This window comes from Arachis hypogaea, chromosome 16 (assembly GCF_003086295.3).
Source record: "Arachis hypogaea cultivar Tifrunner chromosome 16, arahy.Tifrunner.gnm2.J5K5, whole genome shotgun sequence".
In the NCBI taxonomy this organism is placed as follows: Eukaryota; Viridiplantae; Streptophyta; class Magnoliopsida; order Fabales; family Fabaceae; genus Arachis; species Arachis hypogaea.
The window spans coordinates 23,232,378-23,304,466 of record NC_092051.1 but is presented as its reverse complement, the minus strand read 5'-3'; the positions used below and the strand labels follow the sequence as shown (position 1 = coordinate 23,304,466).

General features: G+C 37.8%; 5 protein-coding genes and 1 non-coding gene across 6 annotated transcripts; 1 reads left to right on the top strand and 5 right to left on the bottom strand.

The window, feature by feature from the left end:
- Positions 1–30,072: 30,072 nt before the first annotated feature.
- Positions 30,073–30,752, bottom strand: LOC140180058 (uncharacterized). The gene is made up of 2 exons (XM_072220449.1): positions 30,483–30,752; positions 30,073–30,426 (listed from the first exon to the last, which is right to left on the bottom strand). Exons 1-2 carry the CDS (start codon positions 30,750–30,752, stop codon positions 30,073–30,075), a joined length of 624 nt encoding a protein of 207 aa, XP_072076550.1.
- A 156-nt stretch (positions 30,753–30,908) lies between these two features.
- On the bottom strand, positions 30,909–31,739 carry LOC112756864 (uncharacterized). The gene has a single exon (XM_025805475.1). It carries the CDS (start codon positions 31,737–31,739, stop codon positions 30,909–30,911), a length of 831 nt encoding a protein of 276 aa, XP_025661260.1.
- A 1,642-nt stretch (positions 31,740–33,381) lies between these two features.
- Positions 33,382–35,038, bottom strand: LOC112758505 (ras-related protein RABA3). Its single transcript, XM_025807202.3, has 2 exons — positions 34,419–35,038; positions 33,382–34,037 (listed from the first exon to the last, which is right to left on the bottom strand). Exons 1-2 carry the CDS (start codon positions 34,691–34,693, stop codon positions 33,584–33,586), a joined length of 729 nt encoding a protein of 242 aa, XP_025662987.1. The 5' UTR covers positions 34,694–35,038; the 3' UTR covers positions 33,382–33,583.
- Positions 35,039–37,454: 2,416 nt separating this feature from the next.
- Positions 37,455–38,282, top strand: LOC112758506 (ATP synthase delta chain, chloroplastic). Its single transcript, XM_025807203.3, has one exon. The coding sequence runs from the start codon at positions 37,550–37,552 to the stop codon at positions 38,177–38,179; it is 630 nt and encodes a 209-aa protein (XP_025662988.1). The 5' UTR covers positions 37,455–37,549; the 3' UTR covers positions 38,180–38,282.
- Positions 38,283–48,647: 10,365 nt separating this feature from the next.
- On the bottom strand, positions 48,648–49,288 carry LOC112756863 (uncharacterized). The gene is made up of 2 exons (XM_025805474.1): positions 49,202–49,288; positions 48,648–49,160 (listed from the first exon to the last, which is right to left on the bottom strand). Exons 1-2 carry the CDS (start codon positions 49,286–49,288, stop codon positions 48,648–48,650), a joined length of 600 nt encoding a protein of 199 aa, XP_025661259.1.
- Positions 49,289–55,112: 5,824 nt separating this feature from the next.
- LOC112761336 (small nucleolar RNA R71) lies at positions 55,113–55,216 on the bottom strand. The gene has a single exon (XR_003181736.1). It is a non-coding gene; the product is annotated as a small nucleolar RNA R71 (small nucleolar RNA).
- Positions 55,217–72,089: the final 16,873 nt, after the last annotated feature.

Genomic DNA, 72,089 nt, shown 5'->3' with positions numbered 1-72,089 from the left:
CTGGGACGTAGGCTATAGGAATTTCTTGAAACCTTGCTTTGTTTCTGCCTCCAGAGGATGCCCCATGACTTTGGTTTGAGTCTTGGGATTTTCCTTTTCTGCTTGTTCGCCTGTGTCATTTTAGTCGAGTTGTTTTGCCCATTGTCCGAGATATTTTTTAGTAATCCAATCTTCTTTTCTTATTTGTAGGATTAGTCGGCGTCATGTCTTCTCGCAATAATATTGTAGAGGTGTCTTCCAAAGTTCCTGAGGGGATGTCCGATTGGCTGGACTCCCTTGTCTTAATGTGTGTCTCTGTCGTGGATGCTGAATTTTATGTAGAGCTGAGGAAACATCATAGGATTTGTGGTAGCAGTGCTCGAGAGAGGGATTATGAGCTTGTAGCTCCTGACTCTGATGAGAGGGCTTGTTTTCCTACTTTTGTCGAGGGGGAACGTCCCTTCTTCTACGCCTATGAATATTTCTTCAACCAGTTGGACGTTACTTTTCCTTTTACTGCTTTCAAGACCGACTTGTTGTGGTCATGTAATATTACTCCATCCCAGCTTCATCTGAATTCCTGGGATTTTATCAAAATATTTCAACTGCTTTGCCAAGAGTTAGGCGTAACACCTTCTGAAACTCTTTTCCTCTATCTTTTTGTCTCGGCCAAGCCTGGAGGTTCTTCTAAAAATAAAGCTTCCTGAGTTTCTTTCAGATCGGCCCAGGGGCATAAAGTTTTTGCCATGTATGATGAGTCCTTTAAAGATTTTAAGAATTATTTCTTCCGAGTCCGTACTGTTGATGGGGTCTGCCCCTTTTTTCTTGATGAGAATGACGAGCCTGCTTTTCCTCTAGAGTGGCAAAAGAATGTGAGAGTGCCACGTTATACATGGGAGATGCTTAATGAGGTTGAGCGGGCTTTTGTAGTTGTTCTTGAAGATTTGTGGGGGGAACCACCCCATCTGGATACAAAAAGATTCTTGAGTGATCCATCTTTGGTTCGAACTGCTTTGGGTACTGTCTGACTTGTTTTTATACTTGTTTCTGAGCTTTTCTTCTCCTATGTTGTAACTCGTCATTTATGGTTGATTCTGTATTTTCAGAGATGTCGAAAAACAATGATTCCATGAAGGCCTACAAGAAGGCGAAGAAGGCTGCTGTTGCTCAAAACATCTCAGCCAAGGCGGCCGGAGAGGGTTCTTCTCAAGTTCCTGTGAAGCCGCCCGTGCCAAGTTCTCCTGGGACAAGGAAGGTGATCCCCACTCCTCGAGTTCGCCTGACTGATCTTCCACAGACTTCTGCCATTGCTTCTGGTGCTCCTCCCAACAAGAAACAGAAAACAATTGAGGCCTTTAACCTTGACGCCCCTGATTTTAATGCAATCGAATTCGTAGGTCAGCAAATCGGTCCCTACGGTACCCTCCCCATGGATGATGTGTCAATCCTTCGCCATCTGGATTTTATGACCCGAAACAGTGTTAAAATGGCATATATGGGGGCTGCCCTGTACCGAACTGCTCAGAATCTTCCTCTCCATGCTACCAAGGAGTTTATGGAGGAGGCTAAACAGGAGTTCGGCCGAATGAAGGGCCTGAAGGAAGAGCTTCAGGTAAAGGTAGCCAAGTTGGAGAAGGATCTGGAGAACGAAAAGGCGAGTTCCCTTGCTCTGGCAGCTTCTGTGCGGTTGCCCGAGGACACGGCATTGAGGCATAAGGACAGTTATGTGACATCTTATCGGGAGGTGGTGCGCCTGAGGGAGGAGTTGGAGAATGCGCGAGCTGATTACTCCGAGCTCCAAGGCCATCTTGTTGGCAGCTTAACTGCTGCCTATGAGAGCTTGAGGGAGCAGGTTCGGATTATTGCTCCCGAGGCTGACCTTACTCTTTTCAGCCTGGATAATATTGTGAGGGATGGTAAGATTGTCCCTGATGACCAGGATGATGATGATGATGTTGAACCTCCCCCTGTGTCTTCTGTCAAAGTGTCAGCCTCTTCAGTTCCTCCAGTTGTGTCTAACCCGGATTGCCAGATTCTGAACCAGGATGATGGAACCGTGGATGCTGTCCCCATTCAGACTCGGCCTCCTTCTCCCCGTACTGATGCTGCCGGGAAGGCTCCCGATCTTTGCTGATTTCTCTTTGGATATTTGTGTAGTTGGCCTGGCTTGTGGGCTTTGAAACTCTTTATTTGTAGTTTGAATATTTTGCTGACTGTTGATATTCCTTTTGGTTGCTTGTTTAGCAACTTCTATCTTGAAAAAACAACAAGTAGCTTTTATGCTTTTGATCCTGACCCCGAAGCTTTATAATATTGTATTTCATATTATGCTTGTTTGTCTTAGCATTTTTTGAAAATGTCGGAGCCTTCGGCCTCTTTGAATTGGGCTGGATCCTTTGTGGTCGTGAAGGGGTGGTTCCAACTTGTTTCTTGGTTTTCTTGCTTCTTGCTTGTATCTCTATCGATCCATAGCCGATTTCTTTACGTTGGTCCTCTTTCCAGTTACTTTTGCAGTCCTCTGTCTTGGACCTTTGTTAGGTCTTTTTCAGAGACTACTTTATAACTCTTTTTGTAGGAGGTCGACTTCTTTATGTCGTCCTTTTCCAAGTTATTTTTGTAATCCTCTTTTTTGGACCTTTGTCAGGTTTCTTTCAGGGATTACTTTTATAACTTGTTTGTAGGGGACCGACTTCGTTAGGTCGATCTCTTCTAAGTTATTTTTGTAATCCTCTTTCTTGGACCTTTGTCAGGTCTCTTTCAGGGATTACTTTTATAACTTGTTTGTAGGGGACCGACTTCGTTAGGTCGATCTCTTCTAAGTTATTTTTGTAATCCTCTTTCTTGGACCTTTGTCAGGTCTCTTTCAGGGATTACTTTTATAACTTGTTTGTAGGGGACCGACTTCGTTAGGTCGATCTCTTCTAAGTTATTTTTGTAATCCTCTTTCTTGGACCTTTGTCAGGTCTCTTTCAGGGATTACTTTTATAACTTGTTTGTAGGAGACCGACTTCGTTAGGTCGATCTCTTCTAAGTTATAGAAATTCCTCTTTTATAGGGTTGGCCATACCTCTTTCCAGGGATTTGCTGATAACTTGGGTTGACTTGGTCCGACTTCTTAACGTCGGCCAGTCTTTAAGTTATTATTTAGCAATCCATAAGACTTCGTCAGGTTCTTTTTCGGATCACTTTCAATAACTTCTTACATTATTCTGTGTTCATCTTTTCCGATTTGTAGAAGGTGGTTTCTGTCTTTGTTTGGTCGACCTTTAGATAAATCGCGTTTTCATCTTTATTGGTCTTCCATCGTGATCGTGCAGTGAATCTGTTTTTCACTTTCTGCCGATCTATTGCTTTATAATCGGGCGATGAATGCTTCAGATTAATGCGTCTTGAGAATTTGTAGAATATCTAAAATATATTTTATTCAAAAGGAAATGCAAATATATACATGCGGGAGTTTTTCATCCCTTTCAGTCGAATAATTTCTGGATCTCAACTTGGTGCCTCATTAAAAAACCTTTTCAGGAAAAAGAGTGCACCCTATGACAAGATCTTCTAGCTATAGTACCTTCTTAGGTTGCATGCGTGCCATGATCTGGAAAGCTCTCGTCCATCGAGTTCGGACAGTCTGTAGTAGCCCTTTCCAAGTACTTCTGTAACTTGGTAGGGTCCTTTCCAGTTTGCTGCCAGCTTTCCTTCTCTAGGTCGAGTTGTTCCAATATCATTTCGGATTAGGATGAGATCATTCTCAGCAAAACTTCTTGGCACTACCCTTTGATTATATCTTGAAGCCATTCGGCGTTTTAGCGCTTCTTCCCTGATCCGAGCTCTTTCTTGGACTTCTGGAAGTAAGTCGAGCTCTTCTCTTTGAAGTTGAGAGTTGGCTTGTTCATTGTAGTGGACCACTCTAGGGGACTCTTCCTCGACCTCTACTTGGATCATTGCCTCCACTCCGTACGCTAATCGAAATGGTGATTCGTTTGTGGTAGAATGTGGTGTTGTTCGATATGCCCATAGGACTTGTGGGAGCTCTTCGGTCCAAGCTCCCTTTGCTTCTTACAGTCTCCGCTTCAGTCCAGCCAATATGACTTTGTTAGCAGCTTCGGCCTGTCCATTGGCTTGAGGATGTTCGACGGAGGTGAACTGGTGTTTTATGTTCAAGTCGGCAGCTAGTTTTCTGAAACCTGCATCTGTGAATTGAGTGCCATTGTCTGTGGTGATGGAGTGTGGGACTCCAAACCTTGTGACAATATTTTTATATAAGAATTTCCGACTTCTTTGAGCAGTGGCATTGGCTAGGGGCTCTGCCTCGATCCACTTTGTAAAATAGTTTATCCCAACTATGAGAAATTTGACTTGTCCCGATCCCTGAGGAAAGGGTCCGAGAAGGTCGAGTCCCCATTTTGCGAATAGCCGAGGTGAAGTTACGCTGATGAGTTCTTCTGGCGGGGCAAAGTGGAAGTTGGCATGTTTCTGGCATGGGGGACATGTCTTTACAAACTCTGTAGCTTCTTTTTGTAGAGTTGGCCAGTAAAATCCCGCCCGGAGTACCTTTTTGGTGAGAGCTTGTGCTCCGAGATGATTACCACAAATGCCGTTGTGTACTTCCTCTAAAACTTCCCTTGTGTTAGAAGTCGGCACACATTTTAACAACGGTATTGAGATCCCTCTCTTATATAGGGTGTTGTTTATGATAGTGTAATACTGAGCCTCCCGCTTTAACCTCTTTGCCTCCTTTTCATCTGTGGGGAGTGTTTCTGCTTTGAGGTAGTTAATTATGGGGGTCATCCATCCTTGGTCCTGACTTGTTATGGCTAGGACTTTTTCCTCTTCCGAGATTGACGGGTTCTGTAGCATTTCCTGGATGAGGCTTCTATTGTTGCCCCCTGGTTTGGTGCTAGCTAGTTTCGAGAGTGCGTCAGCTCGGGCATTTTGTTCGCGAGGTATGTGACAGATCTTATATTCCCCGAGTTGTCCGAGCTGTTCCTTGGTTTTATCCAAATACTTTTTCATGGTGGGATCTTTGGCTTGGTAGCTCCCTGTTATTTGTGAGGTGATTACTTGTGAATCGCTGAAGATGTTGAGTTTTTGAGCTCCAACCTCCTTAGCCAGCTTCAAACCAGCTAGTAACGCCTCATATTCCACTTGGTTGTTTGAGACCGGGAACCCAAATTTGAGGGAAAGCTCAACTTAGATTCCTTGGTAGCTTTCTATTATCACACATGCGCTGCTTCCGGTCTTATTCGAGGAACTGTCCACGTAGAGATTCCATTCTATGGGGGTTTCCAGGGTATTTGTGAATTCCGCAATGAAGTCGGCCAAGTACTGTGATTTGATGGCTGTCCGAGCTTCATATTGGAGGTCGAACTCAGACAACTCGACTGCCCATTGTAAAATTCTGCCTGCTAAATCTGTTTTCTGCAATATCCCTTTTATGGGCTAGTCGGTTCGAACCTTAATGGTGTGAGCCTGGAAGTACGGGCGAAGTCATCGAGATGTCAGTATGAGAGTGTAGGCAAACTTTTCTATTTTTTGGTAGTTTAGCTCGGATCCCTGCAGTGCTTTACTAATGAAGTATACAGGTTGTTACCCTTTGTCGTCCTCCTGAACCAGTGCTGAGGCTACTGCCCAACTTCCTACCGCAAGGTACAATGTGAGTGGTTCTTCCTTTCGTGGTCGAGTTAGAATAGGTGGTTGTCCTAGGAAGTTTTTGAAATCCTGGAAGGCTTGCTCTCATTCCTTTGTCCATTCTAAATTTTTTCCTTTCCTTAAAGTGGCGTAGAAGGGGAGAGATCTTATCGCTAATCCCGCTAAGAATCTGGATAAGGCTGCCAATCTCCCGTTGAGTTGTTGTACCTCTCTGACACAAGTTGGGCTCTTCATGTTGAGTATGGCCTGGAATTTGTCTGGATTCGCTTCAATTCCTCTTTATGTGAGCATGAAACCTAAGAATTTGCCCGCTTCTACTGCAAAGGTGCATTTTGCGGGATTGAGTCGCATGTCGTGCTTCCTTATAGTGTCGAACACTTGAGCCAGGTCGGACAATAATGTCTCTTCGCTTTATGTCTTTATCAACATGTCGTCCACATAGACTTCCATGTTTTTTCCAATGTGATCTGAGAAGACTTTATTCATTAGCCTTTGATAAGTAGCTCCCGCATTCTTGAGACCGAAAGGCATCCAATGTAGCAGTAATTTGATTTTGGCATAAAAAACGAGGTCTTTTCTTGATCTGGTGGATACATGGGGATTTGGTTGTATCCGGAATATGCATCCATAAACGAGAGGTATCTATATCCGGAGGAAGCATCTACCAGAGCGTCGATACTTGGGAGTGGGTAAGGATCTTTTGGGCAGGCTTTGTTGAGGTCGGTGTAGTCGGTGCACATTTGCCACTTCCCATTTGATTTTTTCACCAAGACGACGTTAGCTAGCCATAGTGGGTACTTGACTTCTCTTATGAATCTTGCCTCCAGTAGTGCTTGTACCTGTTCTTCCACAGCTTGGGATCGCTCTGGCCTAAGTTTTCTTCGTCTCTGCTGTACCGGCCGAGATCCTGGATAGACCGCCAACTTGTGACACATTAGCTTGGGGTCTATGCCTGGCATGTCTGTAGCTTTCCATGCAAAGAGATCGACATTATCTCGCAAGAACTATACTAGTAATTCCTTTCCATCTCCTTTCAGGATCGTGCCAATATTAGTCGTTTTGTCCGAGGTGTCTCTGATCTGAACTTTCTCTATTTCACCTTCGGGCTGTGGACGGAGTTCTTCTTGTCTCTGGACTCCACCAAGATCAATTGTATGGAACTCTTCTCCTCTGCCTCTGAGGTTTAGACTTTCGTTATAACAGCAGCGTGCCATCTTTTGATCTGCTTTTATTGTGGCTATCCCCTCTGTAGTTGGGAATTTCATGCATAGATGTGGAGTTGAGACTATTGTGCCGAGTTGATTTAGTGTTGTCCGACCTATTAGGGCATTGTAGGCTGAACTCACGTTGACCACAATGTAGTCTATCTTGAGTGTTTTGGATTGGTTCCCTTTTTCGAAGGTTGTATGTAGTGACACGTATCCCAGTGGTTGTACTGGGGTATCTCCCAGTCCGAATAGGCTGTTCAGGTATGCTCTAAGCTCCTTTTCTTCTAAGCCGAGTTTGTCGAAGGCTGTTTTGAATAAGATGTCGGTAGAGCTCCCTTGGTCTATTAATGTGCGGTGGAGATTGGCGTTTGCTAGTATGATGGTGATGACCATGGGATCGTCGTGTCCTGAGATGATACCGGATGCGTCTTCTTTGGTGAACGTGATCGCAGGGATGTCGGGTGCTTCCTCCTTTCCTTCGACATGATATACTTCTTTGAGGTATCTTTTGCGGGATGATTTGGAGATTCCACCTCCTGCGAATCCTCCATGTATCATATGGACATGTCTTTCTGGCGTACGAGGTGATCGCTCAGCTCGCCCGACATCTACATCTCTTTGTCTTTTTCTTTGCTCATCATCTCGGGTGGCCAGATACCGATTTAGTTTTCCTTCTCTTACTAATTTTTCTATGATGTTTTTTAAGTCGAAGCATTCGTTGGTAGAATGCCCTCGGACCCGATGATATTCACAGTATTCGTTCTGATTTCCTCCTCCTCTTTTGCCTTTGAGTGGTCGAGCTGGGGGTATCTTTTCTGTGTCACAGACTTCTTTATAAATATCCACAAGGGACACTCGAAGAGGGGTGTAATTATGATACTTTTTTATTTTTTTGCCCGTTCGATCTTCCTTCTTCTTGGATTCTTTATCTCGGTAGGTGAAACCGGATTTCGAGGCTTCTCCAAGTCGGGAATTTTCTTCCATGTTGATGTACTTCTCTGCCCGCTCTTGTACCTCGTCTAGATATGTGGGGTATTTCTTTGATATAGATTGGCTGAAGGGTCCCTCTCGTAGGCCGTTGATGAGGCCCATAACGGCAGCCTCTGTTGGCAAGCTTTGTATGTCTAGGCATGTATTGTTGAATCTTTCCATGTAGTTGCGAAGACTTTCCCGATCTCCTTGTTTGATACCCAGTAGACTGGGAGCGTGCTTAGCCTTGTCTTTTTGGATGGAGAATCTGGTCAGGAACTTTTTGGCCAGGTTGTCGAAGTTTGAGACGGACTTCGGAGGTAGGTTGTCGAACCATCTAATTGCTGTCTTTGTGAGAGTCGTTGGAAAAGCTTTGCAGCGAACGGCATCTGAAGCGTCGGTGAGGTACATTCTGCTTCTGAAGTTGCTGAGATGATGGTTGGAGTCTGTGGTGCCATCATACAAAGTCACATCCGGAAGTTTGAAGTCTTTAGGGATTTTAGTCTTCATGATTTCCCAAGTGAATGGATCTTGATCCTTGCGAGAGTTGTCCTCAGGGGTGGTCCGGGTAGCCTTTGCTTTGAGATCGGCTTCAAGTTGTAGGAGTTTATCTTCAAATTCTCGACGTCGCCTTACCTCTCTTTGTAGATCCTTGCCAACTTCTTGCTGGTACTGGCTTTCTTTTTTGAGTTGCTTTACGCGATCTTGAAGCGCTTCTATTACTCCCGGATGTGATGAGTTTTTGTCTCCGTTAGATTCTGGAGTATTCTTTGGTGCGGCATCCGTCTTTTTGTGCGGCGTTCTGTCCTCTAGATCTGAGTTGTGGTCATTGTCATGGTCGTCCGCCATGGTGATGGGATGACTTCCAGGCTCCCCGGCAACGGCGCCAATGTTCCGAGGGTTACCTGAAACTGTAGGCCGATCTCGGATGAGATCTTCTGTACTGGTCGGAGATGACGTGTCCGGCTGGCTGGTGGCGGCCGGAGCTGTTGTGTCCGACTTGTTAAACTGGCTTCACTTCTGATCCTTAGTCACCGGAGGGTGGGGGTACCTGCAAGAGACTCTGATGCTTAAGTTAGCACGGGTATTAAGCAGGTTTATTGTAGAATCAGAGTATGAGTTATACCTGGGTGCTCCAGTATATTTATAATGGTTGTAGAGTGACCTTGTAGAGTATGAGTTATCCTAACTTATCTTATCTAGAAAGATCACTCTACAACCATTATAAATACACTGGAGCACCCAGGTATAACTCATACTCTGATTCTACAATAAACCTGCTTAATACTCGTGCTAACTTAAGCATCGGAGTCTCTTGCAGGTACCCCCCACCCTCCGGTGACCAAGGATCAGAAGTGAAGCCAGTCTAACAAGTCAGACACAACAGCTCCGACCGCCACTAGCCAGCCGGACACGTCATCTCCGACCAGTACAGAAGATATCATCCGAGATCGGCCTACAGTTTCAGGTAACCCTCGGAACAGATGCCAAAAAGCGTATAAATTATCCGCTCATCAATGGTGGAACATCAGAAAGCGTTTGACTGATTAAATTTTATTTATCTAAAGCACCAATAATGACAATCGTACTTCCTCATAAGCCATTAAAGTTATACATTGTAATGCGTGAGCATCTTATACCCTTTTTCTAACTAGTTTTATATTGTTTTGAGTTAGATTTTTTTTACTTTTACTTGATTTTAGTGCAAAAATTACCTTTGGGTGTTACTTTGAGTTTTACTTGTATTTTTATGGTTTTAGGTGAAATTCGAAGCAATTTGGAGAAGCTTGGAGCAAGAAAGGAAAACGCTGGCAGCACCCTCCCTGGGCGCTGAACGCCCACCTGGCGTTTGGTGCCAACCTGCAAGCGGGCACATGCCAAAAATGTCATACTTCTCCCCTTGGTGTTCAACGCCCATTCCTGAAGTTGAACGCTAGCAGCAGCCCGTTTCACACCTCTTTGGGCCTCCAAGTGGATTTAGCACTTAGTAGTTTTATTTTATTTTCTTTTTGTAATTTTTATTTATTAAATAATATCTTTTAGGTCTATCATTTATTATTAGGTTAGTATTTAAAGGAAAAGATTAACCCTAGTAAGGGGTTCGGAAATAATCTTCTTCCTGCTGCACTTTTCAGAACCCTATTTTCTCTGTAAGTTATGAGCAACTAAACCTCCTGTTTAAGGTTAGGAGCTATATTTATTTCTATGGACTAGAACTATTATTCTTATATTTTGATATATTTTTTATTCAATTCTAAGGTGGTATTTTCGTTCTTAATCTTATGAACTGGGTGGAACGAGAGTATGACCCTTTTCTATATGAGTTATTGTTATTCTCGAGAGAGTTATCTCGCTTAAACTATAGCTTGAAAGCACTCCTCCTAAATTACTAATTACATGAACTAATTGGGATCTATGATATATAATCCTGTTAGCTTTGGGTAATTAGGGTTTTTGTGGCATTAAACTAGTTTTCTGAACTTCACCCTCTGATCTGAATTGAGTGACCACGAGAGTGGCGTTTGATGATGATTAAGGGAGATTAAATCACTAAGAGATTAAGGTTTAATCACTCATGGTTTACCATAGAATAAATCATTCATTGTTAAAATAGTCGGTAAGACGTTTTAATCCGGAAAAGTAAACATCTCCAAGACCTTAACTGTTGTCTCACATTGTTTTTGCACCAAACTATTTATTGCTTTCTTTATTTCTCTTGTTTATTGCTTTATGCGTTTTACACCAACAAACAACCTTTTTCTATTCGCCTGACTAAGTCCAATTGGACAACCATTACTTGCTCAGTAAGACAATCCTCGTGGAATCGACCCTCACTTACCTGAGGTATTACTTGGATGACCCGGTGCACTTGCCAGTTAAGTTGTGCGAGTTCTAATTTTGCACACCACATTGCAGCCTCAACAAATACTATCAGGTGTATGTTGGCTCAAGATGATGAAGAAGTTCATGAAAGGGCCATTTATTACATGAGTATAGTGATCTCTAATATTGAGTCAAGATATTCTCCGATTAAAAAACTATTTTTGTCCCTTTATTATGCTTGCATGAAATTGAAATGTTATATAGTTGCAAAGACTATCAAAGTGGTTGCTCAAACGGATTTGATAAAGTACATGTTATCCTCTCCTATGTTAAGAGGTCGATTGGGCAAATGGATACTTGCTTTAATAGAATTCGATTTGCAATATGTTCTGACTAAGGTCGTTAAAGGTCAGGTCATCGCAAATTTTCTAGTTGATAGACCGAATAATTCTAATGACTAGGGGGCAAATATTATCGAAGTATATTTTGATTGTTGGAAGCTGTATTTCGATGGTTCAAAGCATAAAGATGATGCTGAGTTGGAATTTTAATCACTTTTTCGGAAGGTGTCCCATCAGAATTCTTGTTCGAACTAAAGTATCAGTGTTAGTATGAGGCGTTAATTTTGGCATTGGAGATTTTAATCAATAAAGGGGCACTGGATGTTCAGATTTTAGGAGATTCTTAGTTGGTTTTAAAGCAATTGTCGAAAGAATTTAAATGTAATAATGAAAAATTACAAAAGTATTTGTCGACAGCATGTGGGTTATTGGTATCTTTTTGAAAAGTATCTGTTCATGCCCTGGGTTGAGCTGTACGACCCGGGCTGAGTAAAGACAAGTCGACCGACCTCTTCAGGTCTGGATTCCTCGACCTCTTCTTAAAGAGTTCGGCCAAATCGCCAGAAGGGCCCAGACAGGCCCAAATGAAAGAACACGGCCCAATCTAAAGGCAGTTAAAGCCTAGAAAGATAAGGGCGGTTCCCCAGAAGATAAGATGACCTCACATAAAGATAAAAGATAAGATAACTAACTTATCTTATCTAGAAAGGTCAGCCTACACTACTATAAATACACTAGAGCACCCAGGTATAACTCATACTCTGATTCTAGTAAAAACATGCTTAAAGCCCATGCTAACTTAAACATTGGAGTCTCTTGCAGGTACCACCACCCTCCGGTGACCAAGGATCAGCAGCATCTCCAGTTCCACCAGATCCAACAAGTCGGACACGACAGCTCCGGCCACCACCGCAGATCTCATCCGAGATCGACCTACAGTTTCAGGTAACCCACGGAACATTGGCACCGTTGCCGGGGAACCTGGAAGTCATCCCATTATCATGGCGGACGACATCACCAACGATCACAATTCTTATTTGGAAAACCGGACGCCGCACAAGAACGCGGACACCACACCCAAAGATACATCTCAGCAAAATGGAGAAAAGAATTCTCTAAATACAGAAATTTTAGAAGCCATTCGAGAACAACAAAATCGGCTTAAACAGCTCGAGCAGGAGGCCAAATTCCAGCGTGAAGCCGAAAGAAACCTCTGAAGAGAAACTAGGCGACGCCGAGAGTTAGAGGACAAGCTCCTAAAACTCGAAGCTGACCTAAAAATCAAAACCATTCAACCTGGTCACGAGGACAACTCCCCCAAAGATCAAGATCCATTCACCAAAGAAATCATGAAAGCTAAAGTTCCGAAGGATTTTAAAGCTCCAGACATGACCCCATACGACGATACCTCCAATCCAAGCCATCATCTCAGCAATTTCAGAAGCATAATGTATCTCACTGGTGCACAAATTATAAATCACACTTTTAACAACTCGTACCACTAACCAGCAAGTGCACTGGGTCGTCCAAGTAATACCTTACGTGAGTAAGGGTCGATCCCATGGAGATTGTCGGCTTGAGGCAAGCTATGGTTATTTTGTAATTCTTAGTCAGGAAATTAATAATAAAAATGGTTAGGTTTATGAAGAGTAATTAACATAAAATAAATAATACTTGTTATGCAGTAATGGAGAACAGGTTGAGGTTCTGGAGATACTCTGTCTTTTGAATCTCTGCTTTCCTACTGTCTTCTTCTTCACGCACACAGATCTCCTTCCATGGCAAGCTGTATGTTGGTGGATCACCGTTGTCAATGGCTACCAGCCGTCCTATCAGTGAAAAGTGTCCATGTACATGGCTAATCATCTGTCGGTTCTCACTAATGTTGGAATAGGATCCATTGATCCTTTTGCACACTGTCACTGCGCCCAGCATTCATGAGTTTGAAGCTCGTCACAGTCATCCCTTTTCGGATCCTACTCGGAATACCACAAACAAGGTTTAGACTTTCCGGATCTCAGGAATGCTGCCAATTGATTCTAGCTTATACCACGAAGACTTTGATCTCACAGATTTGAATGCTCTGTTGTCAGGAGATGCAATTAAACGTATGAGCCAGGAACCCAAGAGATACACACTCAATCTAAGGTAGAACGGAGGTGGTTGTCAGGCATGTGTTCATAGGTTGAGAATGGTGATGAGTGTCACGGATCATCACATTCATCATGTTGAAGTGTGAGTGAATATCTTGGAATAGAAACACGCGTGATTGAATGAAAAACAGTAGTAATTGCATTAATTCATCGAAACACAGCAGAGCTCCTCACCCCCAACCATGGAGTTTAGAGATTCATGCCGTAGAAGATACAAATTCAAATGTAAAATGTCATGAGGTACATAGTAAGTCTCTAAAAGTAGTTTTTATACTAAACTAGTGACATAAGTTTACAGAAAATGAGTAAACTAAGATAGATAGTGCAGAAATCCGCTTTCGGGGCCCACTTGGTGTGTGCTTGGGCTGAGCATTGAGCTTTACACGTGTAGAGGCTTCTCTTGAAGTTAAACGCCACGTTGCAGCTTGTTTGTGGCGTTTAACTCTGGTTTGTAACCTGTTTCTGGCGTTCAACTTCAAAATAGGGTAGGAAGTTGGCGTTTCAACGCCAGTTTGTGTCATCAAAACTCGGGCAGAGTATGGACTATTATATATTGCTAGAAAGCCCTGGATGTCTACTTTTCAATGCAATTAAGAGCGCACCAATTGGATTTCTATAGCTCCAGAAAATTCATTTCGAGTGCAGGGAGGTCAGAATCCAACAGCATTTGCAGTCCTTTTTCAGCCTCTGAATTATATTTTTGCTCAGGTCCCTCAATTCCAGCCAGAAAATACCTGAAATCACAGAAAAACACACAAACTCATAGTAAAGTCCATAAATGTGATTTTTGCATAAAAACTAATAAAACTATACTAAAAAGTAGCTAAATCCTACTAAAAACTATATGAAAATACCCCCAAAAGCGTATAAAATATCCGCTCATCACTCACTGATGCCTCGGACGCTATTCGTTGCAAAGCCTTCCCGACAACCCTAACAAAGACAGCTATTAAATGGTTCGACAGTCTGCCTCCCAGATCCATCACAAGTTTTGATGACTTAGCCAAAAAGTTTCTTGCTAGATTTTCCATTCAGAAGGACAAAGCCAAGCACGCCCCAAGTCTATTAGGAATCAAACAAGGATATCGGGAGAGTCTTCGATCTTACATGGAAAGATTCAATAAAGCATGCCTGGACATACAGCCATCATGTGTCTCATCAATGGCCTGCGAGAAGGACCCTTTAGTCACTCTATATTAAAGAAACACCTAACATCTTTAAATGAAGTACAAGAACGGGCTATGAAGCATATCAACATGGAAGAAAATTCGCGGTTAGGAGAGGCCTCGAAATCCGAATTCTCCTACTCCTCCTGGGATAAGGATAAAGAGTTCAGCAAAAAAGAAGATCAACATGGAGAGAAGCCTAAAAAATACCACAATTACACCCCTCTTCGGGTGTCTCTTGTGGACGTTTTCCAAGAAGTATGCCACACTGAGAAGATTCCACCACCTCGTCCAATCAAAAGCAAAAAAGGAGGGGGAAATTGGACAGAATACTGTGAATACCACCGAATCTATGGATATCCTACAAACGAGTGCTTCAACTTAAAGAATGTCATAGAAAAATTGATAAGAGGGGGCGACTAGATCGGTACTTAGCCAACAAAACAGACGAACTTAGAAAAAGAAGAAGGGATGAAGAAGTCGGACGAGCTGAACGACCACCCCGTACCCTGGAGAGGCACGTTCACATGATAAATGGAGGGTTTGCAGGAGGAGGGATCTCCAAATCATCTCGCAAAAGGCACCTTAAAGAAGTATATCACGTTGGAGGAGAAGAAGGATCACCCGACCTCCCTACTATTACTTTTACCCAGGAAGATGCGGCAGGCATTATCCCAGGACATGATGATTCCATGGTCATTACTATCATATTGGCCAATGCCAATCTCCACCGCACACTAGTGGACTAAGGAAGCTCGGCAGATATCTTGTTTAAATCCGCCTTCGACAAACTCGGCCTACAAGAAAAAGAGCTCAGAGCATATCCAAACAGCTTGTTTGGACTAGGAGACACTCCAATCCAACTCCTTGGATATATATCACTACACACAACCTTTGGAAAGGGAACCCGATCAAGGACACTCAACATAGACTACATCGTAGTAGACGTGAACTCAGCCTACAATGCCTGATAGGTCGGACAACGCTAAATCAGCTTGCCGCAGTAGTTTCGACTCCACATCTATCCATGAAGTTTCCAACCCCAGAAGGGATAGCCACGATAAAAGGAGACCAAAAAATTGCACGACTAATCTCTGAAAACACTTAACACACATATCAAGGCATCTAATGGTAATAAGAGAGGATTAATATTAGCAAATATAAGGCCAAAGAAGCATGTTTTCAATCAAAGCACATAATTAGGAAGGCAAATTTAAAACCATGCAAATAGTATGAATAAGTGGGTAAAGAGTTGATAAAAACCACTCAATTGAGCACAAGATAAACCATAAAATAGTGGTTTATCAGCGACGCTGTTACAACGAAAGTCTGAACCTTAGAGGCAAATGAGAAGAAATGAACAGTATCGAACTCAAAGGAGTTCGAGGCCAGGAAAAACTTCGTCCACAACCGGAGGGCGAGATCGAGGAAGTCCAGATCGGAGATATCCCAGATAAAACAACAAATATTGGGGCGACTTTGAGAAAAGACATAAAGGAGTCTCTGATACAGTTCCTAAGAGATAATGCCGACCTCTTTGCATGGAAGGCCACAGACATGCCGAGCATAGATCCCAAACTAATGTGCCACAAACTGGCAGTATACCCAGGATCTCGGCCAGTACAACAGAAGCGTCGGAAGCTCAGACCAGAGAGATCCCAAGATGTGGAAGAACAGGTACGAGCTCTACTAGATACAGGATTCATAAGAGAATTCAAGTACCCACTATGGCTAGCCAATGTTGTATTGGTGAAAAAGTCAAATGGGAAATGGCGGATGTGCACTGATTACACCGATCTGAATAAAGCCTGCCCAAAAGACCCCTATCCACTCCCAAGCATAGACACTCTAGTGGATGCCTCCTCTGGATACAAGTACCTTTCTTTCATGGATGCTTATTCAGGATATAATCAAATCCCAATGTACCCACCTGATCAAGAAAAGACCTCATTCCTAACCCCAAAAGCAAATTACTGTTATGTCGTGATGCCATTCGGACTCAAAAACGCAGGAGCTACCTACCAAAGATTAATGAATAAGGTCTTCGCAGACCACATCGGGAAACTCATGAAGGTATATATAGATGACATGTTGGTAAAAATACAAAGTGAGGAATCGTTACTGTCCAACCTCACCAAAGTATTCGATACCATCAGAAAGCATGGCATGCGACTTAATTTCGCAAAGTGTACATTTGCAGTAGAAGCCGGTAAATTCCTGGATTTCATGCAAACACAACGAGGAATCGAGGCGAACCCAGATAAATGCCGAGCTATACTCAACATGAAAAGTCCGACCTGTGTCAAAGAAGTACAACAACTCAACGGAAGACTGGCAGCCTTGTCCAGATTTCTAGCCGGATCGGCCATAAGATCTCTCCCCTTTTACGCCACACTAAGGAAGGGAAAGAGGTTTAAATGGACCACAGAGTGCGAGCAAGCCTTCCAGGATTTCAAAAAATTCCTGGGACAACTACCCATTCTTACTCGACCACGGGAAGGAGAAGCACTCATATTATACCTCGTAGTAGGAAGTCGGGCAATAGCCTCAGCACTAGTTAGAGAAGACGAAAGTGGGCAACAACTCATCTACTTCATCAGCAAAGCCCTACAAGGGGCCGAACTGAACTATCAAAAGGTAGAAAAGTTCGCCTACGCTCTCATACTAACTTCTCGACGACTTTGCCATATTTTCAAGCTCACACTATCAAGGTTCGGACTAACCAACCCATGAAAGGCATTCTACAGAAGACAAACTTAGCTGGAAGAATTCTACAGTGGGCAGTCGAGCTATCTGAGTTTGATCTTCAATATGAAGCTCGGACGGCCATCAAGTCTCAGTATTTGGCCGATTTCATTGCTGAGTACACTGACACCCTGGGAACCCCTACAAAATGGAATCTCTATGTAGACGGCTATTCAAACAAAACCGGAAGTGGTGCAGGTATGATAATAGAAAGCAACCAAGGAACCCAAATCGAACTCTCCCTTAAATTCGAGTTCCCTGGGTCGAGCTGTACGACCCGGGCTGAGTAAAGACAAGTCGATCGACCTCTTCAGGTCTGGATTCCCCGACCTCTTCTTAAAGAGTTCGGCCAAATCGCCAGAAGGGCCCAGACAGGCCCAAATGAAAGGACACGGCCCAATCTAAAGGCAGTTAAAGCCTAGAAAGATAAGGGCGGTTCTCCAGAAGATAAGATGACCTCACTTAAAGATAAAAGATAAGATAACTAACTTATCTTATCTAGAAAGGTCAGCCTATACTACTATAAATACACTGGAGCACCCAGGTATAACTCATACTCTGATTCTACTAAAAACCTACTTAAAGCCTATGCTAACTTAAGCATCGGAGTCTCTTGCAGGTACCACCACCCTCCGGTGACCAAGGATCAGCAGCATCTCCAGTTCCACCAGGTCCAACAAGTCAGACACGACAGCTCCGGCCACCACCGCAGATCTCATCCGAGATCGACCTACAGTTTCAGGTAACCCACGGAACAGTATCTTTGGTTCATATTCCAAGAATTTGAAATAAGATTGCCAATGAATTAGCTTAAATTGTATCAAAATATAGAATACTTCCTGAAACTTTAAAAAAATTGACAAAAATTTGACAAATTTTGGTACCTATTGAAGAAAGGAAAGTTTTAGTTGTAGATGATTGGGATGATGACGATTGAAAAAAACCAATTGCGAAATATTTGAAAAATCCTAATACTCAAGTCGATCGAAAAATTAAGTTAAAAGCAATGAATTTTGTGCCGATGGGTGATGAGTTACATAAAAAGGGTATTGAAGAAAGTCTTTTGAGGTGTTTAAGTCAATCTAAAAAAGATATTGCTCTTGGTGAAGTCTACAAGGGCATATGTGGCGCCCATCAAGTTGGAAAAAAATAAAATGGGTACTTCGACATGATAGAGTATATTGGCCATCTATAGTTAAAGACAATATTGATTATGCCAAGGCATGCCAAGAATGTCAGAAGCATGGAGTAATACAACAAATCCCTGCTTTTGAATTACATTCTATTATAAAACCTTTGCCATTTAGAGGATAGGTTTTGGATTTGATTGGAATGATTTATCCCCCTTCATCGAAGAATCATAAATTTATTTTAGTAGCCATTGATTATTTCACAAAATGGGTTGAAGCTGTCCCTTTGGTAGATGCATGTCAAAATAAAATTATTAATTTCATAAAAGAATACATACTTCATCGATTTGGAATTCCTCAAACGTTGAGCACCAATCAGGGTACTATATTTACTGACCAATTGAACAATTTGATTCTCTACCAGTAAAGAATTTTATAAGAATTATCACGTTGTAAGTATAGTTTCTAAACCAACAGAAAATCCTTTCGTACAAAAATTTTGGTTATCACAAGTAACAAAACCCAATAAAATTTATAACCGAAGTATTCAAACCTCGGGTCGTCTTCTCAAGGAATTGCATGGAAGTATGATTTATTATTGGTTATGGAAATTGTGTATTTTTGGGTTTTTGAAATAAGGAACAAGTAATTTAAATGGTAAGAAAAATAAATTAATAATTATAAAGAATCTCTTGTCAAGGTATGAGAACTGGAAATCCTATCCTAGTTATCCTTATCAGGTGTGATGAGAATTGGATTTTGTTCCCACTTAGTTAACCCTTACTAAATAAAGGAAAGTCAAGTGGACTAATTAACTTGATTCCTCAAGTCCTAGTCAACTCCTATGGAAAGACTAGCTTTAGAGGGATCCAAATCAATCAGCAATCCCAATTTCCAACCAAGTGCTAAGTTTGATAACTCAAGTGTCACCAATTACTTAACCAAAGCCAAAAGGGGGAAATAAATCTAAATTAAATTGAAAGCATTAATAACTAAATAAAACAATTATAAATCTGAAATACCTCAATATGTATTAATTAAGAAAATCAATCCTAACATGGAGTTCATAAACCAAATTGAAAAGATAAATATCAATTAAAGTAATAGAATAAATAAAAGTAGAAAATAAATTAAAGGAACATTGAACCTGGAATGAAGAAAATAACCATAAACTGAGAGGAATCCTAATCTTAAAAATCTAAATCTAAATCCTAAATCCTAAGAGAGAGGAGAGAGCCTCTCTCTCTAGAAAACTACATCTAAATCCTAAAATTGTGAATATGAATGTTGTATATGTTGTATCAATGAATGGATTGATTCCCCCACTTTATAGCCTCTAATCTTTGTTTTCTGGGCTAAAAACTGGATCAAAAATAGCCAAAAAATCACCCCCAGTAATTTCTGGTACGTACAGGTCGCTTCAAAGTCACGCGAAAGCGTCGTCCACGCGTTAGCGTCGATTGCGTTTTTGCCAGGTCACGCGTCTGCGTGATCCACGCATGCGCGTCACCTGGCTTTGGGGTAGCTATGGCAAATTATATATCGTTGAGAAGCCTCGGATGTTAGCTTTCCAAAGCAACTAGAACTGCGTCATTTGGACCTCTGTAGCTCAAGTTATGGTCGATTTAGTACCAAGAGATCAGGCTGGACAGCTTTAGCAGTTCCTTCAGTTTATTGTCTTCCTTCCACTTTTGCATGCTTCCTTTCCATCTTCTAAGCCATTCCTGCCCTATAATCTCTGAAAACACTTAACACACATATCACGGCATCAAATAGTAATAAGAGAGGATTAATATTAGCAGATATAAGGCCAAAGAAGCATGTTTTCAATCATAACACAAAATCAGAAAGGAAAACGTAAAACATGCGAATTATATGAATAAGTGTGAGAATAATGGATAAAATCTACTAGATTAAGTACAGGATAAACCCTAAAAATGGGGTTTATCACCAATTTATTAGAAATTTTGCAGCATCGAGAAACATAACTATGGTAACTTTGACCCCATATTACGCACAAACAAATGGCCAAGTTGAAGCAGCAAATAAAATTTTAATCAATTTTATTAAAAATCAAATTGCCAAAAATCTCGAACTTGGCATGAGACTTTAAGTCAAGTATTATGCGCTTATCGAAATTCATTTAGAGGATCGACGAATAAGTCTCCTTATAAATTAGTTTAGGGTCATGATGCAGTATTACCTTTAGAAATTAACCTCAATACCCTAAGAGTAATGAGGTAAGATGAGTTGCCAATTGAAGATTATTGGAATGCAATGTTCGATGAATTAAATGAGTTTGATAATGAACGTATTTTAGCGCTTGAAAATCTTATTCATCAAAAAGAAAGAATTGTTCATATTTATAATCGACGAGTAAAAGAAAAATGTTTCCAACTAGGTAAATTATTTCTCAAAGTTATATTACCGATGGAAAGAAAATCAAAACTTTATGGTAAGTGGTCCCATAATTGGGAAGGCCCTTTCCAGGTAATCAATTTATACTTCGAGAATGCATATCGCATTAAGAATATCGATTCGGTTGAGGAAGTTAAGTCAATAAATGGGAATATCTAAAACGATATCAATGATGGGAAAGTAATGTTTAGTATATAAAAGAGAAGTACAAGTAACAGAAAGGAAGTTTCTATATAGAAGAATATTTTAAGTCCTTGGAAAATAAGGCTCTCATAATTCCTCCAACTCAAAGCGAAATCGAACTCTTTCTTCATTATAGGAAGAGTAAACCATGATTTTATCGTTTTCTTTGACTTGCATCCTGTCATACTTCCTTTTAATCTCAGGCTGTTTGTTCTCCATTTCACAAAGGCTTCTAAACAGATTTTGTTTTTTTTATTTGTGCTTTAACATAAGGTTCTTTCAATGCAGTTTCTTCTTTTCGAACTAAAGTAAGCTCTTTTAAGTTCTTCCCTATGCTTTGCTAAGCGAGCTCGAGTGCTGGCATCATGGGCAACATTAATCTTGAACTCTTTGAATGTTTTTTGTGTCGATTGGTAGGCCACATCAATGCCTACAGATTCTGCTTTGATTTTGGTCATTTCTTTCTTTACTATATTTATTTTGTCTTGAGAAATGAAAAGGTTATTAGAAACCTTTTCAAATTTCTTCACCACCTTGGAAAATCGAAGTGGAACCTGGAATTCAAGGGAGGCACTCAAAATGTCATATAAGATGTCATTCAAATCATCTTGTTTAACCCACTTATCGACAGTATGAGTTAAGAGCCTAAGAATGGAATTTAATTGTTTGAAAGTCTGCCGGGTTAGATCTTCTAGAAGATTTTGTTTTGACGATTCCTCCATAGTCGGAATTGAAGTCGGCATCTTCGTCTTGTGAGTAATTCTGGATATCACAGCTAAGAGTTCAGCCAACTCAGTATCAAGAGGGCTGGAGACAGTGGCTAAAGGCCCTTCTATAAGTTTTGGATCTTGTTGAGGAGACGGCCTGGATTGATCAGTTGGATCTGAAGAAATTTGAAACTCTGGAATAGCTTGAGGATGAGACATTTTCTTTCCAGTGTCTTGAACAGGAAAGTCAATTGTTTATGAAAGAGGGGGATTGATGATAAGGTTAACATTAATGGGAGAAGAAGGAGAAGAATTACTTACAGCTTAAAACGAAGGGATTTTTCTTTAATTGAGTCCATCAGATTTTGTTCTTTAATGTCTAATGGATCGATAACTTGGACAGGAGAGACGACGGAAATAGTCGTTGACTGAGCAGGTGATTGAGCTCTTTGAGTTTATGCCAAATACTAAGAGATTATATTTCCACTAAAAGAAGATGAACTTGAATGATGATTTTCCTTCTTTTCTGGATTGACTTGTACCATTGATGCAGAAGGAGTTGGTCGAATGGTTTCTCCAGCCCTTGTTATGATAAAAGTAGTAATGAGTGAAACAAAGTTGAAATCAATAAAGTTAATATTGAATTAGTTAATAAATATACCTTGATAGACCTTCTGGGTTTGAGGTGTGGAAATTGAGAAGAATTTTCCGATGAATCATTCAAATCGGAATCATTAGAAAAAGATGAGGAATCTTTCGAATGGGAAGGAGTTTTCTTTTTTTAAGGTTGAGGGCTTTCATCAGAGGAACTTTCGCTGGATGATTGCTTTTGAAATAAAGATAATAAGAGTTTAATGTAAGAACTTTAGAAGAATAAACGAAAGAGAAATTTAATTAAGTTTTTACCTTTGTTGTTTTGGTAATCTTGGTGGAAGTTTTTTGTACCGTTTGTTTTTGTTGTTTCGAGGTTTCAGTAGCTTCAGTCTTTCTTTTTTGAGCCCTGAGGATGCCTCAGAAACACTTGGAGGATTCTTAATCGAGCCTTTCTTTATTTCATCTAGTGAGCGGTTGTATCGAGAATAATAATTATTCCACTATTCAACAAAAGATTTAGTGACGAAGTCACTGTAAACAAAAGATAGAGAAAAGTAACAGCTTCAATTTTTGTCGCTGATATCAAGACACTCCTTAACATTCTCCTTCGATTTGAATTCTATATGGCAGAGAGCTTTATCTTTCTGAGGAAAAGGATCTAGAAGAGCTTGTGAAAAATCCATTTGTCTAACAACATAATGGGGGGTATGAAGGGTCACTTTGAACTCTTTTTCTTTTGTATTAAGGGATTCCCGTCGGGAAAACCTGAAGAGCAAGAAAATTGGCCCAAATAGTGTTGTTCAAAATGTTATTATCATCATTGGAGAAAAGGAGGCGTTGAAACCAAGATGGGCAACATCTTCGATTTGAAAAGGGGGCAAGCATTAATTCCTCAGTTCAAAATTTTTTGCATGAATGGAACTTCGAGAATGCTTTCCAGAAGAGCTCTTCAGCCGAGTGTGCATCTTTGAAATTTGGTTGACGGGTAAGTATTCAAAAACCCTCAATGCTTTACTTTTCTGAAGTTGTAATTCCTCCTTGTGTCATGTGTTTTTCAAAAATGGCATTTAGTCAAAGTTGTAGAAGCCAAAGGGGACCTCCTCCACTAATCTAGGACTTCTTTCAAAGACCATCGACTAATTGTCCCAATTCATCATATAAATTTTCTAAGAGCAATTTAGCCAGATTGAACATGTGCCCTTCATAAAGTAAGGCGATCAGTGGGTAAATAGTTTTTGCATTGAGATACTTCTTGAGCAGAAGACAATAGCATTTAGCCAATAGTACAAAAAGGCTACGCTTTCATCGTTCGTAATAGTACTTCCTTCTTTAGCCATATTGTGTTTAATAAACTCTTCATAAGAGTTCTTCTGGATAATGTTATAGGATTTGGTGGGTTTTATATCGAATGTAGCTACAGGGCTGCCCATCGAAAGTCTAGTGATGGCAGCTACATCGAAGAGTGTAGGACCAACCATTCCACAGGGAGGTGAAAATTGTTTGTAATTTTATTCAAGAAACAAAGCGCATCGCCAATCATCCAATGATGAGTAGTTGGTGTAAAATGAGAAAAATAAAGAAATTCATGTATACATTGTGCTCTCCAAGCTTCGCCTTTTACAGGTTCGAGTCTTTGGTACCAAATGAGAAAATCAGCAGTCTTGAAGGAGACTTTGGGATCGTTTTGGAAATGTTTTTTGCCATCAATAAAGGGTGCTATGAAAAAGTTCCGTTTAATAAGCAAATCTTCTCCTTCGACACTGAAAAAGTGATGGACGTTTTTCTTGGCTTGTTCTAAGGTTTGTAAAGGATTGACAAAATAGCAAGTATCATATTCGACAGTAAAAAGGAAGAGGATTTTTTTTTGTCATTTGTAATGTCCTCGGAGTCTTCAATAAAAGTGTCATTGAATCGAGACGATATTTTTAAGTTAGACTGCTCAAAAATTTCAGTCATAACTTGTTTACCTTTGTTTTTGGCTGTTGAAGTTTTTGGAGTTTTAGAAGAAGCCATTAATATTGGAAAGAAAAAGAAATGAGTATTGATTTGGTTTCGGATGAAGAAGGGTGCACAAAAAAATTGAGAAAAAGATTGGTGTAGCTATTGGAAGAAGATAAATTTAAAAAGAAAAAATGAAAATATGGAGACAAGGGTTTATAAAGGGATTTTTTTATAAAATTTTCAAATTTTAAAAATAAAAAAACTTCTTTGAGAAGTCACGATTAAAGAAGATAGAGAGAATAATAATTAATGGAAAAGCGGGCCATTGTAGGTGTTACTTTTGAAATAATGGAAATATGAATAGGTAATGAGACGTATCTAAATTAATTATTTAGTTATGGGTCTTAAAATTCTTAAGAGAAAATAGGATTGAGCATCTCATAGACGCATCAATTCTAAGGGGGCAATTTGTTAGTAAAAAATAAATAAGTTCTGAGCTTCGAAGTAGAATGTTGCTTCATAGGGCTTATCGAGGATGGCATATCAACAAGGGAGTGAATTTCGATTGATAAGGACTCGTGAGGAAGAATGAAATAATTGAAGAAATGAAAAAGTTGATAAGTGAAGCTAATTAATGACAGTTGCCCATATCGTGCAAAAGAGTGGGAACGATAACTCAAAGATTAATGCACGTGGGAGTTATATTTGAATTTGATTGGTCGAAAACTCTTATAAATAAGTGAAGGTTCGAAGAAAAAATGGTTGAAATTCGTTTTCAAAAAACACTCTCGCACACTGATATCCCTAGCGATTTTCTGAGTCTGCAAAGAACTTTTTTTTCTATAAAATTCCTTTCATATCTTTTAAATTTCATTTAAATTTCTCGTAGTCTTTATTTTCATGCAAATTTATTTTCCGAGCAAATTTACTTTTTCTGTTTTTTTTTTTGAAGATTCAGGATTTTGTATTTGACTTTAAAATTCTAGTTTACTGCTTTCTTTAAATTTAATGTTATTCTTTTTCATTCTAGTCATTTTATTTTTAAATTGATTTTTTTCAGATTTTTTTTTATTATTTTGTTCAATTAAAAAAACTTTTGATACATTTTTAAAAACTAATATTCACAAAAATAAATTTCACTCCCAAATCATTAAATATCAAACCACTTATATTTATTAAAAATCGATAAAACACAAAGTAACCCAAGAAAAGGGCAATCAGAATTTATTTCGGCAACTACGATGACGTAGGGGTGGCAATATGTACTCTACCGCGGGTACCCAACCCGATCCCACCTATTTGGGTAGGGTTGCCAACCCGATCCGCAGCGGATAGGGTAGGGTGCGGATAGAGTTTTTGTGCGGGTCGGGTAGGGTGCGGGTTGAGCTTCAATCCTACCCGACCAACCCGCACTCTATATATGTTTATATTATATACTTATATAAAAATATGTTTTAAGTGGATGTTGAATCAAAAACCTCTCACTAAATGTAAAAAATCCTTAGTCACTAAAAGAATATCATTAATTTAATAATTTAAGCGGATAAAGTTAGGGTTGGATTCAAACCCTACCCTACCCTATCAATTGCCACTCCTACGATGACGGTTCAATTATAAAGTGGCAAAACACACATATATGTCCAAAATTATGCAATGCTAATGTGCTTTAAACAGGTAAAGGAGTGCAGTATTTTTTTAAAATTAATTTGATATTTAAAATAAAAAATAAAATATTTTGATTCTAAATTTTAAATTAAATCAGTAATCTAGTAAATAAAAAGTAATATTTATTTAATTAACAAAAACAACAGCACGCTTTACTGGATAAAAAGTGTTTAACTATTTCATTCTGAAAATATAAGTCAGCAAATATGTTTTTTTTTCTTGGACATGCAGCAAAATTTTAATTGTCCAACCGTTTTTACGTATTTTTAATTTGGGAAATATTTTTGGTATTCAAAGTGTTTTTTATGAAGTTCAAGGTATAGGCTTTGATTGTTGAGCCCAAATTTTTAAATATTGGCACAAGTTCCTCCCGAAAGATGGGTCCATGTAGAGAGTTCTAGATTATGGGCCTGATAAACGAATATAGTGTTTTGGACAAAACAGAAAAGAAAAACTAAATTAAGGCCGAAACTCTATTTACTACTTACTACTTTACTCTAACGTTAGATCTAGACTTCTATACTCTCAACATATTTATTTTCCATAAAAAATGACAAACAAATTGGTCTCTTAAGCTGCCTTTGTTTCTTTACACTAAAATTGAGCTGAGTATTATATTGTGACTAAAGATTGAATTTCAAATTTTAATCCTGGAATATAAAATCAGTTTTTTCAATATTTCTAAAAATAGAGACATAAGGAAATTAAAGTTTTTAGAATAAAAACTGAAAATTAAATAACATTTTTTTTAAAAATAATCTCATTTAATTTTTTTAATTTTAACTCTATTATTAGTGGTATATTTATCTTAGCGAAAATATTTTAGTAATAAAAAAAATTAACCAAAAATAATCATAATTTATTTTATTTAATATTAATTAATTGTTATGACAATTAATAAATATTAAATAAAACAAGTTATAACGGTTTAGCCTCTCCTTGAAACACATTCTTAGGTAGCTTTTGGTAGAGAGACAGAGACGGAAAGACTGAGACTGCGAGATGAGACTAAGAGACAGAAATTGAAATAAATCACAGTATTCTGTTTAGTGTAAAGTGGGAGACAGAAATTGAAATATAAATGAAATTCTAATTTAATTTATACAAAAGATAAAATTGAAATTAATTAATTGGAATGAAGGTATTTTACAGAAATTAATTTCTAAATGGATAACACAATGGTGAAGTGCAGATAAATGGATGCATGGTGTGATGTCCATAAATGTGGACCTGTGAAGATCAGAGACCTGCAAAACGCAGGTAACGTTTTGCAGGCGTTGGAAACAAAAAATTGCAGACCCTGCAAAACGCAGGCTGCGATTGGCGAGGGAATGGAACAAGAAATTGAAACGTGCCCTGCATGCCGACAGGACCAAGGCTTGACTAACTTCGAACTGAGTAAAACGCAGAATGCGTTTGTCAGTGAAGGTTGCGTTTTGCAGACTCCCTACCTGCATGCGTGCCACGTGTTCTGGGAGGGGGTTTAGCTGGGTCCTTATAAGTGAGAAACGCAGATTGAAGTAGAAGCATAGTTACTGAAGCAAAACTAGTTACTGAAGAAATAGTTGAGGGAGAGTGAAAAAGCTGTGAAAGAGTTTGGTGAAGAAGAAGAACTACATGGTATAGGGAAAAAAAATGGTGCATGACTATACCAAACTAGAAGATCATATTATTGACTATTTGGATCATTCCCAGTTTGTAAGTAAATTTTTTTAATATTTAACAATAAATATAAATTTATTTAAATTTTATTTATTTGTGTTGTAATCAGTAGTATTGAGGTTATTAATATTATTATAATTAATATTATGTTATTATTAATTTTGCGTTACGTTTTAAATTTTTTAATACTGTTATTATATTATATTATTATTATTATTAATATTAATAGGCAAATTAATCTCATTATTATTATTATTATTATTATTATTATTATTATTATTATTATTATTATTATTATTATAATAGTTATAGTGGATCTGTTAATGAAAATAATCTATTAATAATTTTTAATAAGAATAATGTGTAATAATTTATTATTATTTTTTAGTGATTTATTATTATTTTTTATAATAATAATAATAATAATAATAATAATAATAATAATATCAACAGTAAACGGTTTTGTTAATAATGTTTACGTACAAAAAAAATATTATTATAGATATTATAATAAATGATTTTTTTCAGTAATATTTTGTAATAATAATTAATACTGTATGTTAATAACAAACCGTGTAGGTTATAGTTATTATAATAAATGGTTATTATTATTGTTATTATTGTTATATTCGAATAACTATTATTATAATTAGAGTGTTATTATGATTATTTTATAATACTGATTATGATAATGAGAATAAGTTTTTATTAATTTTTAATAATTAATAATACTGTTTAATAAATAATAGATAAATATTCGTGATTTTTTAACAATTTATTATTATTATGTTTTAACCGGTATTATTTAGAATTTAATAATTATCATTTTTTTTTGCAGGCTATCAGAAATTTGTTGCCCAGAAAATTGGATCCGCCAGATACGTTGAATGAGGTAGTTGTAGCGACATTGGCATTGACTGGTTTTCAACACGTTTCGCGAGTAGGCGAAATGAGAGGTCATTCTGCACTACTGAGTGCTTTGGTGGAACGCTGGAGGCCGGAGACTCACACGTTTCATCTTCCGGTCGGTGAAGTGACGGTGACGCTGGAAGATGTGAGCTATATTCTTGGTTTTCCAGTTAATGGGGAGCTTGTTACGGGTAGATCAGATAGCAGCCACCAGTTTTTGGTTGAGAACTGCATTGCGTGTTTTGGTTGGGAGCCCGGTCCGGACGATCACGTGTTGGGAAAGGTTAATATTGCTTGGGTCCGGCGGTGCAGAGACACCGAGCCGTGTGATACTCAGGAGTCTCTCGAGCGGTACGTCTGAGCGCACATTTTCTGTGTGCTCGGTACAATTGTGTTTCCGGATAAGTCGACCGTTTCACTGAACTCGAAGTTTCTACCGCTACTTAGGGATTTCCACCGGATTTCAGGGTATAGTTGGGGAGCAGCCAGTCTGGCACACCTATACAGATCGTTGTGTCGTGCCTCACGATACAACTGCAAGGAAATGGATGGCCCACTGATGCCGCTTTTTGTTTGGGCGTGGGAGCGTATGCCGTTCCTGGCACCTATACCCCGCGATCAACTCGGCAATATTGGTGTTCCACTAGCGCGACGGTATTGGCTTTTAGCGTTGTTGTTATTGTTATTATTATTATTAAGCTTATTCATATTGTTATTATTATTATTATTATTATTATTTTGTTCTTCTTATTAATAATGTTATTATGTTTTCGTTAGGTGGAGTCATTGGCGCCGACATACAAGATATATACGGCGGCCTATTGCGCATTTTAGGCGAGGTCTCGACGACATGGGAGTTGACGACGTAAGTTGTACCATTAATGTCCAATGTTTTTATTCAGAAGAATAGTTTTTCTAATCGACCTCTTGGTAACTATTATGCAGTTTATATGGCGGCCATATATGGGAGTGGGGATTTCGGATGGCCTCGCTCCCCATATGATTATGTGCTCCACCCAGTCGCCTCTAGTGTCATTCGAGTGCATAGAATGGCACGCGACAGATCGGGTCAGACGACAGTTCGGGATGCAGCAGCTACCACCAGGCCCCATGTTCAACCTTGGTCGTGATCACTGCAAGCGGCTGACAGGAGCACAGAACCATGACTGGGGACAAATTTACAGTCAATGGGTTAACAGATGGACATTTGACCGCTATAACACATTGCAGCTAGGCGAGGAGATTATTGACTTCCATCCTCTCCCAGTGTACTACGACTGGTACACACAGCAGTATGGGATTCACCTGCGGCTGTCAGATAGAGTTCCAGGCGAAGAAATTGGCAGCGGTTTGTATGACACTGGTGCTGTGAGCATGACAGATTTAGGCAGTGGTCCTGACGTCAGCAGCGGGCTGGACGCCGGTGTGTCTCAGGGTCATCCGTATAACTTACGGACACAGACTGCGCCTCCGGACAAATACACCCCATCCTTGTATTCGAAGAAGGCGCCGAGGAAGTAGTCTATTGTAGTTGATGGGTGATTCAGGGTTGTATTCATAGTTGTATTCGACATTTGTATTCAGTATTATTATTATGACATATTTAGATGATTCTGTTCAGTAATTATTATTATTATGACATATTTAGCTTTGTTCCATGTAACTCTAAAAAATGTTAACTAGGTTGAAAATTTTATTTATCATAACGAGATTAAAAACTTTATTTATTATAAATTGTTAACTAGGTTAAAATACATGACGATATTACATAAAAAGTAACATATAATTGTGAAGTAGGTCATAACAAAGTTACATTGAAAAGCTTAACCACTAATGACCTCCAGCGGAGCTTGGACCTGCGCGCTGAGGACATCGGCTACGACTATGTCCCTCGCGTCCACATATAGTGCACCGGCGAGGACCACGCATCCCACGTGAATCCATCTCATTCAAGTAGCGGGTGGACTTCGGTCTTCCTTTCGTCGCGCGCCTCAATGTCCAGTTGGCGATCACCTTCGCTCCTTCGTATCTATCCCATGTAGATGGGTCACCCATCGGAACAAACTCGCCTCTGTAAACCTTACAAATTTCAGACATCTTGTACACATCGTGCACGTACACTTGCCAATCGAGACGCTGGTTGGCGCAACATGCAAGCACGTGGCGACATGGAAGTCGCTCGACCTGGAAATGGCCACAGTCGCAGTGTCGTTGCGCAAGGTTGACCGTGTAAATGGTACCATCTTGCATTTCGCGAACCTCAAACATCTCATGCGCCTATCGAACCGGTTGACCACAACGTTTCCTGCATGTCGGAAGCTTTCTTCAACTCTCTTCGTTGCGAACTCTGAATACGTAAATCCGTTGCGGAGACGCTCATGAGCCTCGGTACTCTTCCGAGTGAATAACTCATTCAGCCGATAGAAAGTTAACCGGATCAGGGCAGTCACAGGAAGGTTGCGTGCCCCCTTCAGGACAGAATTTATGCACTCTACCAAGTTTGTCGTCATATGTCCCCAACGATGACCACCATCGAATGCCAACAACCATCTCTCAACACCGATCTCATCGCACCATTGAGTATATGCCTCACCCTGCCCTTTAAGCCTTTGGTAGTTTTTGTTGTACTCCTACTCCGTTCTAGAATAGCCTGTTGAACAAACCATTTAGTCATAAGCAGATGTCACAAATTTACTATGAATAGAACCATAATAGCGAGTTGATATACATGTGTTCACCACGAGTTTATGCAAATATGGAGCCTTGAACCTCCTTAAGAAGTTGGAGCCGATGTGCCTAATGCAGTACATGTGCCACGCCCTTGGTGGTGACCATGCACCGTTACTGCGAGCTATTGCAGCGTCGATAGAGGTATGGCGGTCAGAAATAATACCCACCCCATCAATGGTAACAACATATCTCCGCAAATTCGTTAGGAAAAACTCCCATGCATCTGTCGTCTCACCCTCAACTATGGCAAAAGCAATAGGCACAATGTTTTGATTCCCGTCTTGTGCAACCGCTACCAGAAGTGCACCTTTATATTTTCCATACAGGTGCATGCCATCAACTTGCACCAGCGGCTTGCAGTGTCTAAATGCTACAATACACAGATAGAAGCTCCAAAAAATGTGATGCAGAACTCTTACACCTTGAACCTCCTCAGTCTCACGGTAAACGGGGAGCGTTTTGATTTGAACACGAGACCTTGGCATTTTAACCGTCATTGCTTTCAACCATACTGGCAGGGTCTGGTAAGAAACTTTCCAATCACCGAAAACCTTGGCAACAGCTTTCTGCTTTGCCAACCAAGCCTTGCGGTAACTGACAGTGTAGTTGAACCTGGATTGAACTTCTGCAATTACAGACTTCACCTTTATCGAGGGGTCTGATTCGACCAACGGCCTAATGACATCTGCAATTGTGTCCGAGTCCAACTTGGCATGATCTTGTGATATCGTTCCCACGGTGCACGTGTGCTTGCCATTGTATCTCATGATCTCCTAACAAGCTTTCTTTCGAATCAAGCTAGCCCGGATTAGCCAATCGCACCCTGCACCATACCCCTTGCATTTCGCATAGAATGTTTGCGGCTCAGACTCATACACAGTGTAATCAACCCCTCTAGAGATAGTGTAGCTTTTGATTGCAGATATCACCGACTCTCTCGATCCAAATTCCATTCCAACACTAAACTCGCCATCTTCCGCCGCAGCATTGCCTTCACCTACGACATGCGCACCACCATCAGTCAGACGAGGCATATAAAATAAACACTATAGGAAACTTGAGTTAATAATCATAACATACCCGTATTCGCATACTCAGAAAATTCTAGGTCATGCATGGCTTCCATATCTAGAGTCCGCATAAAAGATGGAACACCAAACGGGTGTTGGCTTATAATCGCATTCGCTTCACTTGGCACCTCCGGATTGCCTGCCAAGTCTCCGTCATCGTTCTCGTCATCGACTTCATAGTTAGCTTCGAACTCCTCTTCACTGTCATTATTTTCTTCTTCCCAATCTATATCACCGAGCTCATCAATATTGACCCCCTCGCCGACCGTGCCCGACCCTGACTGCTGCTCAAACTCAACGTACAACTCCATCATCGGCACATGAAATCGGGTTTGTTGATAAATACAGAACATCTGCTGCATACTGGCATCGTCAGTAATGGGCATTAATTGAAACTGTATTAGCCCACCAAATACTTGCATAGGACTTCTGTATAAAAGGTTGCTGACCCTTTTCAAAATGTGGCTTTGAATGTTATTACAAAGCCCATTTTGCAAATCAACAAAGCTCATGGTACATGGAATAGCAAATGACAACGGACATTCACAAACAAAAGTCACTCCTTCATGTGTGTTTGGTATAACTTCACCGTTATAATATACTCGCAAATTTGTAATATTTTCCATAATTTCAACCTCACGTACTCCGATTTTTTGGACACAGCTAACTGCCAAAAAAAACTAACAACTACAACATATGTATTTGAAAGAGGAGAATGATGAGTAGAATGGGAGTGAGGCCGTTGCGCTGAGGAGTGCTTCGTATTTATAGGCAGGCCTCTTCAGGAAAATATTTTTTTTTCAACAAACGCAACCTGCGCTTTTCAAAAAGCAATCTGACAACGCGAAAAAATGCTACCTACGTTTTGCGTTTTCCAAAAAAAAAGCTAGCCCTCAGCACAAAACGCAGATTGCGCTTTGTTATTACAAAAAAAAAATTATTTAGCCCAACACAAAACGCATGCCACGTTTGGATTAAAACTATTTTAAAAAAATTTTGAAAATCCTGCACCAACCAAAACGAAGGCCACGTTTCTTCCCTTTCCTGCACAAAAAAAAAAAAAGGCCAAAAGTAAAACGCATCTTACGTTTTACGCCTGTCATCATAGCAGGGAAAATTTTCTCCATGCATCCATTACGTTGAATATCACCAAGCTTTAATCCATATAAAAAAAAAAAGACCCGGTATTTTAAGTATAAAATATTATTAAAATTTCAGTTTTTATCTCTAAAAATATTAGTCTCCTGTGTCCTCACTTTTTAGAGGTACTGAAATACTAAAATTTTTGGGACAGAGACAGAAATTTTAATACCAGTCTCTGAACCAATAAACATGATACTGAATCTCAGTCTCTTAGTCTCTGTTTCAATATCTCAAACAAACTCTACATTAAAGAATTGAAGTGTCTAATTAAAGTGAACAAATAGGTGCAGTTGAATTAAAAGCCAAGATCTGAAGAAATCAATCATCCTTACCCACCACATTGCCACTATATACGTGTAGTATTCAGTTTTGTAAAATAAACTTAATAAGAAGAATAATCAACAAGAGCATGAAGAGACTTTCTTAATCTCAGTAATCTCTGACTCTAAGTCATTACCAGAGATTACATCAATCTTTGATCCCTTAAGAGTGACAGCATTATTAATGGCATTGTTGGCAGATTGCAAGGACTTCTTAGAGACCACGAAATGGATGTGTTGAAGCAACTTGAAGAAGGCACTCTCCACATTCTCACCGCTGAGAGCTGAAGTCTCCGAGAAGAAGAGCCCCTGTTCCTCCGCAAACTCCACCGCATCCTCCGTCCGCACTGCTCTCTTCTCCACAAGGTCACCCTTGTTCCCAATTAGCATTATGACTATGGAAGTGTCTGCATGCGCCCTCAGCTCCTCTATCCACCTCGCCACGTGATCAAATGTCTGCCTCTTTGTTATGTCGTACACCACCATTGCCCCTAATGCTCCTCTGTAGTACGCACTTGTCACTGCCCTGTACCTATATGTGTAAGCAAAATGGGTCAATACATATACAACTTTGAAGTGAATACATATAACAAAAAGATGTAGAAATAACATAGAGTACTTGTGGAGCATGTATGAGTACTAGTTTTCAGCATTTTTGTTGTTTTATTTCTTGTAACAAGTTCTACGTTATTGTGTTGAGCTTGCTTTAAAAAATAAAAAACTTTAAACATTCAATCCACCTTGACAAAAATCTAAATGGACAATCAATAAAAGCTCACCACCACACTGCAGAAAATTCTAACATCTATGTCATGTGCTTAATTGGCATAACATTGTAATGGTAAAAAATAGCAATCTTCATTGGAAGTTGGAAAGAATAGAGAGAGGAAGGAATGAAGTGAATAGAATGAACCTTTCTTGGCCAGCAGTGTCCCAGATCTGTGCCTTGATGAGTTTGCCACCAATGGTGACAGTCCTGGTCTGGAACTCAACGCCGATGGTGGACTTTGAGTCAAAGCAGAACTCATTCTTTGCAAACCTAGACAGTATTTGAGTCTTCCCCACTGCTGAGTCTCCAATCACAACCACCTTGAACACATAATCTATTCTCTCTGGCACATTCACATTATTGTTATCATTATTCTCCCTTGCTCTCTCACCCTCAATCCCATTCATTTCCTGGTTCATTTTCTTAGCTTCTCAACTTCAATGCAATAATAAAAGCTGAGGTGATGCTTCTATTTTCTTGCCCAAACTTGTTTACTAGTGTTTAGAAAACCAAAAGATACTAATAATTGGTCTTAGTATTGTGGAGGTAAGTAGGAGAAAGTAGAGGAAAGTTGAAAAAGAGAGACAGACAAGACCAGTGTTGAATCAATAGTGCCATAAGAAATAGGCAATATGGAACAATGTGGCCCACTCCTTGTCTCACTTTAATGCTTTACCAATATCAGTGTACCACCCCCAATTATATACGGAATTTGCCTATGTTTTATATGGCCCTTATTCTTGGCAATTATTGGCCTTTCTGCTGCCAAAAAAAATATGTATAATTAATCAAAATCTTATAAAGTTTGCTGAATGCTGTGATGGTTTAATTTGCCTTAGCTCTTAGGTTAAGGGTTTTGTTAAATTCTTTTCTTTACTTTTCATGCAGACAGTACCAAAAACAGCTCAAGCCTTATAAGCTATGCATTGGTGCCTGCCACTCATGCGTGATTTTCTTCCAATATAATGATGTAGGTATGGAGATTTTTAGTTGCTTTTATGATACGATTTTACCAAGGTGAATCGGCGCAAGTGGGCCTCAATTATTTAGATACGGAAGAATCGACACACACAGAAACTTCAAATTAAACTCCACCTAAAAAATAACAAGGTTTAACACCTCATTAACACCCCCCCCCCCTCTTTTCTTCTCTCTTCTCTCTAATGTATCAGCATAGCACATATCATGGAATTGAAGTACGTTATGACGATGATGCGTAAAAAATAATAAATTCTAAAAATGGTTGAACTCTTCTCAAAGATTATTATTGTATTCTTTCTTTACTATGCATATGCATCATTTCTTAATCTTTTTCGGTCATTTAATTAAATTAAGAGTATATATGTTTAGGCGTGTAACACGCAGGAGCATGGCCTACCAATATTTTCCAGCTACACTTGAAAGGAGCATAGCAGAATTTTGTTTGTGTCCCTCATTGGTCCATTGGGGCGCAATGCCGTGACCATACGCTGATAAAAGAAAAACATTCTTTAAATCAATTGGCAATTGCAGTGAATAGTGATTTCCTGCACCGACACATGCAGCTTGGGGTGCTAGACTGCTAGGAAATTTACGACCTTCTGAATCATTAGTTATTGCAACCCATGCTCTACGAATTGATAGTTGAATATATTTGATAAAATCTCTACCTGTATTTTAGTGATTTCTTATTCTTTTCTTTGAACCTTCAACTTATATAATCTATATTCCTAAGAATGATTTACTTTTTATTACTTATTACTTCTTCCACTATAATTCAGGGAAAAAAATTGGAAAAAGGTACGCCCTACATGATTAATGACATGTACAGCACAGCAAAGCTGTAAATTAAAAAAAAAAAAACAATTTTATATAGTTTGGACCAAAATATAAGATACAAGAAAAATTCGAAATCTAATAAAATGTATTATTTTTTGTCAGTACTTTTAATAATTAATTCCATTCTTTTAGTTTAATAATTTAATATCATATTTTTAGTTTACACTTTTAAATATTACTAACTAATAGCTGATAAAAAATATTAAATTTTAATAGTCATTTAACACTTTTTATAATATATTTTGTAAACCTCTTTTGTTTATAATGTTATTTTTATGTGGAGTAGTCTTTATAAGTATAACAATAACTTTTTTTGTTTGTAATCAATGCAGTTTAATTCTCTCTCTTTTTTTTTTTTTCTCTTGGGATGCAGCTTTTTTTTTTTTGTCAAGTTACACATTTATACACACTCTTTTTGGTTTTTTTGAGTTTCATAATCAACTTTCTAGTCATAATTAAGATTTAAAGATGTACTTGGTGCAACTGAAACCTAGCACAGATGACATATTTATATGCCTTTTGTAAGTTATATTTGAATTCAAGTCCTAACTAAGGTGTTTTAGAATCTATAGTGTATACCCATATAATGTGTAAGTGTGTTGTGTGGTTGTATGATAGATAGATATAATGTCTAGAGTTGGGAGTGTGTTGTGTGGTTGTGTGATAAATAGATATAATGTTTAGAACTGTCCAATTCATTTGACTAAAAAAAATGCATCTTTTAATCAGACAAACATAATTGCTGTTAAACTAGGCCTTGCGGGCCTCAGGATGCAAGTTTTTATTTTATTTATTTATTTATTTTTTTATCAGACGGATTGGATAACAATCCTCAATTCTAAGTTACACACTCACACATACCACACCCACACACACATAATATCCTCCTTTTCTTGGTCAAGTTTATATTAGATGAAATTCGAATCTGAGACCTTTTAGTAAGAAAGGAGAACATATGTCACTTGAACTAAGGTTCATTAGATGCAAGCTTAATCTTCATCGGTGAGAAGAGACTTGGTCCACTCTCGCTCCCTTTTGTGTTGGGCTACTTATTTTTGCTTTATATTTTTAATGTTCTAGCCCTCTTGGAGCTCTCATTTAAGTACAATGAGCCCGTTTACGAAACAACAATTCTTTTATGATTTTTGGTAATGGGAAACAAGAGCTCTTAAAGCCCTAGAAAATATTCTAGAAGTGTGACCAACAGTGCTTGACGATTTGCATCCCTTAATTTAAGTTCAATGATCAAGTCCAAAAAAAAGTTGAATGATGGATCCCACAAAAATGACAAGGTTGGTTTCACCTTCACGGTAACCCGCTACAGCCATGGCCTATGTGGCAAAAACTTATCCTCACATCTCATTAGGCCTCTTCTAGTCTTTTAGCTGCTGCTTCTCAACTAAAATCCATTTCCCCCAAAACTGCCATCTTCTTTATGCTCTGTCTTGCATCATTCCATGGATACATTATCAAGCACAGTTTCAACCCTCAAGATTCCATCAGTACCCACACAAACTCATCATCATCGTGAATTATTCTATCATCACTTGATAAGAACTAACACTCACAACTGTCAACCCTGTGTTTCTTCTTCCACTGCTTCCATTATTCCCAGAACCAGCAAGAAGGCTGCTGCCTCTACTTTTCTACCAGTCTCTGCTTCCTCATCGTCACCACCTCTCCAACCACGTTCTTCTTCTCCAATCTTCCATGCAAAGCCATCCACTGGGTACGCAGCAGCCATAATAGAGGTGGCTCAAAGCACCAAGTCCCTTCACGCCGTTCACATGGATGTTCAGAGGCTTCTGAGGTTTCTCCAATCAAGCAATAATAACGATAAGGGAGAAGCAGCGGCTACCATGATGATGATGAAGGAGGTGGGCAAGCAAGGAAAGTTTCAGAGGCACGTGGTTGCGTTGTTGAGGATGCTGATGAAGAAGGGCAAATTGGGAATTTTGGGAGAAGTTTTAAAAGAGTTCGAGAGGATCTACGAGGAGCTTTGTGGAACTCAGGTGGTGTTGGTGTCATCTGAAGAGTTGTTAGGGATTGCCAAGAAGGTGCGGCAAACACCCTCTTTTGCCCTCTGAACTGAAATTGAATGTGTTCAAGGATGATGATCAATTCAAACCTATATATATATTGTAAATCTCAAATTACAATTCAATTACGAGTTTCTATGCTTCCATCAAAGCTCGCTCTTGGTTTTGCTTTATTCCATTTCATTGTTTGCATGTATGATTCATTGGATTTCGGGAACAAATACAGCATCCGAGACTTTGTTTATTGATTAATTAAGCAACAAGACACAGAGCTAGGACAGGCAAACGGGTCGGACCGGTCAGTATAACCCGCTAATTAAAACCGTCAAACTTAAAAAGTCCACCTCATTCGTGTGATTTAGGCTTAGTTTAGTAAAATTTTTACTTTTCAAAAGTAACATATAAAAGTTAATTTTTAAAAGACAATTTTTTAAAAGTTGTAACATTTATATTTGATAAATTAAATTAAAAATTATTTTTAATAATCACATGTAACAATAATTGCATTTAATAAAATAATTTTTAAAATTTAAAAATATTATAATAGACATAAATATAAACATTAAATTTAAAAATTAATTAACATATGAAGTTATATTAGATTTTTAAATTTTGAAAAGCACAAGCTAACTTTGAAAAAATCTATCTTAGGTACTTTCAAAAGTACCCCGATCTTTTAAAAGCTACAATCACAAGCATATGATCTTTTTTATTTACCAAACACAAAATAAAAAGTTTGAGTTTTTAAATAGTACAAATACCTCTTCAAAAAATTATACCAAACCAAGCCTTATCCGTAGATTTTGATGGAGTTTATCAAAGGGAGACAAGCTTTCCAGGTGGATCAAGTGTTTTTTGTTATGGTTGTTTTTTTATAAATTTTTTTATCTTATTAATCTATAAGAGGATAAAAATGATAATTGAATATATTTTAAATTATATTTTGGATTATGTTTTATATTTGATTGATTATAAATTTAAAGATGTTTAATTATATATTTTGGTCAATGTTTATTTTATTTTGGACAATGTTAATTTTAGTATTTTGTTTAAAAAAATTTGATTTATGCTTATGTTTATTATATATTTATAATATAAAGACTTTAATGTTTATAAATTTAGAAATTATAATTTTTTTATGTCTTTAAAAGTATAAATTTATTAAAATAATTATAAAATTATATATATTATTTAATATTTAATGGTTTATAAAAAAAAGTTTGACGGATTTGGTCCGTCAACCTGTCAGTCTGCTGTTAGGCGGGACAAGAAAGGAATTCAGGATTGCCTCAGTATAGGCAGGATGGGACGGACGAGCTCTCCAGATAGCAGACTTTTAGCGAGACAGGGGCGAGCTTCCCTGTTTGTCACCCTCTGCACAGAGCCACGTAAGAATATAAAAAATATTATTTTTACACTAAAATCAATCAATTATATATTTTTGTGCAGATATATGGATAATTTAATTTATTTTTAATATATATTTTATATTAATAATTAATTTAGTAGTTAATTTTAATATACATCTAATATAGTTGTTATGAATATGAAAGTAATTTTCGTTAGATAACTAATAAAAATCTAATCAATAATAAGGTAATAAGATTTTTAAACTACATTTTATATTATCTAATTATCAATAATTAGTGATTATTTAAATTTTATTTTTTTAAATATAAAATTAATTATTATTAATTATAATTATTTAAAATTGATTAATTAAAAATTATTTACCTATACTTTTTCATATAAAAATTATGGAAATTCTAATGCATTAAATGCATTTGTCACCAAAAAAAAAATGCATTTGCCTTTTTTTTTAAAAAAACTATTATATTATGGTTACTATCTTTTTTATTTAAATAAAATAAATTAATTATTATTTATTTAAATAATTTTTTAAAATTTTATTATTTTAAATATATTTAATTAAATAAATTATTTATTTATTTTATTTAAATAACAAAATACCTATGATTACTCCTATTTAAAAATTAAAATTCATTTTTCCTTTTCAAGTGACATAGATGTGAGTTTAATTAAACAATTATACTATATGTATATTAAAATTAGTTACTAAAATTAGTCATTAATATAAAATATATATTAAAATATAAATACACATTAAAAATAAATTAAACCACCTACAAATTCAACTGGTCGGCTAAATAAAGGTAATTCAACATTTCTTGATTAGTATTATGATTCATATTTAATTTTTTGATGGAAAGATGAAATTGATATGGAAACGTTAGGTACAAAATTTAATAAATAAAAACTTTTGCAAAATTAAAATTAATCTCAAACATTAGAAAAAAGACATATTTTTCTACTCTTTTAATAATAGAACAATCTACGTGTTATTTTATTACGGTTGGGTATATGAGATGGTTTCAAATCATGATTATATCTTTTTTAGAGAGATATTTATCTTTATATTTAATTTCTAATAGGGTTAATGACAATACTCTTTCAAGATACAATAAAATTTAAGAATTTTTTAATTAGCAATAGTAAGAAATTCTCAACTCTCTTGAACAAAAAAATCTCTTAATAGTTAAGTAAAATATACACTTAGTACTTCTATTTTTAAAATAGTGGATAAGAACTTATTTATACATACTGCATGTAGCAATTGCCAATAGACACAATATTTTGAACATATCCAATTCTTAAAGAGTTGTGTTCTTTTAGCCAATAAATATAATGTTTTGAACATACACAATTCTTAAAAGGTTGTGTCTTTTTAGACAAATGGTACTAAACTATTAGTAACCGTTTATTAATATTAATAATAATATCAATAACATTAATAATATTAATTGATCAAATTTGTAAATACCTTTCAATTCTCCACTGTTTATAAAATTTAAATACCATACAAGTATATGCATAAAAAATGTGTCATTAAGATTAAACATTCTTTTAGTGTAAATTTTAAAGTTCTAACGAAGTAATAGGTGTCTAATCGATTAAACTCATACTTCATATGCTAGTACCAAAAATTACACACATTACTTATACCCTCCAAGTTCAAGAGTTGATAATTTTAAACACGTATATGGTCTTGTGCTCATCCTGATTTTATGAATATTTACGAGAATAAAACCTCTAAAATTCTCGATTAGAGCGGCACCACTCCTATATTCATATAGGTGGAATCTTTTGATAAATAATATTATCATTCCATTAAGAGTTTTAACTCACACTTCTAATTTATTATAAATAGCACTAAATCATATACCTTAGTGCTTCAATTGCTAAATAACTTGTTATTATCCATTAAACCTTGAAACTAGTAGTCTACTAGAATAAGGTTGGGTTCCCATCATTTAACAATAATAGGTTTTAATTCCATTTTAGCAGTAGTCTCTTTGATTTTATCCCTTGACAAATCTTTAGTCAAATAGTCTGCTAAATTTCTTTGAAATCTTACATAAGTGATGGTAATTACACTATCATCTATTAGTTGCCTCACAAACTCATGTCTCAAACTTATATGTCTAGACTTTTCATTATAAACTTTATTATATGCTCGAGACATGGTTGATTCACTATCATAGAAGATTGAAATGGCTATCATCTGCTGTGGCCACAGCTTTATATCATATAACAAAATTTTTAACTATTTCGCTTCTTTACCTGCAGCTGATAACGCTACCAACTCAACCTTCATAATAGAATGTGTAATACAGATTTGGTTTTTTGAGGCCCAACTTATTACTCCACCACCTATGGTGAAAATCCATCTTGAAGTGGATTTGTTATCACTAATATTTGTAATCCAATTTATGTCGAAATAACCTTCTAAAATTGCGGGATAATCACTATAATGTAATCTAAAGTTTATGGTTTTCTTGAGGTAACCAAGAACTCTTGTTATAGCTTTTCAATGTTGATTCTAGGTTTTCATGTGAAACTTGATAATTTGCACACAGCAAATGCTATATCAGGTATAGTACAATGCATTGCATATATTAAACTTCTTATAGCACTAGCATATTCTAATTGTGTTATAGGTCTTCACATGTTTTCTTCTAATTTAAGATTATGATCATAGGGTGTATTGGATTCTTTAATTGTGAGATGATAAAGTTTTCTAATATCTTTTGATATAATGAGATTGAGTTAAAATAAAGCCAACTTCATTCTTATGCACTTTTATGCTTAATATTGTATCAGTTTCATTCAAAACCTTCATCTTGAATTTAGAAGTTAGATACTCCTTTGTTATACGAATTCCTTCTAAATTTGTTTCGATGATTAACATATCATCAACATATAGACAAATGATTACTCCATAATTTTTAGTAAATTTTGAGTAAATACATTTATCCGCACTATTATTTGAGAAGCTATTTGATAACACCATTGAATCAAACTTCTCATGCCATTGTTTAGGCGCTTGTTTTAGGCCATACAAAGACTTAATTAATTTGTAAACTTTCTTTTCATTTTCAAGTAGCACATAGCCTTCCGGTTGCTCCATATAAATTTTTTCATTAAGATCTCCATTTAAAAAAAAAAACCGTTTTAACATCTATTTGATGTATATGAAGCTTATGAATGAATGCTAATGCCATAAGAGTCCTAATAGAAGTCATTCTTGCCACAGGTGTATAGATATCAAAATAGTCTAGACCTTCTTATTGTCTAAATTCCTTGGCCACTAACCTTATTTTAAAGGTTTGTAATGAACCATCAGTATTATACTTTCTTCTAAATACCTACTTATATCCTATAGGCTTTGATATTTGAGGTAAATCAACCAAGACCCAATTATTATTTGATAATATTGAGTCAATTTCATCATTTGTTACTTCTTTCCAAAAGGTAGTGAAATCCCTTGAAGGCATAGCCTCTTTAAACGTTTGAGTATCACCCTCTATATTCATCACAATAGGAATCTTGTATGTCACAGAATTCTTAGTTCCTTCTACCAAAAAAGTGATAGTTTGAGAATAAATAAAATCTAAATTCAAGTCCTTTTCTTTTCTCACTCTCAAACTCTTCCTTGGTTCAATCAATTCTTTGTCACTAGACGTTTATTATTTTGATTATTTATTTCTTGTGAAATGTTAGTATTATTTTGGGGATATTCTGAACTAGAAGTTGAATCATTGATAAATTTATTTTTAATAAATTATACCTCTCTTATTCAACAACTTCATTAGACACTAAGTCTAATATTCTATATGCTTTAGAATTTTGAGCATATCTTATGAAAGTGTCTTTTATGGTTCTTGGCCCCAATTTGGTTCTCTTTTGATCAGGAACTCGATAAAAGGTTAAACACCCTCACACTTTTAAATAGATCAAATTAGGTTTTCTTCCTTTCCAAATTTTATAAGGAGAAACTTTTCTATATGTTGATGGTATCCTATTATGGATATGACATGATGTCAATAATGATTCACCCCACAAATTGTAAGGCAATTTTCCATTTAGTAACATTGAATTAACCATATCCACTAAAGTACGATTTTTTTTTTTTGCCAAACCATTTTGTTGCAGAGTACATGGAGAGGAAGATTCATGCACAATACCATGTAATTCACAAAAGTTATCAAATTCATTAAAAAAAATATTCTCCACCTCGATCACTACGAATGACTTTTATTTTCTTATCATGCATATTTTTTACTTCTATTTATATTTCTTAAACATTTTAAAAGTTTCATCTTTATTTCTAAATAAATATACATAAGTAAATCTAGAACAATCATCAATAAAAGTTATAAAATATATTTTTTCTCTTCTAGTAATATTGTCATTTAATTCACAAATATCACTATGAATCAATTCTAATAAATCTGTATTCCTTTTAACTTTAGGAAAAAATTTTCTTAGTAATTTTGGATTGTATGCAAATATCACATTTTCTATTAAAATTCTTATTATTAAGATCAATATAGTTATTTTTATGCATATATTCAATTGATTTGTAATTTAAGTGTGCTAATCTAATATGCCATAAATCACAAGAATCAACAACACACAAAAAAATATTCACTTTATTAATATTAAGTTTAAATATGCCTTCAGTACAATATCATTTTTTTATGAATTCATCATTCTTAAGCAAGATCATTTTATCAGATTCCATTACAACTTTAAATCCTTTCTTACACAAGAGACTAGTAGAAACTAATTTTTTTTTCAAATCCGGAATATGAAGTACATTTGTTAAATTTAATTTCTTTTCAGATATAAAATTCAATTGCACAATTCTTTGACCACAAACTTTGGCTGAGTTGTCATTGCCCATCAAGACTTCTCTATTATTCACTTCTTCATATGTTTTGAATTGATTGCGATCATTACAAACGTGAACAGTAGCTCCAGAATCTAACCACCACTCAAGTGATTTTCCTTGTGTTGCCATGTTGAGTTCTGTAACCATGGCAATATGCATATTTTGTACTTTTTCTACAACCATAGCTATTAGATCCTTCTCTTCCACTAAGTTGGTCTTTGAAACTTCCTTTTTCAGAAGTCTACATTCTTTGATGTAATGTCCTTTCTTGTGACAATGATAACACTCTCTTTATCTCTTCTTGTCTTGATTTGAATCTTTTGAGAACTTTCTTTTCTTCTTATTGGTTTTGTTTTCACCAATATGATTCACTTTAGAACTTTCAGAGAGATACACAGCATCACGTTTTCGAGTTTCCTCCTCTATATGTATATGCCTTAGTAATTTCTCAATTGTGAAGTCCTCACCAAGATGTAAAACTTTTTTTTATAACTATTCCATGATAAAGGCAATTTTGAAATAATTACTGCAACTTATAATGATTTAGGAATCACTACTTGTAGATCACAAAATCTACTTACAAAGATTTTTAATTCATAAATTTGATCGATAACAAGCATAGTATCATTCATAATAAATTCAAAATATTTTATCATAATAAACTTACTGTCCCTTGTCGTTTAATATTTTACTTTTCTTTCAAAGATTTCCAAATCTCCAATGGTGATTGAATTGACATATAGAGATCATAGAGTCGGTCGGATAAAGTATTGAGAATATGACATCGACATGCAAAAGTATCTTCATCACGTTTCATATTCAATTGAACAATCTTTTCTTTCTCTTTCGGTATGGAATTTTCGGTGGCATCGGCAATTGGTAGTCTTTGAGTCAATCACATATGCAAGATTGAAAACTAAAAGAAGAAATATCATCAGAGCTTTACGCTTAAGCCGTAGAACAGAGGTAGTGTGGTGTTACGGACCACTAATCATAAAATACATACGTATAATAGCGAAAAAATATAATATACTAGGAGCCTTGAAAAATAGGTAAAGCAAAATCGCAAAATAAAAAGCGCAATGCTCAAGAAACAGAATTACTTGCGTGCTAAGAAACCTAAATATCATAGATATGAATAAGCGAAAGAGTGGATAGATAGCCAAGAATACAGCATAACTAGCTCCTGACTCAGCCTGCGAAGCCAAGGCTGGCTGGAGAATATTTACATACATATACAAGTATCCCAAAATACCCAAAATACAGAAATAAAGCCTTAACTCTCCTTAAACCTCTAAGAGGGACAAAATAAATAAGTTTCTTGGAGAGAAAGCTAAGCATATATGTACATAAATTGATAATCAAAAGAACCCAGGGACCGCTCCTCTTTAAGAATCCAGACACCTAGCGAGGAGCCTCTCGACCTGCATCTGAAAATAACAACACAGTATGGGGTAAGAACCGGAGGTTCTCAGCATGGTAAAGGTGCCACCCATATAATATATAAGGTCCTGCGAATGCCAGAGGCAATCCTAAAACGCCAACACTCAATCATAAAACTTAAACTCTAAGCAGAAGCCATAACAAGGGTAGGTATTCTAAGGAATTCCAAACTTACTTACTTAAACCTAACGTTATCACCAACCTGTCCCATCCTTCCTCCGCTCCTCCATCACCAATGATTTAGCAAAGACAAACAACCAAACACTTTCAAGCACAAGTAGAAAATAGGTAGTGCAGGTAGCAAATACAGCAATTAGCAGAGTATATGTTCAGTTAGGTAATCCCAAGTAATGCATAGCAGACAAGACAAACAGAATGCACATGATGTATGCCTGTCCTATGGCTGATGAGGCTCATCTGTCGGTTATCCAGCCAACTCGACAAGTCCAAAACCCTTAGACTGTCCATCGTCGCGCATCCCCATGAGTCTATGCATAGATTTTCTCATTCATTCGTAATTCATATATTCATTCATTCATTTATATCTCACTCAATGGGGGATATGCATTCCCGTGAATTTATAGATTCCTGATCACCCTTACGACGTAAGGTCAACAGAGTATCAAGTTTCAACTTGGAACACGCGGTGGCAAGCCACGGTTCTGTTACCCAGGAAAACTTGTATCTCAGATATCATTAAATTCATAAGCCGCATAATATTCAAACCATTCACATTCATCATATAATCATTCATCTTAGCCATAACAACATGTATTCATTTAGCTTTCACATCATTCTCTTATAATTCACCATGTTTACCCTTTTCTTCATCCCCAAGTTACTTCAATTTCCTAGCTTCAACTAGTTACTAAGCTTACTAATAACATCTAGGGTTAAAAGGATAAAAATAGAGGTTTTAACGGTTCAAAACCATGCTTAATTCACAAAATACAGGTGCAGAAAAATAGAGTGTGTGCGGACGCACATAAGTGTGCATGCGCACAATTTGTGAAAAGCAGAGTGTGTGCGTACGCACTAATGTGTGTGTGTGCACACCGGCCAGGAACTATTTAGTGTGCGTGCGCCTCACATGTGCGAGCACTACCAACAGTATGCATACCCTTGTGTGTTTGTGCGCACAAAGTCGTGCGTACGCACAAATGAAATTGTTGCTACTGCTGGGTACGTACGCACATCAGTGTGCGTATGCACACACCAGAAATCTTGATTCTGCTATACTTAAAAAAATTTCAGTTTTTTGCACAAGATTTTTGACGTCCATAACTTTCTCTACAGAATTAGGTTTTCCACAAAATTTATACTATTCTCAAGCTTATAAAACCCTCTTTGATTTGAAACGAATCTCATGTTCATCCAAAATTTGAGATTCGAGTTAAGGATCACCGAAGTTCATAAAAAATTAGTTTTTTCCAAAGATCACCAAACCCCTATTTTTACCAAAACCTCATTTCATACTAAACATTTCACAACCAAGCATTACCAAAACTTAACTCCACATCTCCCATTCATTTTACAACACACCACACCCAATACACTCAACTATTCAATAACTATCTGCATATACACATACATTTTCATAAATCCTCAACCAAAATCAATGACAATTATACTCATATATATATAGTTCCCATGTCACACATACTAACATATACATTTAATCCTTTTATTCAACAATCACCAACAATAAATACTTCACCCCACTGTCATGAATGGCTCAACATTTACATTAAGAATTGCTAATTTATATCAAGTACACTAATTAACCTTCCATCAAACTCAATTGAATTCATCATCTAACACCAACACCACACTTTCAACAAAATCATCAATCACTACTCATTCTCAATATCATTTAATAATTCCATCAAAGTTACTAAACTTTAACATATTTACACATTTCAACTTATCCTAGGGTCGTCTAGCCTAAGTTTTCACAGAGCATTATATATTAAATACACAAAACCTAAACCATACCTTAGCCGATTTCCACATTTGGTTCAAGGCAACATTTAAGGCACACACAAACAGCTCCACAATTCACAAAATCACCAAGAATTGACACCAATCCAAGGCCTCCAATGTCCACAATTTCAAGTTTCAATTACATACACACTACCTAATACAAATATACAACACATATATACCCAAACTCAATATCTATTGCACAAATTCAAAAATTAGATAGAGTTATGGTTTTCTCACCTTACCCAAGCTTTGTATAAGAAAGAGTGAACATTTTTCTTAAGCTAATTGGATCCTAATACATCAAAAAGTAAAGAAATTCAACACCACTACATAATTTTTCAAAAATTGGGGGAAAGGAGAGGCTGGAGTGTTAGAGTGACTTACCAAAAAAATTGTTCTAATAGAATTGTAGAGCTCGACGCGCTGGACGCGTAGCCGCAAACGATGCGGCGATTGGAGCTCGGAAAAAGAAGTTATGGTGGATGAAAGTGGAAGTTAGGTTTTTGGCCTTCACCTTCCTCCTCCCATGGCTGCTGGAATGAAATGAGGAATGGAAGGGAAGTGATGAGCTGAACTCATTTAAGTGTTGGGTCTGGTTGGGCCCACGGGCCTAATTTGGGCCCGGTTCAACCGGTCAGCCCAATCTTAGGCCAAATTCTTCGAAATTAGTGTCAAAATTCTCGTTTTGAAGAGCTCTATCCTATTTTAATATTAGATTTACATTTTTAATTTTTCTAATTAAAATTCAATTTATTAATGAATTATTTACTAATTTTAGCGGGGTTTACATCCTACCCACTCAATTAAGAATTTTGTCCTCAAAATTCAGAGTTAGTTACCTAAAAAGAGGTGTGGGTAGTCCTTCTGCATATCTGATTCAAGCTCCCAGGTATGCTCTTCGATACCAGCCCGACTCCAAGCTACTTTCACCAAAAAAACTTCTTTTCCGCATAAACGTTTGATGCTGGTGTCATCAATCCTGACTGGAGTTACTAGAAGCGTCAGATCTTCCCTTACTTGAACTGATTCTGGTTCCAGGACATGACTTGGATCAAAAGTGTATTTACGAAGCTGCGATACATGAAATACGTCATGCAAGTTCGAAAGATGTGGTTGTAAAGCGATCCTATACGCCACTGGTCCAATTCTCTTCAGGATCTCAAACGGTCCAATGTAACGGGGATTTAGCTTTTTAGTCTTAATGGATCTTCCTATTCTGGTGGTTGGAGTAACTTTCTGGAAGACGTGTTCTCCTTCTTCAAACTCCAAAGGCTTCCACCTTTGATCAGCAGAGCTCTTCTGACGGCTTTGAGTTATAAGCATTCGGCCACGGATCTTCTTTATCTACTCAGTGGTTTCAGCTATCATTTCAGACCCTAGCAAACTTCTTTCTCCCGCTTCATACCAGCATAGTGGAGATTGACATTTTCTACCGTACAAAGCTTCATACGGAGCCATTCCAATGCTTGCATGGTAACTGTTGTTATAAGCAAACTCCACTAGGGGCATATACCAATCCTAACTCGCCAGTTGGTCCAAAACACAAGCTTTCAGCGTGTCTTCCAAAGTCTGGATTGTTCTTTCTGATTAGCCATCCGTCTGAGGGTTATATGCAGTACTTAGGCTCAATTGAGTGCTAAATGCTCGCTGAAAGACTTCCCAGAACCTTGAGGTGAATCGAGGATCTCTGTCGGATACAATGGTGAAAGGTACACCTTGTAGCCTCACAATTTCCTTAATGTATAGCCGCGCTAACTCCTCCATTGTGCAACTTATCCGAATGGGAAGAAAGTGAGACGGCTTAGTCAGTTGATCCACAACTACCCAAATGGCATCACAACCTGTTCGAGTTCTAGGTAAACCCAACATGAAGTCCATTGCAATGCTCTCCCATTTCCACTGTGGAATCTCCAAAGGTTGAAGGATTCTTGATGGTCTCTGATATTCAATTTTAACTTTCTGCCAAGTTAGACACTTGGAAACGTGCGACGCCACATCATTTTTCATTCCTGGCCACTAGAACATCGTCTTCAGATCTTGATACATCTTGGTGCTTCTCGGATGGATTGAGATTCCGCTCTTATGAGCTTCCTTCAATATGCTTTGTCGCAAATCCCCAACATCTGGTACAATAATCCGGTCCTTGAACCTCCATAAACTATTCTTATCTTCTGACACTCTCCACCGTTTGTCTTGCTCAATCGCCGGTAAAATCTTATACAATTCTTTGTCATTCTGATGAACCTTTAGAAGTTCAGCTTTGAAATCACTTGAAATCTGTAGCTGACTTAAGCACAGAGTCCCAAACTCTTCTCTGATTCCCAGTTTCAACCCTTGGAGTGCTTTTAGTAACTCTTCCTCTCGCAGCATCATCCAAGCAGCGCATAGAGACTTCCGACTCAAGGCATCCGCCACAACATTCGCCTTTCCAGGATGGTAGTTCAACTCAAAGTCATAGTCTTTCAGAAGCTCTATCCATCTTCTCTGACGCATATTCAACTCTTTCTGCTCAAAGAGGTACTTCAAACTCTTATGGTATGAGAAAACTTGAAACCTGACACCATAGAGATAATGCCTCCAAATCTTCAAAGCAAAAACAATGGCAGCAAGCTCCAAGTCGTGAGTTGGATAATTCATTTCATGTGGCTTTAACTGACGTGAGGTATATGCTACGACCTTACGGTGCTGCATCAGCACGCACTATAAACCCTTCAGTGATACATTGCAGTATACTTCGAATGGTTCACTCGGCTCAGGCAACACCAACATGGGTGCGGTAGTCAATCTCTGCTTCAATGCAAGAAAACTCTCCTCGCACTCAGGAGTCCACACAAAAGGTACGTCCTTCCTAGTCAGCTTGGTTAAAGGCAAAGCGAGCTGTGAAAACCCTTTAATGAACCTCCGATAATAACCCGCCAAACCTACGAAACTCCTGATCTCTGTCACTGAAGTTGGTCGCTCCCAATTCATCATTGCTTCAACTTTAGCAGGATCTACTGCTATTCCCTGCTTACTCACCACGTGGCTGATGAGCGGATAATTTATACGCTTTTTGGCATTGTTTTTAGTATGTTTTTAGTAGAATCTAGTTACTTTTAGGGATGTTTTCATTAGTTTTTATGTTAAATTCACATTTTTGGACTTTACTATGAGTTTGTGTGTTTTTCTGTGATTTCAGGTATTTTCTGGCTGAAATTGAGGGACTTGAGCAGAAATCAGATTCAGAGGTTGAAAAAGGACTGCTGATGCTGTTGGATTCTGACCTCCCTGCACTCAAAGTGGATTTTCTGGAGCTACAGAACTCGAAATGGCGCGCTTCCAATTGCGTTAGAAAGTAGACATCCAGGGATTTCCAGCAATATATAATAGTCCATACTTTGGCCAAGAATTGACGATGTAAACTGGCGTTCAACGCCAGCCTTCTGCCCAAATCTGGCGTCCAGCGCCAGAAAAGGATCCAAAACCAGAGTTGAACGCCCAAACTGGCACAGAAACTGGCGTTCAACTCCACAAATGGCCTCTGCACGTGCAACACTCAGGCTCAGCCCAAACACACACCAAGTGGGCCCAGGAAGTGGATTTATGCATCAATTACTTACTCATGTAAACCCTAGTGACTAGTTTATTATAAATAGGACCTCTTACTATTGTATTAGGCATCTTTGAACGCATTGTTCTTAGACCATAGGGGCTGGCCACACGGCCATGCCTGGACCTTTACTTATGTATTTTCAACGGTAGAGTTTCTACACTCCATAGATTAAGGTGTGGAGCTCTGCTGTTCCTCAAAGATTAATGCAAAGTACTACTGTTTTCTATTCAATTCTTCTTATTTCTCTTCTAAGATATCCATTCGCACCCAAGAACGTGATGAAGGTGATGATTATGTGTGACGCTCATCATCCTTCTCCCTATGAACGCGTGCCTGACAAACACTTCTGTTCTACATGAATTAAGCTAGAATGAATATCTCTTAGATCTCCTAACCAGAATCTTCGTAGCGTAAGCTAGAATGATGGCGGCATTCAAGAGAATCCGGAAAGTCTAAACCTTGTCCGTGGTATTCCGAGTAGGATTCAATGATTGAATGACTGTGACGAGCTCCTAACTCGCGATTGTAGGGCGTTAGTGACAGACGCAAAAGGATAGTAAATCCTATTCCAGCATGATCGAGAACCGACAGATGAATAGCCGTGCCGTGACAGGGTGCGTGAGCATATTATTCACTGAGAGGATAAGATGAAGCCATTGGCAAGGGTGATGCCTCCAGACGATTAGCCGTGCCGTGACAGGGCATTGGATCATTTTCCCGTGAGATGACCGAAAGTAGCCATTGACAGTGGTGATGTATCACATAAAGCCAGCCATGGAAAGGAGTGAGACTGATTGGATGAAGATAGCAGGAAAGCAGAGGTTCAGAGGAACGAAAAGCATCTCCATTCGCTTATCTGAAATTCCTATCAATGAATTACATAAGTATTTCTATCCCTTCTTTTATTTATTATTCGAAAACACCCTTATCACTTTATATCTACCTGACTGAGATTTGCAAGGTGACCATAGCTTGCTTCATACCAACAATCTCCGTGGGATTCGACCCTTACTCACGTAAGGTATTACTTGGACGACCCAGTGCACTTGCTGGTTAGTTGTATCGAAGTTGTGACAAATTATGAATTAAGATCAGAGCATCAAGCTTTGGATCCATTACCAGGATTTGTTCGAGCCTGGAGATCACAATTTCGTGCACCAAGTTTTTGGCGCCGTTGCCGGGGATTGTTTGAGTTTGGACAACTGACGGTTCATCTTGTTGCTCAGATTAGGTAATTTTCTTTTTATTTTATTTTCAAAAATTTTTCAAAAAAAATTTCTAAAATTTTCTCATCTGTTTTCGAAAAAAAAAATAAAAATGTTTTCAAAAATAAATTATTCTATGGCTTCAAAATTTTAAGAATGAATTCTAGTGTTTCATGAAATATGTTGAATCATATCTGGCTGTAAAGCCATACCCAAACTACTTTGGGATTGGTATTCAACTAATCACTCCACCCCATGTAATTATATGTTGCAGCCTGGCTGGCTGTAAAGCCATGTCTAAATTCATTTGGACTGAGGCAGCAATTTGTTATCAAGAGCAAGCTAGTTGGAGTTAATCCACCTGCTACTGTTTCTGATCACCTGCTGAAGCTTGGCTGGCCATTGGCCATGTCTAGTGTTTTGGACTGGAGCTTTCATTGAAAGCTTGGCTGGCTAGTGAGCCATGTCTAATTCCTGGACTGAAGCTTTAGACTAACATGGCAAGATTCCTGGAATTCATATTAAAATTTTTGGAATCCTTATTTTTCTTTTTCATAATAATTTTCGAAAAAATCCAAAAAAAATTAGAAAATCATAAAAATCAAAAATATTTTCTGTTTCTTGTTTGAGTCTTGAGTCATATTATAAGTTTGGTGTCAATTGCATATGCATCTTGCATTTTTCGAAAATTGCATGCATTCATAGTGTTCTTCATGATCTTCAAGTTGTTCTTGGTAAGTCTTCTTGTTTGATCTTGATGATTTTTTGTTTTGTGTCTTTTCATGTTTATCATATGCATTCTTGAATTCTTAGTGTCTAAGCATTAAAGAATTCTAAGTTTGGTGTCTTGCATGTTTTCTTTGCATTAAAGATTTTTCAAAATTGTGTCTTGATGTTCATCATGACATTTAAAGTGTTCTTGGTGTTCATCTTGACATTCATAGCATTCTTGCATGCATTCATTGTTTTGATCTAAAAAATTTCATGCATTGCATAATTTTCATGTTTTTCATAAAAATTCAAAAATAAAAAAAAATATCTTTCCCTTTTTCTCTCCTCAAATTCGAAAATTTGGATTGACTTTTTCAAAAAATTTTAAAATCAAGTTGTTTCTTATGAGTCAAATCAAATTTTCAATTTGAAAATCTTATCTTTTTCAAAATCTTTTTCAAAAATCAAATCTTTTTCAAAATTATTAGTTATTTTCGAAAATTCCAAAAAAATATTTTTCAAAAATATTTTTCTTATTTTTATCACAAATTTTCGAAAATAACATAATCAATTAATGTTTTGATTCAAAAATTTGAAGTTTGTTACTTGCTTGTTAAGAAAGATTCAAACTTTAAGTTCTAGAATCATATCTTGTGATTTCTTATGAATCAAGTCATTAATTGAGATTTTAAAAATCAAATCTTTTTCAAAACTAACTTCAATCATATCTTTTCAAAAATATCTTCTTATCTTATCTTTTTTCAAAAATATCTTTTCAAAATATCTTTTCTAACTTCCTAACTTCTTATCTTTTTCAAAATTTGTTTCAACTAACTAACTAACTTTTTGTTTGTTTCTTAACTTTTTCAAAACTACCTAACTAACTCTCTCTCTCTCTATTTTCGAAAATATCTTTCCCCTTTTTCAAAATTTCTTTTTAATTAACTAATTATTTTTAATTTTTATTTTTGATTTCAAAAAATTTTTCGAAAAAAAAAAAACTATTTTCAAAAATCACTAACTCTTTTTCAAAATAATTTTCGAAAATTATCCCTCCCCCATCCTATTCTATTTATTCATTCATATCCTAACATCTCATCTCACATCTCTTCCATTCGTACAGTTGCATTTCTTCCTTTACTTCACATTCTTTGTCTCCCACTTCTCTTCCACTCACAAAGGGATCCCTATACTGTGGTATAAAGGATCTCTATTATTATTATTATCATTTTTCTGGCCATTCTTCCTTGTCATATGAGCAGGAGCAAGGATAAGAACATTCTTGTGGAAGCAGATCCAGAACCTGAAAGGACTCTGAAGAAAAAATTAAGAGAAGCTAAAATACAACAATCCAGAGATAACCTTTCAGAAATTTTCGAACAGGCAGAGGAGATGGCAGCCGAAAATAATAATAATGCAAGGAGGATGCTTGGTGACTTTACTGCACCTAATTCCAATTTACATGGAAGAAGCATCTCCATTCCTGCCATTGGAGCAAACAACTTTGAGCTGAAACCTCAATTAGTTTCTCTGATGCAGCAGAACTGCAAGTTTCATGGACTTCCATCTGAAGATCCTTTTCAGTTCTTAACTGAATTCTTGTAGATATGTGATACTGTTAAGACTAATGGAGTAGATCCTGAAGTCTACAGGCTCATGCTTTTCCCTTTTGCTGTAAGAGACAGAGCTAGATTATGGTTGGATTCTCAACCTAAAGACAGCCTGAACTCTTGGGATAAGCTGGTCACGGCTTTCTTAGCCAAGTACTTTCCTCCTCAAAAGCTGAGCAAGCTTAGAGCTGATGTTCAAACCTTCAGACAGAAAGAAGGTGAATCCCTCTATGAAGCTTGGGAAAGATACAAACAGTTGACCAAAAAGTGTCCTTCTGACATGCTCTCAGAATGGACCATCCTGGATATATTCTATGATGGTTTATCTGAGCTATCAAAGATGTCACTGGACACTTCTGCAGGTGGATCCATTCACCTAAAGAAAACGCCTGCAGAAGCTCAAGAACTCATTGACATGGTTGCTAATAACCAGTTCATGTACACTTCTGAAAGGAATCCTGTGAGTAATGGGACGCCTATGAAGAAGGGAGTTCTTGAAGTTGATACTCTGAATGCCATATTGGCTCAGAATAAAATATTGACTCAGCAAGTCAATATGATTTCTCAGAGTCTGCATGGAATGCAAGCTGCATCCAACAGTACTCAAGAAGCTTCTTCTGAAGAAGAAGCCTATGATCCTGAGAACCCTGCAATAGCAGAGGTAAATTACTTAGGTGAACCTTATGGAAACACCTATAACTCAACATGGAGAAATCATCCAAATTTCTCATGGAAGGATCAAAAGCCCCAACAAGGCTTTAATAATGGTGGAAGAAACAGGTTTAACAATAATAAACCTTTTCCATCATCCACTCAGCAACAGACAGAGAACTCTGTACAAAATGCTTCTAATTTAGCAAATCTAGTCTCTGATCTATCTAAGGCCACTGTAAGTTTCATGAATGAAACAAGGTCTTCCATTAGAAATCTGGAAGCACAAGTGGGCCAGCTGAGTAAAAGGATCACTGAAATCCCTCCTAGTACTCTCCCAAGCAATACAGAAGAGAACCCAAAAGGAGAGTGCAAGGCCATTGACATAAGTGCCATGGCCGAACCTGTGAGGAGAGGAGAGGACGTGAATCCCAAGGAGGAAGACCTCCTGGGACGTCCAGTGACCAATAAGGAGCTTCCCTCTGAGGAACCAAAGGACTCTGAGGCTCATCTAGAGACCATAGAGATTCCATTGAACCTCCTTATGCCCTTCATGAGCTCTGATGAGTATTCCTCTTCTGAAGGGAATGAGGATGTCACTGAAGAGCAAACTGCCAAGTTTCTTGGTGCAATCATGAAGCTGAATGCCAAATTATTTGGCATTGATACTTGGGAAGTTGAACCTCCCTTGTTCATCAATGAACTAAGTGATCTGGATCAACTGACATTGCCTCAGAAGAGACAGGATCCTGGAAAGTTCATAATACCCTGCACCATAGGCACCATGATCTTTAAGGCTCTGTGTGACCTTGGTTCAGGAATAAACCTCATGCCCCTCTCTGTAATAGAGAAACTGGGAATCTATGGGGTGCAAGCTGCTAAAATCTCATTAGAGATGGCAGACAGCTCAAGAAAATAGGCATATGGACAAGTAGAGGACGTTTTAGTAAAGGTTGAGGGCCTTTACATCCCTGCTGATTTCATAGTCCTAGATACTGGAAAGGAAGAGGATGAATCCATCATCCTAGGAAGACCTTTCCTGGCCACAGCAAGAGCTGTGATTGATGTTGACAGAGGTGAAATAGTCCTTCAATGGAATGAGAACTCCCTTGTATTCAAAACTCAAGGATCTCCCTCTGCAACCATGGAGAGGAAGCTTGAAAAGCTTCTCTCAAAGCAGAGTCAACCAGAGCCCCCACAGTCAAACTCTAAGTTTGGTGTTGGGAGGCCACAACCAAACTCTAAGTTTGGTGTTGAACTCCCATATCCAAACTCTAAGTTTGGTGTTGGAGAGTCTCAACAAAGCTCTGCACATCTGTGAGGCTCCATGAGAGCCCACTGTCAAGCTATTGACATTAAAGAAGCGCTTGTTGGGAGGCAACCCAATGTTTATCTAATTCTTATTTTTATTGTTTTTCATGTTTTCTTAGGTTCATGATCATGTGGAGTCACAAAATAAATATAAAAATTGAAAACGGAATCAAAAACAGCAGAAGAAAAATTACACCCTGGAGGAGCATCTGTCTGGCGTTCAGCGCCAGAACAAAGCATGGTTCTGGCGCTGAACGCCCAAAATGGGCAGCTTCTGGGCGCTGAACGCCAGAACAGGCATGGTTCTGGCGTTCAACGCCAGAAATGGCACACAAATGGGCGTTGAACGCCCAAAATGGCCACCAACCTGGCGCTGAACGCCCAGAGTTGGGTACAAAGGCATTTTTACATGCCTAATGGGTGCAGGGATGTAAATCCTTGAACACCTCAGGATCTGTGGACCCCACAGGATCATCTTAGGATCTGTGGACCCCACAGGATCCACTCAGGATCTGTGGACCCCACAGGATCCCCACCTACCTCCACTCACTTCTTCTCACCACTCTCTTTCACACAACCCCATAAACACTCTTCCCTAAAAACCCCTCACCAATCACCTCAAACTCTCTTCCCCATCACCTCTTCACCACTCACATCCATCCACTCTTCCCCATAAACCTACCTCATAAACTCCACCTACCTTCAAAATTCAAAACCAATTTCCCACCCAAACCCACCCATATGGCCGAACCTTAACCCCCCCTCCCTTCCCTATATAAAGACCTCCATTCTTCACCAAATTCACACAACACACCCCTCTACACTCTCCTTAGCCGAAACCACATCTCCCTCTCCCTCTCCTTAGTTCTTCTTCTTCTTCTTCTATTCTTTTGTTTATTGCTCGAGGGCGAGCAATATTCTAAGTTTGGTGTGGTAAAAGCATAGCTTTTTTGTTTTTCCATTACCATTGATGGCATCTAAGACCGGAGAATCCTCTAGAAGAGGGAAAGGGAAGACAAAAGCTTCCACATCCGAGTCATGGAAGATGGAAAGGTTCATCTCCAAAGCCCATCAAGACCACTTCTATGATGTTGTGGCCAAGAAAAAGGTGATCCCTGAGGTCCCTTTTAAACTCAAAAGAAATGAGTATCCGGAGATCCGACATGAAATTCAAAGAAGAGGTTGGGAAGTTCTAACAAATCCCATCCAACAAGTCGGCATCCTAATGGTTCAAGAGTTCTATGCCAATGCATGGATCACCAAGAACCATGATCAAAGTAAGAACCCGGATCCAAAGAACTATGTTACAATGGTTCGGGGGAAATACTTAGATTTTAGTCCGGAGAATGTGAGGTTGGCATTTAACTTGCCATACATGGAAGAGAACGCACGCCCCTACACAAGGAGAGTCAACTTTGATCAAAGGTTGGACCAAGTCCTTATGGACATATGTGTAGAAGGAAATGGAAGATTGACTCCAAAGGCAAGCCGGTTCAACTAAGAAGATTGGACCTCAAGCCTATTGCTAGAGGATGGTTGGAGTTTATTCAATGCTCAATCATTCCCACTAGCAACCGGTCTGAAGTTACTATAGACCGAGCCATCATGATCCATAGCATCATGATTGGAGAAGAGGTGGAAGTTCATGAGATTACACGTCAAGAACTCTATAAGGTGGCTGACAAGTCCTCCACCATGGCAAGGTTAGCCTTCCCTCACCTCATTTGCCACCTATGCAATTCGGCTGGGATTGACATAGAGGAAGATATCCTCATCAAAGAGGACAAGCCCATCACTAAGAAAAAGATGGAGCAAGCAAGAGAGCCCAGTCATGGAGCTCAAGAGGCGCAAGAAGCTCATTTCCATGAGATCCCTGAGATGCCTCAAATGCACTTTCCTCCACAAAATTATTGGGAGCAAATCAACACCTCCCTAGGAGAATTGAGTTCCAATATGGGACAACTAAGGGTGGAACATCAAGAGCACTCCATCATGCTTCATGAAATAAGAGAAGATCAAAAAGCAATGAGGGAGGAGCAACAAAGACAAGGAAGAGACATAGAAGAGCTCAAGGACATCATTGGTTCCTCAAGAAGGAAACGCCACCATCACTAAGGTGGATTCATTCCTTGTTCTTCTTTCTTCTGTTTTTCGTTTTCCATGTTATGTGCCTATCTATGTTTGTGTCTTCACTACATGATCATTAGTAGTTAGTAACTTTGTCTTAAAGATATGAATGTCCTATGAATCCATCACCTCTCTTAAATGAAAAATGTTTTAATTCAAAAGAACAAGAAGTACATGAGTTTCGAATTTATCCTTGAACTTAGCTTAATTATATTGATGTGGTGACAATGCTTCTTGTTTTCTGAATGTATGCTTGAACAGTGCATATGTCTTTTGAAGTTGTTGTTTAAGAATGTTAAATATGTTGGCTCTTGAAAGAATGATGACTAGGAGACATGTTATTTGATAATCTGAAAAATCATAAAAATGATTCTTGAAGCAAGAAAAAGCAGCAAAGAACAAAGCTTGCAGAAAAAAAAAAAGAAAAAAAAAAGAAAAAAATAGGCAAAAAAAAAAGAAAAAGAAAAAGCAAGCAGAAAAAGCCAATAACCCTTAAAACCAAAAGGCAAGGGCAAATAAAAAGGATCCCAAGGCTTTGAGCATCAGTGGATAGGAGGGCCTAAAGGAATAAAATCCTGGTCTAAGCGGCTAAACCAAGCTGTCCCTAACCATGTGCTTGTGGCGTGTAGGTGTCAAGTGAAAACTTGAGACTGAGCGGTTAAAGTCAAGGTCCAAAGTAAAAGAAGAGTGTGCTTAAGAACCCTGGACACCTCTAATTGGGGACTTTAGCAAAGCTGAGTCACAATCTGAAAAGGTTCACCCAATTATGTGTCTGTGGCATTTATGTATCCGGTGGTAATACTGGAAAACAAAGTGCTTAGGGCCACGGCCAAGACTCATAAAGAAGCTGTGTTCAAGAATCATCATACTGAACTAGGAGAGTCAATAACACTATCTGAACTCTGAGTTCCTATAGATGCCAATCATTCTGAACCTCAATGGATAAAGTGAGATGCCAAAACTATTCAAGAGGCAAAAAGCTATAAGTCCCGCTCATATGATTGAAGCTATGTTTCATTGATAGTTTGGAATTTATAGTATATTCTCTTCTTTTTATCCTATTTGATTTTCAGTTGCTTGGGGACAAGCAACAATTTAAGTTTGGTGTTGTGATGAGCGGATAATTTATACGCTTTTTGGCATTGTTTTTAGTATGTTTTTAGTAGAATCTAGTTACTTTTAGGGATGTTTTCATTAGTTTTTATGTTAAATTCACATTTCTGGACTTTACTATGAGTTTATGTGTTTTTCTGTGATTTCAGATATTTTCTGGCTGAAATTGAGGGACTTGAGCAGAAATCAGATTCAGAGGTTGAAAAAGGACTGCTGATGCTGTTGGATTCTGACCTCCCTGCACTCAAAGTAAATTTTCTGGAGCTACAGAACACAAAATGGCGCGCTTCCAATTGCGTTGGAAAGTAGACATCCAGGGCTTTCCAGCAATATATAATAGTCCATACTTTGGCCAAGAATTGACGATGTAAACTGGCGTTCAACGCCAGCCTTCTGCCCAAATCTAGCGTCCAACGCCAGAAAAGGATCCAAAACCAGAGTTGAACGCCCAAACTGGCACAGAAACTGGCGTTCAACTCCACAAATGGCCTATGCACGTGCAACACTCAGGCTCAGCCCAAACACACACCAAGTGGGCCCAGGAAGTAGATTTATGCATCAATTACTTACTCATGTAAACCCTAGTGACTAGTTTATTATAAATAGGACCTCTTACTATTGTATTAGGCATCTTTGAACGCATTGTTCTTAGACCATAGGGGCTGGCCACACGGCCATGCCTGGACCTTCACTTATGTATTTTCAACGGTAGAGTTTCTACACTCCATAGATTAAGGTGTGGAGCTCTGCTGTTCCTCAAAGATTAATGCAAAGTACTACTGTTTTCTATTCAATTCTTCTTATTTCTCTTCTAAGATATCCATTCGCACCCAAGAACGTGATGAAGGTGATGATTATGTGTGACGCTCATCATCCTTCTCCCCTATGAACGCGTGCCTGACAAACACTTCTGTTCTACATGAATTAAGCTAGAATGAATATCTCTTAGATCTCCTAACCAGAATCTTCGTGGCGTAAGCTAGAATGATGGCGGCATTCAAGAGAATCCGGAAAGTCTAAACCTTGTCCGTGGTATTCCGAGTAGGATTCAATGATTGAATGACTGTGACGAGCTCCTAACTCGCGATTGCAGGGCGTTAGTGACAGACGCAAAAGGATAGTAAATCCTATTCCAGCATGATCGAGAACCGACAGATGAATAGCCGTGCCGTGACAGGGTGCGTGAGCATATTATTCACTGAGAGGATAAGATGAAGCCATTGGCAAGGGTGATGCCTCCAGACGATTAGCCGTGCCGTGACAGGGCATTGGATCATTTTCCCGTGAGATGACCGAAAGTAGCCATTGACAGTGGTGATGTATCACATAAAGCCAGCCATGGAAAGGAGTGAGACTGATTGGATGAAGATAGCAGGAAAGCAGAGGTTCAGAGGAACGAAAAGCATCTCCATTCGCTTATCTGAAATTTCTATCAATGAATTACATAAGTATTTCTATCCCTTCTTTTATTTATTATTCGAAAACACCCTTATCACTTTATATCTACCTGACTGAGATTTGCAAGGTGACCATAGCTTGCTTCATACCAACAATCTCCGTGGGATTCGACCCTTACTCACGTAAGGTATTACTTGGACGACCCAGTGCACTTGCTGGTTAGTTGTATCGAAGTTGTGACAAATTATGAATTAAGATCAGAGCATCAAGCTTTGGATCCATTACCAGGATTTGTTCGAGCCTAGAGATCACAATTTCGTGCACCAGTGGCCAAGAAATTTCACTTCAGCTTTCCAGAACTCACACTTAGCTAACTTGGCATACAACTTCCTATCCTTCAAGATTTGCAGTACAGTCTGTAAGTGATCCACATGCTCATCTTCTGTCTTAGAGTAAATAAGAATGTCATCGATGAACATGAAAACAAACTTATCCATATATGGATGGAAAATTCTATTCATGTAATCCATGAATATCGCTGGGACATTAGTCAATCCGAAGGACATCACTGTGTACTCGTAATGACTATAGCGCGTACTGAAAGCAATTTTGGGAATATCCTCATTCCTAACTCTTATCTGATGGTATCCAGATTGTAAATCAATCTTAGAAAACACCTTGTAACTGGTCCATTAGGTCGTCAATCCTTGGCAACGGATATTTGTTCTTCATAGTAACCTTATTTAGCTGCCGATAATCGACACACAGGCGCATACTTCTGTCTTTCTTCTTTACCAGTAGCACTGGTGCTCCTCACGGAGATACACTCAGCCGAATAAAGTTTTTACCCAGCATATCTGATGGTTTCAGTGGCTAAGAGAAGGGGGGGTTGAATCTTAGCCCCCTTTTTGCTTAGTAAAACTTGCTTGCCTTTGAGATAACTTCAGGAGACTTTTTTTATTTTTGTCTCGTCCCTAGCCACGAGACTTTTATTTTTATCTCGTCACTTGATACGAGACTTTTCTTTTTGTCTCGTCACTTGGTACGAGATATTTTTCAGTTTGAGCTCCTGTGCAATAGAAACAGAATTGGAGTAGAGAAGAGAGAAAATTACACCCATATATATCCTGGTTCAGCTGCTAAGTGCAGTACAGCCTACATCCAGTCTCCATCACAACCATGATAGAATTTCACTATAATCTTCTTGATTACAGACTGTAAAGTGCTAACCCAACTTACAAGGGGATTCCCACAGAATCATGAAACACAACATAGATGAACAAAGGAACTCTAAGACATCTATGGCTTTTTCTTTTAATTTTGCACTCTCTGCCTTTTTCCGCTCTATGGCTTTTTCATACAAACCTCACTGTTTGCCTTTTTCCATGAGACTCAAGACATGACAAAATTAAACAGAAAAATACTAAACAGAATATATTGAAGGAGAAGAAAAACTGCTAGCTTAGGTAGCTCTGAGACTTCTGTGCCTTGCACTCTCAAATCTTACTCCTTGCTCCAAACAGTGGCTGTTCTCCCTTTTTATAGAAGAGAGAAGCCTCCTCACTTGAAGCCAAAACCCAAGCCAACTTCTTCTTCTTCAAGAAACAGAACCGGTTCGGCCACACAGAGAGAGAAGAGATAACCATGCAAAACCCAACATGCAATTACCTCTAGTCCTTCCTTGGTCACCACTCTTCATCAATCCGAGCTCTCCATCCTTGGCTTGCTTTCCAAGATGGATTTCTGACCCTTGATGCTTCATGATGATGATGACTTCATCTGCTTCAATCTCTACCTCTACCATCACTTTGCCACTCTAGCTACTTCCTGTGGTGGTTGAGCAGAATCAAAGACAAGTCACGCCTCCAAGAGTCTCTTTGCTGGCCGAATCTTCTTCTTCCTTTTTGAGCATGAAGAGCTCGAGATTACTTCACCAAATCTAACCATATTTGGTGAAAATCTCAGCCACAACACACTTTTATTTTGTTATGTTTTCTTGCCATCATTGTGATGGTCTTGTAGCTTGCTCTTTCTTCAATTTGGTAGCTAAGTTTTGCTTTCATGGTTTCCTGTGTAATAACCGAAGAAGAGAAGCAAAGATGAGAAAGAGGAGAGAGAAATTTGAACACTAGCTAATGGGTAATGATAAAGTGAAATTAAAGTCCAACTTACCTTGCATAAGGTAGCGTGTAGAGTTACTGAACCCATCAAATCAATTTCTCTCTCTCACATTTATATTTCTAATGCTAGCAAATTAAATTTGAAATCCATCCAAAGTAAAGAAATGGGATCCGTGGGAAAGCATGAGGCAAATGATAACATTTGCTTTCCTGATGGATTTTGGATCAAGCATTGGTTCTTGTAGCATCAAAATTAATTTGGGTTTGTAGTAATAATAGCTTCAATTTGGCCCAAATAAAACACAACATTGTTTCAGCCACTATGATCACAATTAGATTAATATCAAGGCTGAGTGTTCATAGACATATTGGGCTTACACCAGAATTTCATTTTTGGCCTAATATTAAAAACCTGCAACAAAATTATTAATCAATATATTAAATGGGAATCAAATTAATAATTTTGTAATTAATTACTTTTAATAATGTTTAGTCATCACAAATATTAATTTAGAGTTTTCCAAACTCATCAATCTCCCCCTTGATGACAAACATTATTAAAATTGAAATGGAAAGAAATTTAAAGATTGAGTAAAGAATACTCCCTTTGAATTTGAATTTCTCCCCCTTTCAAATTGTCACATGGCTCCCCCTTAATATATGCCATTTTTACTAAGGGAAGCACTAACCTATAACAGTTTAATCAAGCTTCAAGTAACAATGTTATTTAGCATTTTTATTTCATGATGCTAAATGCTTGATTTATGAGCAGAGTGTGATGACAATCAAAACTCATTTGTTATCATAAATTGATTTTCTGCTCAAACTTTTTACACATATCAATCAACAAGAAAGTTTATTCAAATATTTTTCCTATACAAGATATCAGAGCAAAATTATTATAGTAAGAAAAATATTTGAAGCACACATGGTCAAAACATGGCAGTTTTTATATTTTTCAAGTTTAAAGGAACTGCCAAAAATATCAAGCATATTAACCAGGATGAAATAGAGTAATATAATCATGCACATTCATCAAGATTAATTAACAACCAGTCATCCATGTAATCAAAACAAATGCATTGCTAAATCATTATAAAACAGTAGCAGCAAACATAATGAAGCAAATGCAGTTTCAATATTATCAACATGCTATCATCAAGCATCAAAATATAACAAGGGTGATCATGAATTTTCAACAGAAAATTTCATCCCCTGTTTTTTCATATTTCAATTTTTAGCTTTTCTCCCCCTTTTGTCATCAAAGGGGTACCTGCAAGAAATGATTATCATGGAAAACAGAGTATGCAAAATATATCCGAAAACATAAACAACAAGTGTCATCAGAGTATCACATAGTTATGCTACTGTCAGTCCCTAACCTAACAAAATAAAGTAACTAATTGAGCCAAAGTGTGCCAATATCAAACAGTAAACAGAAACTTAATCATCAGAGAGATTAAAGTCCGATCCCTCAGCCCTTGCTTGACTACCAGCTTCATCATCAAGGCTCTCTAGCATTAAACCGACCCTTTCTTGGCATTTCTTCTAGGCCGACTCATTTTCATATGCAAGTTTGCGAGCAGACTTGTGAAATTAAACCATGAGATCAGACATGTTAGAGAATTCTGTGAGAATGTCTCTTAGGGAATCGGTCACCTTTGAGAATTCTGGCCGGCTCTCAAAGTCATCATCAGAGGCCATAGATTTCTTTTCCCTTTTTGTAGCGCCGCCTCCTTTAATCATAGAAACCTTGTTCTCTACATCTTCATTTGTTAAATCTACCTTAAAGTACTCAAAGATGCACGTGAGAAACATTCCATAAGGTAAATTAGTCTTTTTTATACTCTTTACAGACTCCCACATATGTCTAATCATTAGATAACTAAATGAAATGGAAGATGAAGTAACAAGAGCAAATATTATGAGACAGTCAGATACGGTTACCCTGTTATGAGAACCACTCTGTGGAGTGAGAATATGAGTGATGATGCGGTGCAGCAGGGAGTTGGTTGGACCCAAAGCCTTGTGAGTAGGAACGGTTCCATCAAGTCCAGATAGATTTTCACAGATTTGATGAAGAACTTGTTTGTATGTAACCCCAACATGTGAATCCTATTTATCACTCATGTAAACCTTCGGCCTTTCATCAACGTAACCAAGGGCAGAAGCAATTGTCTCAGCATTCAGAGTGATATGCACCCGTTTCACATAGGAGTGAAGGCTGCCATCAATATATCTCAGATTTGCATAAAACTGTCTCACCAACCCTGGATAAACCATTTTGTGAATAAGAAGCAATGGTGACCATTTGAGACTATCACACAGGGGTTGTAGATTGATTCCTTTGGAGGACAGAGACTCGAGATTCACTAAGTAAGAGGGGCACAGATGCCGTTTTTCCAAGACCTCTTTGTGGAATTCATAGAAGGCACAGGTAGAGAACCTTGAAGGATCAAAATGTGAGTGTGGTTTGTGAAACTTATTTTTGAAATCCATTGAACCAAGGTTCATGGGTTCTCTGGTCTCATGAAGCACGAAACCCTTGGCCTTTTGAGAGCTCTTTCCAGATGCATGGGGAGTGGATCTCTTCGGTGGTGAAGGTGGTGGAGACGGAATGGGTGATGTGTGAGACTCTTCTTCTTCTTCCATGGGACCTTTTCCTTTCTTCTTTCTTGAAGAGGTTTTCGTGGCAATGACCTTCTTTCTCATGGTGTCGGTTTGCTTTGAGGGAGGTGAGGGTGATGATGATGATGATGTAGAGTGAATATGGATGTGAGTATGAGATTGTGGAGTGGACGGTTTTTGAGAGAATAGGATCCTTTCACTTTTCCTGGGGGCAGTTTTCTTTTTCATGGTTGGGAGAGTGGAGAAGTTTGAATATGAAAGGGTGAGGAAGGCCGAAAGATGTGAGGGAGAAGGGAGGTTAGTGGTGCAATAAATGTGGAGTGGAGAGAGATAGTGGAGGGAGTTATTAACCATTAATGGCGCAGTTATTAACCAGGGAAGTTTTTCAAAAACTGAAAAAAAAAAGAAATGGGAGTTCCCTTGAATCAAGGGATTAGTTGGAAGGAAAGATTTGATTTGACAACATGCTTCTTCCAACAAGATTTGATAAGACAACTAAGGAATTTTGTGATTTTATTTTTTTTAAAAATGAGGAACTAACAAAACTGTCATGGTAGGGTCAAAAGATATTTGGTGGGGCCTATGAAACTTAAATTCTGCGTTGCCTCCCCCTTAATTATAGCTCTTCCATCATGCCCTTATTTTTATCTCGTCCAAACCTACGAGACAAAACTGAACAGAGTCAAATATTCACAAGTTATCAATAGAGCTTAAATCAAACATTCCCAAACTTTTTCTCAATGTACAGAATCTGTCTTCACAGAGGGGTTTTGTAAAAATATCAGCAATTCGGTCTTCAGATTTTACAAATTGAATATCAATAGTACCCTTTTGCACATGTTCTCTAATAAAATGATATTTTATCTCAATGTGCTTAGTTCTTGAGTGCAGAACAGGATTTTTTGATATCTTTATAGCACTCATATTATCACAAAGTAAGGAAATACTATTGATTTCTAATTTGTAATCTTCCAATTGTGTTTTTAACCAAATTAATTGAGAGCAACATGCAGATGCGGAAATGTATTCAGCTTCAGCTGTGGATAAAGCCACTGTGGCTTGCTTCTTGTTTGACCACATGTTGAGTGAGCTTCCAAGGAAGCAACACATGCCGGAAGTGCTTCGTCTATCCACTCTATCTCCCGCATAATCTGCATTACAAAACCCTACTGCACAAAAATCATCAGATTTAGGATACCATAACCCACAATTACAAGTTCCCTTAATGTATCTAATGATGCGTTTAACAGCCGTAAGATGGGATTCTTTCGGGTGAGATTGAAATCTTGAGCATACACTCACACTTTGAACAATATCCGGTCTAGAGGAGGTAAGGTACATGAGTGAACCTATCATTCCTCTATACCTTGTTTCATCCACATCTTGGCAATTATCTTCCTTTTCAAGTTTTGTATTAGGATGCATTGGTGTACCCATTGATTTGGAATTTTCTAGGCCAAATTTTTTGATAAGTTCTTTTGCATACTTTCCTTGGTGAATAAAAGTACCACTAGGAGTTTGTTTGATTTGGAGGCCAAGAAAGAAGGTTAGTTCTCCCATTAAACTCATTTCAAACTCACTAGTCATAAGTTTTCCAAACTCTTCATACAAGAATACATTGGCCGATCCAAATACAATGTCATCAACATAAACTTGAACAAGGAGTATATCATCATTAGATGCTTTAATAAATAAAGTAGTGTCGGTGGTACCCCTTTGAAAATGATTTTTTAATAAGAAGGCACTAAGCCTTTCATACCAAGCTCTTAGAGCTTGTCTAAGACCATAAAGAGCCTTAGTTAATTTGAAAACATGATTTGGAAACTTTTTATCCTCAAAACCGGGGGGTTGTGCCACATACACTTCTCTATCAATCAAGCCATTAAGGAAAGCACATTTAACATCCATTTGAAACATTTTGAAACCCTTATGGGCAGCATAGGCAAGAAGCAACCTAATTGCTTCCATTCTAGCTACCGGAGCAAAAGACTCATCAAAATCTATTCCCTCTTCTTGATCGTAACCTTGGGCCACTAATCTAGCCTTGTTACGAACAACTTGTCCATCCTCACCAAGTTTATTTTTAAATACCCATTTAGTACCCGTTACTTTCTTACCATCCGAATGGGATACTAGTGTCCAAACCTCATTCTTGTCAAATTGAGCAAGCTCTTCTTGCATTGCTTTAACCCATGATGGGTCTTCAAGAGCTTGTTTGACATTGTTGGGCTCCATTTGTGACAAGAGAGCAAAATTTCTCGGTTCGGTTTGCCTTTTGGTGGAGGATCTTGTGGTTACACCTTGAGAGGGATCACCAATGATGAAGTCATGAGGATAACCCCTCATGGACTTCCATTCTCTAGGTTTTCGGATAGGTGTTGAGCTTGGATGAACTTCTGTTGGTCTCACTGTTTCAGTTTCTCGTGCCTGTTCAGGAGATAAAATGGAAATATCTCCTCCAGTCTGACGAGACAAAACTGGACTGGTAGATTCTTCATTTTGAGCAGATTTGGGATTTTCTTTACTTGTTCCAGCCTCTTCACCATCTGAATCATTATCTATCACAGCACTGGAAATTAAGTTAGAATCACAAAAGGTAACATGTATGGATTCCTCTATTATTCTATGCTCTTTGAGATAAACTCTATAGAACTTGCTTGTGGTGGAATATCCAACAAACATTCCTTCATAAGATTTTGGATCAAATTTTCCAAGGTTTTCTCTATTATTAAGTACAAAGCATTTGCATCCAAAAACATGAAAGTACTTAAGATTTGGAGGGGTTCCTTTCCATAGCTCATAAGGGGTTTTCTTCAACCCTTTTCTAATGATTGTCCTATTCAAAATGTAACAAGCTGTATTTACAGCTTCAGCCCATAAAAATTTAGGAATCTTATTCTCACAAAGCATAGCCCTAGTCATCTCTTGAAGGCTTCTATTCCTTCTCTCAACCACCCCATTTTGTTGGGGGTTCTAGGGCATGAAAAGTTATGAGAAATTCCAAAGTCATCACAGAATTTTTCAAAATCTTGGTTTTCAAATTCTCTTCCGTGATCACTTCTTAAATGGGCAATTTTTAAATCCTTTTTATTTTGAATTTTCTTGCAAATAGTGGAGAAGGCATGGAAAGCATCATTTTTATGAGCAAGGAAAAGTACCCAACCAAATCTAGAGTAATCATCTACCACTACAAGACCATAGTGTTTACCTCCTAAGCTTTGAGTTCTAGTTGGTCCAAAAATATCAATATGTAACATCTCCAATGGTCTTTTGGTTGAGATTCCATCTTTAGGTTTAAAAGAGGATTTTACTTGTTTGCCCAATTGACAAGCATCACAAGTAAGATCCTTATCAAATTTTATATTTGGTATTCCTCTAACCAGATTTTTCTTAACTAGTTTAGAAATTTGGTACATGCTTGCATGACCCAACTTTCTATGCCATAGCCATTTTTCAGAATCAAGAGATGTAAAGCATGTCACATTTTGTTCTTTTAGGTCCTCAAGAGTCAGTCCATACACATTATTGCATCTTTTAGCTTCAAATAAAATATCCCCAGTTTTTTCACAAACAACCAAACATACAAACTTCCTAAAAATAACTTCAAAACCCAAATCACACAGTTGACTAACACTAAGCAAATTATGTTTCAAACCATTTACAAGAAGGACATCATTTATACAAGATGAGAAGTTTTTACCAACTTTTCCAACAGCAACTATTTTTCCTTTTGCATCATCACCAAAAGTGACAAGTCCTCCATCATATTCATCAAGCTTTATGAAGAAGGTTGTCTTTCCGGTCATATGCCTAGAGCATCCGCTATCCATATACCACATATTTTCCTTCCTTTTGGATGCTAAGCACACCTACAAAACAAGCTCAAGTGACCTTAGGTATCCAAATTTTCTTGGATCCTTTCACGTTAAATCATCTCTTATGTTCTAAGCCATTATAATCGAAGACAACTTTACAAACTTTATCACCAATCATTCTTTCACCAAAAAAAACATTGAATCGGAAAGTGTCCATTTCGATTGCATAGTCTACAAAATCTTGGAGTTGTTGTTTTGTTAAAGTAGGTGGGATCTTGAAATCTTGTATCATTAGAAGATGAAGCAATGTTTTCAAAATGAGCTTTTTCTGCAGATTTATAAAACCCCAACCCAGCTTTATCGTAAAGAGGTTTTTGACTAGCCAAGATTTGATTAAGATTTTCAGAACTTTGAGTGAACTTGGCCAAGTCTTCCTTAAGTCTTTTAATCTCTTTAAGCAACTCTTCATTTCTTTTAAAACAATCTACATATGTAAGAACGGAATGATTACTTTCACAGCTCTTAATTTGGGCTCTTAACTGCTTATTTTCTTCAACAAGATCACAAGCAGTTTCGGCCTCTCTCACTTTCTCTTTAAGAAAACTGTTTTCAGCTTTAAGAATGGTGATTTGTTGTTCAAGTTCTTGATTTTCCAACAGAAAGCATCTTATTTTTTCAGAAAGGTGGTCTATCATATGATGAAGATCTTCAGTGTTATGGTTGTGAAAGACTACCTGATCTATGTGATCTGCCATGAGACATGGTTGTGACTTGGTCTCGGTTTCTTCATCATCATCATCTGAGTCATTCTCCAAGTCTTCCCATGAATCCATCAGTCCCTTCTTCTTTTCTCTTTTCGGCTTCTCCTCCTTCTTTAACTTAGGACAATCAGATTTGAAATGCCTCATTTCCTTGCAGTTGTAACAGGTTACTTTGCTAAGGTCTTTCTTCACTTTCCTTGAGCTGCTGCCTTTGCCTTTGAGCTTCATCATTTTCCTGAATTTTTTGGCAAATAACACAAATTCATGTTCAGAAGAGTTATCACTGGATTCATCATCCAGAGGGTTAGTCATAGAAGAAAAAGCAATTCCTTTCTTTTTTGAATCCTTTTTTAAATATGTGTTTTCAAAAGCAAGAAGATTTCCTCTCAAATCATCACAAGTCATGGAGTCTAAGCTACTGCTCTCAGAAATAATTAAAGCTTTTGTTTTCCACTCTTTTGTGAGACATCTCAGCACTCTCCTCACAAGCACAGAATCAGAATATGTAATTCCCAGAGCATTTAAGCCAACAACGATGATGTTAAATTGTTCAAACAGCTCATCAATAGACTCTCCTTCCTTCATTGCAAATATTTCATACTCTCTGTTCAACATATCTGTCCGAGTCTTCTTTACAATGGTGGTTCCTTCATGAGTGATTTGAAATTTATCCTAGATTTCCTTTGCCGTTGTGCATCGTGATACCCGTCGGTACTCCTCGAAGCTGATAGCACAGTTGAGCAGGTTTACTGCCTTGGCATTTAACTCCACCTTCTTCCTATCTTCCTCGGTCCAGCTTGCTTCTGGTTTGAGAGTGACTATTTCTTCAGCACTTGTGTTAGTTAGAAATTGAGAGTCTTCCAAGATGATCTTCCAGAGTCTATAGTCTATTGCGTGCACAAATATCTTCATTCTCTCTTTCCAATAGGTATAGTTTTTCCCATTGAAAAGAGGCGGTCTGTTGCTTGACTGCCCTTCTGTAAGATTGTAGGACACCAGATTAGAGCCACTGCTTTTTGCCATTTGGATCTTTTCTCCAAGCTGCAAAGCTTGATCTCTTTGAGACCAAGCTCTGATACCAATTGATGGTTTCAGTGGCTAAGAGAAGGGGGGTTGAATCTTAGCCCCCTTTTTGCTTAGTAACACTTGCTGGCCTTTGAGATAACTTCAGGAGACTTTTTTTATTTTGTCTCGTCCCGAGCCACGAGACTTTTATTTTTATCTCGTCACT

Excerpts from the sequence above, each read along its gene's own strand:
- LOC112756864 (XM_025805475.1), bottom strand. The coding sequence starts at position 31,739 with ATGAGATACAATGGCAAGCACACGTGCACCGTGGGAACGATATCACAA.
- LOC112758506 (XM_025807203.3), top strand. The coding sequence starts at position 37,550 with ATGGATACATTATCAAGCACAGTTTCAACCCTCAAGATTCCATCAGTA.
- LOC140180058 (XM_072220449.1), bottom strand. The coding sequence starts at position 30,752 with ATGACGACAAACTTGGTAGAGTGCATAAATTCTGTCCTGAAGGGGGCA. Across the intron at positions 30,427-30,482 it reads GGTTCGCGAAATGCAAGATG|GTCGAGCGACTTCCATGTCG; the intron begins GTACCATTTACA and ends GGCCATTTCCAG.
- LOC112756863 (XM_025805474.1), bottom strand. The coding sequence starts at position 49,288 with ATGCAAGCATTGGAATGGCTCCGTATGAAGCTTTGTACGGTAGAAAAT. Across the intron at positions 49,161-49,201 it reads GTATGAAGCGGGAGAAAGAA|ATAAAGAAGATCCGTGGCCG; the intron begins GTTTGCTAGGGT and ends ACCACTGAGTAG.
- LOC112758505 (XM_025807202.3), bottom strand. The coding sequence starts at position 34,693 with ATGAACCAGGAAATGAATGGGATTGAGGGTGAGAGAGCAAGGGAGAAT. Across the intron at positions 34,038-34,418 it reads GACACTGCTGGCCAAGAAAG|GTACAGGGCAGTGACAAGTG; the intron begins GTTCATTCTATT and ends TTACACATATAG.